Here is a 72,089-nt window from a genome sequence, read left to right as displayed (position 1 = left end):
TTATGTTGTATTTTATTGAATACAGATAGGCGACACAAAAATTAAATTTATTATTATTATTTATTATTATTATTAAATTAAACTGCAATGGGGCGAGTATGCAGGCTTGATTTACTCCTTTGGATGTTGAAACAGTACTGCATAAGAAAAGTCTGGATTTTACCTGATTTTTAAATTAGTATTTTCGTGTAGCTTGTTGGTTTCTAGGATTCTGACAGAGATCATAGTACAATGGGTTCCCAGCTATGTGAGTTGCCAGATTAATAATAAAAAAGACAAGTAGTGTAATAATCCTGAACTGTGACTATATCTCCTTTTGAAAATGAGGAACATCGAATTTTGCTTTGTCTTGCATAGATTTTTATGTTGAATGTACTCTGCTTCTCTGTCCTAGAAATCCCTGTCGTTGCCCAGCTCTAATTATTGCTCTGTCCTAGAAGTCCTTTGTTGTTGTTGTCCTGCTCTAATTATATTCTGGAACTTAAATGAATGATCATTTTGTATTTGTGTTGAGCCTGCATTTCAAAGATCATAAATTCACCTTATCTGTCAAGCAAACTTTCTTGCCTAATAGAACAATGGCAATAATAAAACAAGGTAATAGTTAATAACATCCTTTTTGAGTTTGGGATACATGGGGATAATAGTGTGTCTGACATTCTTTAGAGCCAATGTTTACCTTTATCGCTGCTTACAGCCTCCTGAGACCCATCCATTGTGTAATTCCCATTAAGAGTTGGTAGTAAAACAGCCTGTTGTCTTACTATTTTTGCCATTAAGAACACTAAGTTATAAAGAGGTTGCTGTCGGCGATGCAGAAGTATGACCAGAATCTCTTTTCCCTAGAGACTTCTCTTTTCTTGGTTTCTTTTTTTTAAATAATAATCCATTTCTAATTTGCATTTTCTCACTTTTCCACTACTTCATTTCTATTTTTTCAGTTTCATAATTGCCCTTCCCATACTGCATTTCCATAGACATCTTTCCTCCTTGGGGAAGGTGATTTTGAGTTGAAAAACTACTAGAGGGATAACGTTTCAGTAGCTCTCCTCAGTCTGCTATTTCTCTATCCTGACTTGCAGCCTGCCCAGACTGATGTTGACTAATAAACAAAATGGAGGAGATAAACATGGAATTTCATGTAGCATGACTGGAGCCCTCCTGTCAGTGAAGGACAGGGCAGAACAGTTGATGAACACACATGCAGTCACACAAACAATCTGGATGGTTTACCCATGTTCAGTCACTTGAGGAGAGTGAATCATCCCATTTTTCCCCTAGCCTTAAATCATACTGTCCTGGTGGTGGTGATGATGATAATGATCATCACCATCTTAATCTAAAGAAAGTTTCTTTCTTTCTTCTATCTTTTCTTTTATCCTGTTCTGTCCTGATGGCTATATAGCATAACATAGGTGTAGCCAACATGTAGCCAGATGTTGTTGGGCTACAGCTCCCAATATCCCTGACCATTGGCCATCCTGGCTGGGTCTGATGGGTCCAACAACATCTGGAGGGCACCACAATACCTACCCATGGCCTAACCTATATATTTAAATTTTGATATCTCTTATAAATAAAAGGGAGAACCTTAAAAGGGAGGGGCTTTCTTTTTTATTCCATCAACATGCCCCAAATAGCTACTGCCCTGTGATACTGTTTCAGGCAACAGTCAAGTAGTTGTAGAGAAGATGGCGTGATCAGCTTGTCAAACTGTCACTAAGCATGGGACAGAGACTTCCCGTTGTCTCTCTGCCCTCGACAGTAAAACAAAGTAAAGGCATTGGGCCAGTGCACTGAGCAGGAGCCATTCTAATCTACCTCATGAGGGGGAACGTTAAAGACAATTGTTCTTCACTTCTGGTTCTAATGCATTTTTAAAACAGGTTTCTTTTCATGATAAGTAACACACCAATCAAGGGAAGCAAATATCCAGTTAACATCAGTGAGCTCACTGACAGTTTACCAGGGTGGTGTAACGGTTAGGGTTTGACTAGGATGGGAGAGAACCAGGTTCAGAGCCCCATGAAGCTGACTGGTGACTTTCAGCCAGTCACTATCTCTCAGTCTCATAGGTTGCTCAGGTTGTTCCTGAACTGCTTGAGTCAATTCAAAAGGCAGGCATCGAACATGTCCTCTGCTTTTGGTGTCTTTCCTCCCTTTTCTCAAAATATGAATAGTTTTCACATCTGCCTTCTCAGATATTTCTGAACAAAAGAATATTAGACCAAGGATATGTCCACACAAAGCAGGGGTGGGTAGCCTCAGGCCAGGGGGCCAAATGTGAGCCTCCTGTTCTCTCTATCTGGCTCTTGGGACTCTCCCAGGTCACACACCCTCTCAAGCCACACCCTTCCCCACCACTGATTGGCAGTCTCCTTGTGTGTTTTTGGCTGGCTGGAATATGTCCTTGAAGAATGCTTCTTGCTTGCCTGGATGAGGGACAGAGCGGAACGTGTAAGTGTGATGTAAGTTGCCTACAGTACAAAGATAAAATTACATTAATTGCTCTGCCCAGTTTTTCATCTGGCTCCACTGACCACGGGCATGTGGCCCCCAACAGTTTTATTTATAATTAGTTTAAACTATTTATATACTGCTTAATTACCAAAGGTTCCAAGCAGTGTACATAAAATTTTTAAAGGAGACAATTGATAAGATCAATTAAAATTATTCATAACAGCAGGAAATGTTCCCTAAAATACCTGCTGGAATATAAAGGGCTTTGTCAAGCACCTGACATTCAACAGGGAAAAGGTCTGTCTAAACTTGTCAGGGAGGGAATTCCACAGAATCAGGCCTGAATACAGAATATTACTGAATATTACTGAATGCACGTCTTCTGTTTGATACCAGCTATGCATTTCAGCTATTAACAGAGACTCCCCCAGAGGTCTTAGTGATAAAGCAAGGATATAAGAGCCTTGTGAATTAATGCAAGAACTTTGAAGTTTGGGCAGCCAGTGCAAGCTTCTAAGCACTAGTACTATGTGCTGGTGGTAGTCTGTCCCCACCTACTGTCTGGAGTTTCCAAAACAGGCCCAAGGATAGCCTTACATGGAGCACATTGCAGTAATCAAGTTTTGAGGTTACCAATGTGGCCAGGAGGCTATCTGTGTTCAAGAACAGCAGGAGTTGGCATACCTGCTGTAGCTGATAAAAACCACTCCTAGCCACTGAGTCTACCTGAGCTTCAAGTGAGAGAGATGGATCCAGGAGCACCCCCAAATTATTAACCTATCTTTCAAAGGGAATGTGTCCCCCTGACATAAAGAATAATGTGTGGATAATTATGCTTTACTCTGCCAACATTTGGAAAGAGAAACATCTAAAAGAAGATAGAGCACATGCCTTGCATACACAAAGTCTTAGGTTCAGCCTCTAGCATATCCAGTGGGGGGGGGGGAATGAATAGGTAGCAGCTGATGATTTCTGCTTGGAGAGCTGCTGCCAGTCAGAGAAGATAACTCTGGGCTACATGGACTAAAGCACCTTCCTAAATTCTGAGATGCTCAGATGATACATTTGGAACAATTAATCATTTGGAAATTTGTTGTGTGTCACAGGCATTAGGCACTAGAGGACCATTAGTCAAAGCCATCAAACCACAGTTTTTCATATAAAGTCTTGGCACGCGGATTATACAGCCATGAGAGTGGCAGTATATTGTAGCCGGTGTGGATTTTTCACATTCCACAATGTTAAATTGAAAATACCCCCCATGCCATTCTGATGCTTCCCATAAGGTCATTCCAAAACAAAACCTTACGAAACTTATAGTCCTGAACTCAGAAACGCTTGCTTAACAAACCTATCAATTTTAATGGTGATACACAAAACAATCAGAGAGAATAGAGAGTTCAAAGTCTAAAAAGAGAGGGAAAAAACCCAAAGCCCTTTTGGGCTTTTTTCTGTCAGAGTTCTCATAATCTGTTGAAATTCATTAAAAATCAGCCATGTTCACAGAGTGTCTGTAATCCTGTTACTGACCTTGCCCCATACTCTGACCTTCATCTTCTGCAGTTTAAAAGTTTTTAAAAAAATCCCTGGCTGATTTTTAATTAATTTAAGAAATTTTGGCTTGAACCCAATGATAGTGTCGGTCATGCTCAGTAAGAACCAACTGTCAGTGGACTAAAGCAGACTCACAGCTGCTTGGCTTGGCTTGGCTAATCTGGGGGCCACACCCACATCAGTCTTTGATTTCGCTTGAGACAGTCATGGCTTCCCGCAAAGAATCCTGGGAAGTGTAGTTTGTGAAGGGTGCTGAGAGGAGACTTATGTTCCACTGAGAGAGCTCCAGTGGCCAGACTGGTTTAACAGCCAGCCACTCTGACTGAAGGTCTGTGAGGGGAACAGGGGGTGTCCTAGCAACTCTCAGCACCCTTCACTAACTACACTTCCCAGGATTCTTTCAGAGAATCCATGACTCTCCAAAGTGAAATAAAGGTCTGATGTGGATGTGGCCAGAGACAGGTTTGGTTTAAATTTGGGCAGGAGGCTACATGTGCCTGCTGTAGAATAAAAAGGTGGGGGAAATGCTAAAAAGCAATGATACTGTTCACAATGTTTTCCTTTTGGAAAGGTAAGAGGCTTCCCTCTGCCCAGTGCCCACCCACCTAATCTCCTCCCCTCCCCCTTCTCCTCCCCTCCCTGCCCCTCGCCCGGGTCAGTGTTGGACTACGACCCGGGAGACCAGGGTTCAAATCCCCACACAGCCAAAAAAACTCACTGAGTGACCTTGGGCCAGTCACTGCCTCTCAGCCTCAGAGGAAAGCAATGGTAAAACCACCTCTGAATATCATTTACCATGAAAACCCTATTCATAGAGTTGCCATAAGTTGGGATTGACTTGAAGGAAGTCTGTTTCCATTTTCAAACATGATTGCACAGAAATAAATTCCACTGAACTCAAAAAGTATGCAACTGATCAAACCCACCCTCACTTCTCCATCCTATCCCCTCCCTCTTGCCCCTTCTCTCTCCCTTCCTTGCCCCTCCCTACCCATCCCCTTCCAATCCCCTCCTTCCCCTTCCCCCTCCTCCCCCTCCTCTTCCTTGTCCCCATGGTCAGTTTTACCTATCTTAAGCATGATTGCACGGGAGTAAATACCATTGAACTCTATAAGCATGCAAGTGATCAAACCTGCCTACCCTCCCCCTTCCTTTGCCCCCTCCAACCCACTCCTTCCCCTTCCCTCTCCCCCTCCTCCTCCCCCATGGTCAGTTTTATCTATCCTAACCATGATTGCATAGGAGTAAATCCCATTGAACTCAGTAAGCATGAAAATGATCAGACCTGCCTTTCCCCTCCTTCCCCTCTCCTCTCCCTTCCTCCTCCCTTCCCCTCCCCTCTTCCTTCTTCCTCCTCCCCTGTCCACTCCAGCCCTCCCTCCCTCCCCCGGTCACTTTTACTTATCCTAATCATGACTGCACGGGAGTAAATCACACTGAACTCAATAAACATGCAAATATAAAAACCTGTCCTCCTCCCCTCCCCCTCCTGCCTGCTCCCATCCCAGTCCTCCCCTATGCATTTCCTCCCCTCCCTCCTCCTCCTCCTCCCCGGCTCCTGTGGTTAGTTTCACCTATCCTAAGCATGATTGCAGGGGAGTAAATCCCACTGAACTCAATAAGCATGCAAATGATCAATCAATTCTCTGCAAATTTGGACAGAATCCCATTTCTTACCTCCCAGATTAAAAAGCAGAGAAATTCACTGATAGGCAAAAAACCTTGCGGTTTAAGAATGTACCTATAGCGCACAGATATTTCTATTAAACTTTAAAAAGCAGGGAAATTGGGCAGCTATAGTGAATGCACCAAGGGAGCAGGAGATCTGACCTCCTCTCTGAGATATTGTACTGCCCTACAAATTTGTCAAAATGCAAACACCATTTGGGTTGGTCTTTCACAGTCCAATCCACTTCCTGTGTAGCTTGGAAGAATTTGGGAACATGTGCTGGCTGGGGCCAATGGGAGCTGTCCAACATCTGGAGGACCACAGGTTCCCTATGCCTGCAATAGAGGCTAAGGTATAGGGCCTGCCTCTCTCGACACGAACCCACCCGTACACTACACTCAGCATCAAAGGTCTTCCTCCACTTGCCTACTGTGAGGGAAGCTTGGAGGATGGCAAGAATGGAGAGGGTCTTCTCAGTGGTGGCCCCCAAATTATGGAATGATCTCCCTGACGAGGTGCGCCTGACACCAACACTTATCTTTTCGGTGCCAGATCAAGACTTTCCTCTTCTCCCAGGCATTTTTAACAGCGTTTGAATAGCATGTGTTTTAACTTTGTTAACTCGGTTTTTATGGGTTTTAATTTGGTGTGGTTTAAATTTGTATACTTGTTTTTAATGTTTTTAATTGTTGTAAACCGCCCAGACAGCTTCGGCTATGAGACGGTATATAAATGCAACCAACCAACAAACAATTAAATATGCAATTTCACACAAGATTAGGGCTCCTGTATCTCAGAGGGGATAATGTTGATGCTTTTATCTAATCACATATTGCTTTTTCTGTAAAATGAAATTGACAGAAATAAGTGAGATAGATTGGGCTCTTCATTCTACCAGAATCGATGGGACTCGATGGCAAACTCCCAGTCCATTGCTTTCAAATTGCACCCAACTTTTGCTGGATTGTGCTGCTAATATTCATTTTTTATCAGAGTAGTTGACTAATTTTTCATTGAAGCCAGGTTAATGGTTAAGCTTTAAAATGAAATTTTGTGCCAGGTACATATCAGCTAAAGCAGCCTCTGCTGTGCCGTTCTTGGTTCTTCTTGGCACATCCTTTTGACACTGGAACAGCAGGCAAAATAAACCATCAAACCCAGGGTTTTCTACCCTGTTTGCAGAGTGTAGATCAAAATCTCCCTGACCTCCAAAAGGCTGAGCTCAGAGCTTATCTTTTTGTTTTTATAGCACATTGAATAAGCAGTACCTATTTGCCTCTTACTGAAGACTTCATTAAGAAAAAAAAGAAAAGGGAAATTTAACTGTTTGTTGCAATGTATGAGTGCAGAGCCCCCTCGAAACAATTTCAAAACCCCTACAGCAGTTCAATCAGATGAGTTTATCAACATCAATGAAGTCACTCTGTCTACTTAGATGGGCCTGTAATGAGACAAAGAGGAAGGGGGTGAAAGACAGCAAAAGAACCCAAGCCTCTGGACTGTTGTCATTTGGAAGCTTTTAGCTCTCCCATTCTACCTGACATTATTTGTAATCAGATGCATTCTGACTGCAGAAGCTGGAGACAGGCTGGTAATACACCTCCGTAGATTCGTGGTATAACATCTGCTTTGCATGCAGAAGGTGTCAGGCTTAATCCCTGGCATCTCCAGGGAGAACTGGGAGAGACCCCTTGCTGAAACCCTGGAGAGCTGCTGCCGATCAGTACAGACTATCCTGAGCTAGGTGGATGAATGGTCTGACTCAGTATAAAGCAGCTTCCGATGTTCCCTTGTGGAGCTCCAGTGTGCCTACTTGGTTGATCACGCTGATTTACGCCTTGTCATGTTTAAGTACAACAGAGGGATTCAGAATACCTCCCACTGAAAATCTAAGGAAATCTTAAGCTATTCTCTTTTACTGCACTGGTATGAGATTTTCTAACGAGGACAGAAAAGTAACTTTCCCCAGTAGCACTCATACATACAGTAATTTTAATGCATGAGCCAAGCTGAAGTAAGGTCTAGTTCATTGGAACATCAGGCCCCTAAAGCAAATGAAGCCCCTTCTGTAGTTAGAGTGGGTATGCTGTAGCAGAACCTTTTCGATCAGGATATCTGTGGGAGTTAGTAGGAAGGACAAGAGTATGTCTGTGTGAAACTTATGTTAAGGCAGGGATGCGGAACCTCTGACCCTCCCAGTCTTTCTGGCCTCCAACTCTTGTGATTCCTGCCTGTGTGGCTGGAGGTGTGATGGGGGTCAGAATGTAACAACATCTAGAGAATCACAAGTTCCCCATCCCTGCAGACCCGGAAGTAAAGAAAGCACAGAAAGTCCCTTGAAGAAGAAGTATCTGTTATCATAAGACTTTGGGACTACTGGTGATTTTATTTTATTTTATTGCAGAAATGTCTTGCCAGCATCTTTCAAAATCTAATAGCAGAGGCTCCAAAGATGTGCTTCTGTGATGGACTTTGGAAGGACCACTTCCAAATAAACAGTGGTTTTTAAATGCAGAAGGAGAATATGTAATCTATTTTTTTAAGAAAAGACTGTGTCAATTTCCTTAGGTATTGACTTCATTCCCTTATTATGTTCTTCTATGCTATAGGCTGCAAAGGCCTTTAGCCTGTATATATTAAATATTCTATCTCCCCTTCATTCAGTCCCAAACTTTCAATCATGACCATCCTCTTGACTGAACAACAAAATAAACAGTAGCATTCTCAGTAGCTGTTCCACAACCATGAGCATCCCTGTTAGGTGGGGGTGAGTGGGGTTGCAACATTTCATAAACCTGAACCATGGCAAGAACTGCCATAATCTTTCCTCATTTGTTTGGCTTTTTATCTACATTTATTTTTTATTAGACCTTATGAGAATGTCATCCAATAACTAAACGCACAGCATGCACACACCAAGATGTATTGTCTTCTACAATGTATTGTCTTCTTCAGTATGTTTATTTCATGCTTTGTTATGGGATTGTCTTTGAATGGCTGGGATTAAACATTAATGGGGAAACTTCATGTAATACTTTGTTTTCTCTGGGGATTTTTATCTAGCTGGTTTTACTATGTAGTTAGTGGACCATCTCAAGCCACAAATAGGATAGTAAGGATTAGAAAAAGAGGAAATAAATAAAACAATAGCTAAATCCATGCAGCCACAACTATTTTTCACATCCCTTCTTTCCAAATATGCTATATTCTGCCACTCCTTCCAAATCACTCATTTTCTGTAACATGGCAAAAGAGATTTCGGTCTGCCTTGTCACTTTTCAAATAGGCCTTAAAATGAAGCCATGTTTTAAAATAAAATAAACCAAGTAAAAAACATTGTGTTATTCATCTTTTTTTAACTTTATTAGTATAATTAGAATTACAGTATGACATAAAATAACGAGCTTTTGCTAAACTCTGTAAAGCATTACATGCGTCTGCCATAAACAACCTCTATTATAGATTTAGGTTTTATTGCCACATCACTGCACTGAGGTGCAATAAACATTCAATGTCTTCTTTTTTAAAAATTATCCCAGGAGTAAACAGCAACTGTCCTCTATAAGAGTGTATCATTATTTTCAAGGAAGACTTACTATTATTACATGGTTTAGCAAAGCATTGTAAAAAAGCTACATAGAGAATACCTTGTCTTTGATAAACTGTGCAATCAAGTTTATACAGTATACTATTCATATAGACTAACAAACTAGGAGATGATATTATGCAGTCATTGCATAGCAAAAAAGCAGACTAGTTAAGTAATAGTCACGTCTAATGTGCAAAATGCGGACCAAAAGGTAGCAAAATGGATAATTAGAAAGTTAAAATGCCCTGAATGAACACATTAAGATTAAATGCCCAAAATAACAAGATAAACAAATACCGAAGTTAAAGAGTCGTATTTTATTTTATTTTATTTTATTTCTATACATATATCTACACATAATACCAGAAGATTACACATCCTCTTTTAGTAAGCTCCAATCAAATTAGCTCATCAAGTTTAGACAGGACTAAATGATAGACAATGAAGCATCCGTTTTTTTAAAAAAGTCTTCTTTTCTAAAGAAAAAGTTAACTATTTCATTTTGTAGATACTAAGTGAGCAGCAACCTCTTGATTTATTGAGAAAGAGTATATAAAACATTGCCTGTAACATGTATAGATATCAAACTGACTATTTTATTAGTTATTTCAATTGAAGGTCCATGTAGCATTGTTTTTAAAATGCATTCACTACCATGTGTTATGGATTCTGAACCACTGTGCTAATGCTTCCAAAAATCCATCAGTCTCAAACATTGTGAAAATATCCATCTCTGAAATTTGATTCCCCCCCTCTTAAAATAAGTTCTCAGCAGAAATGAAACTGGCCAAAATTATTCTTTGAAGGGAATACTAATAGCTTGCAAAATGGACATCTTTTATTTAAAGCCCTTACATATTATTCCTACAAATATATTGCTACAGTAAAAATGAAATGTAATAAGTTTACTCAATAAAATGTATTTTCCTGTACATTCTTTTGTGTATGTTTTTTTCTGTATTTAATGCTACATATATTACATCACTTATCATTAACAGTTATGTATCAGCAAATATAGCAATATACAGATGACTTTTGTCTTAAATATTTTACCATTTCCTACCAAATATAACTCCATATTTCAGTATTCATGCATTACCTGAGCATACCAGTCGTTAGCCTAATAATATACACTGGATGACAGTTTCAACCTGCAAGTACTGTACAGATAGCCACTTTACAAATGGAATTAATTCCAAGCTCTCTCCTTTGTCTTTTTTTCTTTTCATTTTCTTTCAAATGCCACTGACTTTTTTTTTAAATACTGCAGACTCTAAATATGTTTCTTTTTAAAATATAACATATTAAGAGCTTAGAGAGGTGAACCCTACACAATATATTAAGAACATAAAAAAGTTTTAAAAAATGTACAATCTCATGCTGTATATTTACAAACATTATCGAAATAATAGATTTTATCTTTCCGCTAGCCATATATTTCAATCTAAAGCTTTTAATGTATTGTTTTATAAAATAATACATTCAACATATCTAGAGCTTGCAAATTGGTGTTCTTGGGGTTTTTTTCTTCCTGTCATAAACAAAAACCTTACCAACCCCCCTCATGTAAATTATCCAAGTGTTTTAAGGAATTAAGAGCTCTGCACTTAATGTGCAAAAGATTCAATATTATCAAGTCAAGTGACAATCTGATGCTTAAAATAAGACTACAGCGAGAGAGCATATTAAAGCATTCATCATTGTTAATCAAATGTGCTATTCTGTGATAACCTGTACCATTAACAGGTAGGTTTTATTTTATGTAAATAAAAGTATATATTTTTAAAACTGGTGGTTGGGAGTTTAGGCAAATTTAGGAAAATATTGTATTTTCTGGAGTCCACCACTTTGGAAAGATGTACATCCTATAAAAGAACGTAAGTAGCACTCCAAAAATGGAAAATGCCAGATGTGCAACATAAACATATGCTTTACCTTCTATCATTTTGCATAAAAATATTTCTCTTCTGACCTGTACAGCATCTCTTATGGGGACATTCAGCAATAGGCTATCTACAAGTGGTTTGGATTTCTTACATTTCCCTCCCTCGTTCAGATTTATGGTTCAGAATTGGGTGTCTACATCACATGTTACAGCCCTAGAGTACAGAGTTAATATCTTTTCTATTATATATTTATATATTTATATATATATAATATACTTTTACTTTATAAAATAAGGAAATCTCAACTTCTTTAAGACAGAGGCAATGAAGCAAATGGGAATTGCTGTGTGTTTAAAACCAAAAATAATAATTAATAATCATAATACAATCCCCAGTGCAAAAGACACTGAACAAACTACATATGGTTAATGGGGTTAGTGAGGAGGAGAAGTTTGGTCTTTAAGCTGGGGCTCTCTATTTAAATAAGTAGCCCAATACACTAAATTAAAAATCCCAAAAAGCAATGGGAATGCTATTCTTGATAGTCGGTCAATTTTGCTGACACTGTTAAAGGTTTTCTTGGGTTCTGGAGGTTTTGCTTCAGCTTTCACTTCTTTTGGCTCTATCGTTGCACTTTTAGCAATGGTAGCTAGTCCAGGGTCCCTTGCAATATTAGGGGTGAAGCTGGTTGCTGTTGCTGGTGCTGTGAATGAGTTGTTTTTCATAATGAGAGGATCCTTTACTTTCTTTGGCTAGAAATAAAAAAAATAGACATTAATCCAAGACACCTTTTCAGTGGATCATTCAAAACCATTGACAGCTCTGAGACATTTGTGTTTTACTTATGGGCACAACTTTTGTTTTATTTTCCCATGTATTTTCACATTGTACAAAACAAAACAAAAAAGATAATTGCATTTCCTGGACATTTATGCACAAAAGCAGATGTGCACATATAAGAAGGGCGACATTTTCTGATGGGTTACTTTGAATTATGGAACAGCTTACCGGAGGAAATACGCCTGGCGCCTACGGTTCTTTCTTTTAGGCACCAGGTTAAGACCCGGCTATACTCCCAGGCATTTTAATGTTTAATGCTTTATGTTTAATGTTTTTAGTTTAATGTGTTCCTTTGTTACTGATTTTATTCTATATTGTATTTTAATCTCGTTTTGTACACCGCCCAGAGAGCTATTAGCTATGGGCGGTCTAGAAATGAAAATAAATAAATAAATAAAATAAATATATTTGTTTAAAGGTCACAATGAACGATAAATACCTATGTGTTGATATAGATGTAGATTGTTTTACATAGATTTTTTTTTAAATCAGAAGGGCATATTGTAGGCATGTGTGCATCCTTCTATTTGAAAAAAATAATAAAAGGCTGTTCTTGATGGAATAGGATGTGAAGAAGGGACTTACAGTGCTGTCATAAATACACTTCCCTGGGAATAAATCCACTGAATGTAGTGGGGGGAGGTTGTTTTGGGTAGTCATTCCTATGTTTGTATATTGTTCACATTTCCCCATTTAAAATTCTAAATCACTTATACATAGGTAGATACTTTACAGGAAAGTGCCCTGGATACAGCAACAGATGTGTTAGTTTGGCAAAGCTGTCGTGGTGGTATAGAGTGGAAATCAGTGTTAGCATGGCAGAGGGTTGGAAAATGTTAAAGGCAAAAGTACTTTATTGAGCTGTTGCCTGCTTCAGCTCTTTGGGATAGAGTGGACTGTAAATCTAGATTAGATAAACAAACAGATCCAGCAAAGAAGGACCTTGTCTATGCTGCTTGATCTGGCTGTGGGCCTGATAGGTCTTGCCATTCTTCTCAAGCATGTTTAGATTTGGATACTGTATAAAATGCACAAGGTTTTCCCTGAAGTGAACAGAAGAAGACTTTAGTTTTCAGAAGGGTTGTGGCAGATAGAAAAAAAAAGGTGTGAAAATAAAGGCATCTGCACTGTATACGACTTGGCCAGGGACATCAAAGATCATGATATATATTAACATTTATTAAAATAAAAATTATTCATGTTTTATTTTCAGTATTGTATAATGAAGCAAGTTTTCAACAGGATAGTTGAACAACCAAACAACAGTTTGTAAGCAGGCTTACAGAGGGACTGACGGATCAATGTCAATAAAGTGGCACCAGTGCACACTCTGTCTAGCCCTCTGCCTGAAAAAACCCTCATCCTGTTGGAATAGGCAAACTTTCATGTTTCCTTGTAAAAAGGGAGATATTCCCTTTAAGGGATATTTGGGGAAATATCCCATGTACCTGTTTACCATGATGTAACTTCCTAATGGGTGGGATCAGTTACCTGGCTTCCTCCTCCTTTCTCCTGGGGATTCCTGCATAATCTCCATTACTGATCTTTTTACCTCTGGGAGAGACCGCATGGCAGATGCTCTCCTGAGAGCATCACTACCAAAGACTAAAATGGACTATTTTTTCTTTCATCTAATCTAGAGCCTATGTTTCCTGAACATATGAAAGGTCGTGAGTAAATATTCTTTATCCTTTTACCTAAGAAGATTGTGTCTGCTGTTATTTGTGCCTAGGGAAAGATGGGCTGGTTTATATTCTCACTCTGCTGCTTGCATTTATATCTCTGCTAAGAAATAGGACCACGAAACTTAGCTCCTATTTCATTTTATATTTTTAAAATACCAAACACATCCTAATACCAAAAAGCTTATGCAGATTCAATGGAGGCTGGTGGCTCTGATGTCAGTGGCACAATGAATCCACTCCAGGTTTTAGTCTGAACTTCCAAGGAGCTGTCACCAACCTCCACTTTGCTGATGGTTTGGGGAGACATTTTACTATCCCAAGCAAACTTCCAATGTTTCTCTCAGATTAGTAAAATATCCCAAAAGAAATCTGTTTGTGTGATATAAGAAGATGGGCACTTAAGTCAGTTTTTGTTTGAAAAACCTCATGTTACCCTAACATGTTAGCACCCCAACACTTCACATTGCCTGGACCAAAACGGCACCCTAATGACAAAAAACAACATACTGGAATTTTTTATTGTGCTGGATGCTTTTTGGTTTACAGAAAGTAACCTGTAAATTGTAAGTGGCTGAAATTTGTGGACATTGCTTACTACTCTGAAGGTGACCAACATCTAGAATAGCCTTTCCTACCTTGGTGCCCTCTAGTTGTTTGGGGCTACAGCTTCCATCAGCCCCAGCCAACATAACCAATGGTTAGATATAATGGGAGTTGTAGTCCAAAGCATCTAGAAAACACCAGGCTGGGGGAGGCCGTCCATAAAATAAAATACATTGTCCATAAAATATATTGTAAGTCTGCTTTGTGTAAATTCTGCAACAAAAAGTGCACTGGGGAGGGATTTTTGCCATGCCTGATTGCACAGCAAAGTACACCCAGCCACTGCATGGAGTTCATGAAGAAGAAACTCATCAGAGGTATGCAATGTAACAGCGACCGACAGCTTATTTGCTTATTTATTTTTTGTTGTGCACAGATGCCTCTGAACTGGAGCAGAAGTTGGTGTAGTGAAAATGTTGAATTTCACCATTTATGCTTGTAAAATGCTGAATTTTAGACTGCTGTAACCTGCCCTGGGACCTGCTGGTGAAAGGCAGGCAATAATAATTATAACAATAACAACAATAATAGTTCATAATAATTCTTAGCTTGCCCAGTGCTATGCTGCAACAATGTGTATGTTCACCAAGTCTGCCTGGGTGCAGATAGAGACATGGAGTATAGCCATGTCCATTCACTTTAGAAGTGGAGATTTAAATGACAGAGCTCCTTTTGTTTCATTCATTTCAACTAAATGAATGGAAATCCAAATGAATGAGTTCCAAATGAAAAATCCATTAGTTTCTCATTTCATTCATTTCATTGAATTGAAATCCTGGATGGATTTCATCATTCATTCAATTTCCATTGAATGGAAATCCAGCATGGTTAACGAGCAAAGTCAAGGAAGCTCTTAGAGGCAAAAAGTCTTCCTTCAGAAAATGGAAGTCTTGTCCGAATGAAGAAAATAAAAAAGAACACAAACTCTGGCAAAAGAAATGCAAGAAGACAATAAGGGATGCTAAAAAAGAATTTGAGGAGCACATTGCTAAGAACATAAAAACCAACAACAAAAAATTCTATAAATACATTCAAAGCAGGAGACCATCTAGGGAGACAATTGGACCCTTGGATGATAAGGGAGTCAAAGGTGTACTAAAGAACGATAAGGAGATTGCAGAGAAGCTAAATGAATTCTTTGCATTTGTCTTCACAGTGGAAGATATAGGGCAGATCCCTGAACCTGAACTAACATTTGCAGGAAGGGATTCTGAGGAACTGAGACAAATAGTGGTAACGAGAGAGGAAGTTCTAAGCTTAATGGACAATATAAAAACTGACAAATCACCGGGCCCGGATGGCATCCACCCGAGAGTTCTCAAAGAACTCAAAGGTGAAATTGCTGATCTGCTAACTAAAATATGTAACTTGTCCCTTGGGTCCTCCTCCGTGCCTGAGGACTGGAAAGTGGCAAATGTAACGCCAATCTTCAAAAAGGGATCCAGAGGGGATCCCGGAAATTACAGGCCAGTTAGCTTAACTTCTGTCCCTGGAAAACTGGTAGAAAGTATGATTAAAGCTAGATTAACTAAGCACATAGAAGAACAAGCCTTGCTGAAGCAGAGCCAGCATGGCTTCTGCAAGGGAAAGTCCTGTCTCAGTAACCTATTAGAATTCTTTGAGAGTGTCAACAAGCATATAGATAGAGGTGATCCAGTGGACATAGTGTACTTAGACTTTCAAAAAGCATTTGACAAGGTACCTCACCAAAGGCTTCTGAGGAAGCTTAGCAGTCATGGAATAAGAGGAGAGGTCCTCTTGTGGATAAGGAATTGGTTAAGAAGCAGAAAGCAGAGAGTAGGAATCAATGGAGAGTTCTCCCAATGGAGGGCTGTAGAAAGTGGAGTCCCTCAAGGATCGGTATTGGGACCTGTACTTTTCAACTTGTTCATGAATGACCTAGAATTAGGAGTGAGCAGTGAAGTGGCCAAGTTTGCTGACGACACTAAATTGTTCAGGGTTGTTAAAACAAAAAGGGATTGCGAAGAGCTCCAAAAAGACCTCTCCAAACTGAGTGAATGGGCGGAAAAATGGCAAATGCAATTCAATATAAACAAGTGTAAAATTATGCATATTGGAGCAAAAAATCTTAATTTCACATATACGCTCATGGGGTCTGAACTGGCGGTGACCGACCAGGAGAGAGACCTCGGGGTTGTAGTGGACAGCACGATGAAAATGTCGACCCAGTGTGCGGCAGCTGTGAAAAAGGCAAATTCCATGCTAGCGATAATTAGGAAAGGTATTGAAAATAAAACAGCTGATATCATAATGCCATTGTATAAATCTATGGTGCGGCCGCATTTGGAATACTGTGTACAGTTCTGGTCGCCTCATCTCAAAAAGGATATTATAGAGTTGGAAAAGGTTCAGAAGAGGGCAACCAGAATGATCAAGGGGATGGAGCGACTCCCTTACGAGGAAAGGTTGCAGCTTTTGGGGCTTTTTAGTTTAGAGAAAAGGCGGGTCAGAGGAGACATGATAGAAGTGTATAAAATTATGCATGGCATTGAGAAAGTGGATAGAGAAAAGTTCTTCTCCCTCTCTCATAATACTAGAACTCGTGGACATTCAAAGAAGCTGAATGTTGGAAGATTCAGGACAGACAGAAGGAAGTACTTCTTTCCTCAGCGCATAGTTAAACTATGGAATTTGCTCCCACAAGATGCAGTAATGGCCACCAGCTTGGATGGCTTTAAAAGAAGATTAGACAAATTCATGGAGGACAGGGCTATCAATGGCTACTAGCCATGATGGCTGTGCTCTGCCACCCTAGTCAGAGGCAGCATGCTTCTGAAAACCAGTTGCCGGAAGCCTCAGGAGGGGAGAGTGTTCTTGCACTCGGGTCCTGCTTGCGGGCTTCCCCCAGGCACCTGGTTGGCCACTGTGAGAACAGGATGCTGGACTAGATGGGCCACTGGCCTGATCCAGCAGGCTCTTCTTATGTTCTTATGTTCTTGTGGAACGGCCTGTACAGACCATAGAAACATTACATGGGGGGAGGAGAGCAGTGAAATTGACAGAGTGGAGAGCTGACCAGTTTGTGTCCACCCCCCCCAAAAAAAACATTTTTGCAACGTCTCCAAGAAGTCTTCAACAATTTGAAAAGTCTTGTTCTGTTCACATCACTCTTTTTAGACTCAGGGGTCTGAATCACACATGCATATGCATCACTTGATGTCTTATGATTTGGTGACTCATCCCTTGATGGCTTACTACTGAATGTCCAAGTCCTCTCAATTGAAAAGTCTTATTTTGCCATGATAACAGAGATGATATAAAAGCTGTATTTGAGGTGTCTAATTGATGGTTGCTGTTTCACATATGCAAGTAATTACTCAGCAGTCACTGAAGGATTAACATGCATGTTTGAATTCACCCTTAGCTGCAATCTGAAAAGGAGCTGCAATAAATTCTATATTTCATCATAGGTAATATTTTTGGGGACAGAGAGGATTAAAGATATTGCAGTCCTTCAAATTGTCCTAATACAGGGGCTTGAGCATGTTTGGTCTTATCCATGTCCAAAAGCACTTCAATATAAGCAAATGCAAGTACAGTAGGGCCCCGCTTATATGGTGGGTTAGGGACCAGGCCCCCACCGTAAAGCAGAAATCACCGTAAAGTGGAACCCATTGACTTTAATGGGTTGCGTTGTGCGAAAATGCCGCAAAATGGCAAAATTGGCTTTAAAACGGGGAATTTCCCCTGATTGAAAGCCGCCGCATCAGAGGAACGCTGGAAAGCGGGGCCCTACTGTATGGAGACAAGCAAGTTGAACTCAGATGGACTTCGTTTTTAATAAGAATGTTAAGGATCAGTTTTCCAATTCAAGCAATCTAGTTTAGTAGGATCACATTGTCCATGCTATATATAATGTCTCATGTCCATTTATGTTATTACCTTTTCAGGAACAACACTCTTGCCATCCCATGCATAACCTCTCTTTGTAAAGTAGTTCACTGTTGCAAATTCAATCAGTGCTGAGAAAACAAATGCATAACACACAGCTATGAACCAATCCATAGCAGTGGCATAGGCCACCTTTGGGAGGGAATTCCGTGCACTGATGCTCAAGGTGGTCATTGTTAGCACAGTTGTCACTCCTGTAAAGCAAAACAAGAACATTTCAGAATTCATTCTATCATCATCCCATTGCTACCTCCCTTTCTGTGCACAAATACAATATTGTTTTTACTCTATGCCACTGTAATTAGTTGCAGACATCTCCAGGTTCATTCTACAATAATGTAGGCATTGTATCCACTAACAGAATTCCCTGAGCAGAGTTCCACTCAGGGAATACTCTGGAAAATCAGAGTTCTACATCATGTGGGGAGCCTCCACAAGGAGAAGTGTACTTGTTCCTTCTCTGTCTGCTCCATGTTCTGATTCTGGATGATTTTAATGCCTGAATGCTCTTGCTGTACCATTAAATTGGTAAAATATCAATAATTTGGTTTGTTTGTTGTTATCCACTAGGGGTTGCCATTTTGATTTTCTGCCTCAGGCACCAAAATATCTTAGGACCACTATGACTGGAAATCCAGCCCTCTCGACCTTTGAGGTGAATTGCAGTTACAGCTATGCCGTAACTGAATGAGCCAGCTTGACAGTCTTAAAATGAAATGGAGGGTTCTTTCTATACATCTTCTGGTTTATGAGCTCCATCTCATATTCTGCACCAGCATTTTCAAGCTGTTCCCCACAAGCCTAAAGACTATTGTTGACTGAAGAAGAAAAATATTACTGATGTTGATTAAACAAGAAAAAGAAAATGCTGCTGTGGGGTCATATACTTTGCATTTCAACTAGCAGCGTTGCTCACCTGCCACTTAACAATTGTCTTTTAACTAACCACTGAGCTTTTACTGAAAGTGAGAGGTCTGCAACTCTGTTGCATTGCTTACCATTGCGATAAATCACATATTCACCAGTTGCCTTGACAACTGCAGACATTTCATGTATTAAATCTCTGCTGCAGTATATTTCCACTGTGTCAGGTGTTAGCCAAAACACACAGCAATCAGAAATATCTTGCCCTATCCATATTCAGATGCATTATTTAGTGTCCAGGAGGGAAAATAATATGACCTTTCAATTATCAGTCATCTCTATTCTGAAATGTCTCCAAATGCATAACAATTTGTGTAGAAAAACTGGTTAAGGCTGCAGTCCTATCCTGCACATATCCAGGACAATTCTATGCACGTTTACTCAGAATGAAGTCCCACTGAGTTCAAATGGACTTACTCCCAGGTACACATACAGATGTTTGGAACCTAAATCACACTGCAGTTAATGGATTTTAAGCATCTTAACTATCTATAGGAGAACTGATCAGACTCTGCTATCTACTCTTGTGCATTTACATTCATATGAAATATTTGGAGGTTGCCTTTTTCATGATAGATAAACCTAACATTTTAAAAAAACAGAATGAAAAACATGAATCAATTAATCAAATACCAAGGGGGGGGTGTAGACACACACATACACAAAGAGAGCAAGAGACAGAGACAGGGAGACAGAATGTGTACGAAACACACACACACACACACACACGACATACACAGAGCAAGAGACAGAGTGACAGAGACCGAAAGGGGAGACATAGAGAGAGACCAGCCCAGAAATAAGTTGAATTGTTTTGTGCTGGCAGGGGCTGACAGAAGTTGAAGGCCAAACCTTCTGGAGGCTGGCTTTTGTGTCTGAACCTACCCAGCAGCTGTGGGTAGAATCCTGTGTAAAAGCTCTATTTCACAAGTCATGGATCAAACCCTATGGAGAATCTGTGGCCCTTCAGATGATGGGAGTTGGATTATAACTCCCATCATTCCTCATCGTTGGCCATGCTGGCTGGGGCCGATGGGAGTTGAATCCAACAAATTGGAAGGCCACAGGTCCCCCACCTTACCTCCGGCACTTTCTCTTTTATCTAGCTTGGTGTAATAGAGCTATCCTTTGCAAGGGGCACTGCACAGTTCGACCCAAAGCAGATCTAGAGTAGGGAGGAGAGAGAGGGTCCCTTTGCTTGTTACCTCATGGACCCATGAAAAGATGCTTAACCTGTATGAATGAGAGAAATAGGCTTTCCAGGTTCAGAACCATAAGCCTGTACTTTGGTTGCATTCCTGAAAGCAGATACTTGTACTGCTGTGTCTTATGCCAATCCATAGCAGCTGAGTGACAGCTCACTGAAGTCAGCTGCATGAGAGAAACAAACAGTGTGACAAATCATTAGCACCAGTGGGATTTATGTACCCCTAGAAATATGCACTGCAGACTTAATTTTTAGTACTTCAGCATCACTAGGTTGTGGGATCATACTATGCAGTAATATACAACCAGTAATGGCAGTTCTATCATACGTGCAGGTCTACTTGTTCTTTGCTTTCATTTTCACATTTTAATAGTTGGGTAAAGCTCCAGGGCCTGAAAACATTCTCCCAGAAGCAATCAAATTTAACCAAGAGTGGTGGGCACCGGTCCTGACAGCTTTATTTACGAGTATTGATCGAACTGTCTGCATCCCTGAGGACTGGGGCCTTGCCACTATTATTCCAATCTTCAAAAAGGGTAGTTGTGCGGACCCAGCCAATTATAGACCAATTAGCCTGCTAAATCTTCTCAGCAAGCTTTACGCAAGTCACCTACTTACAAAACTGCAAATTTGGATGGAGCGGGAAAATAATTTGGAGGAGGAGCAAGCTGGTTTCAGGGCGAGTCACTCCCCCTTGGACCTCGCCTTTGTCCTACAACATCTTGTTGAAAAATATACCTCCAAGCCAGGGGGCGCTCTTTATGCTGCCTTTATTGATTTTAAGTTAGCATTTGATCTTATTCCAAGAGATAAGCTTTGGTCAAAACTTGAATCTACCAACACTGACAGACACTTATTAGCTTCGATTCGTGGCCTATACCAGAACACTCAGGTTCATATACGATGTAATAGCGCTGGCAACTTGTCTAGACCCATTTCCACCTTCAAAGGAGTTAAGCAGGGCTGTATTTTAGCCCCCACATTGTTGAATCTATATATTAACTCCCTAATCAAAACCCTGACGCAATGCCCCATGCACCATCCTACTTTGTCGAATAGGCCTCTTTCTATTCTTCTATATGCAGATGATGCAGTACTTTTGTCTCTCACAAGTACTGGCCTTCGTCGCCTGCTCAGAGCCCTCGCCAGTTATTGTAACAACGAACTGCTGGTCATTAATCACAGTAAATCTAAGGTTGTAGTTTTTACAAGGAAGAGGGTGAAACATAGGTGGTGAGTAAACGGTATCCCCATAGAACAAGTACTATCATACAGATACCTGGGAATAACCCTTCACTCCTCCGGATTATGTCACCTGCAGGCAAAAAATGCTAGGGCAAATGCAACGAGGAGCACTAAGGCACTCCTCTCCTTCTTCTACACGAAGGGCAGGCAATTCGTTCCATCCATGCTGCAGGTATTCTCTGCTAAAGTCATCTCCCAATTACTATATGGCGCCCAGATAAGTGTCTATGGTGGCTATACTTCCTTTGAAACTATTCAAACTAAGTTTCTAAGGAACATATTGGGCACTCCACCATGTGTCCCGAATGCCAACCTACACCTTGAAGCTGGGCTTCCTACCATTGAGGTTCGTATATGGGTGCTTAAATTCAGGTATTGGCTAAAACTGATCTTTGCACCAGTCAGTTTGGCCCCTCTCGTGTTATCTGATATGTACCAGTCAAAATGGAAAAAATCTCTAGTTACTAATCTTTCCGTTCTGGGTTTCTCTTCCTCTACTATTCTAGCGCTAGGCTTCTCCCAAGCGAAGTCAGCTATTATGCAGAGAATATTCGATATGGAATTCCAAAACCACCTGTCCCGTGCTGGTCTTAACTCTGACCCTAGCCTTTATTCAAAAGCTTTTACCTTGGCACACTATCTGTCCCTCCTCCATATACCTTGACTCAGGAAAGCATTCACACTGGCCAAACATAACGTCCTACCCTCTGCACTCCTAGAGGGTAGGTACCAGAAAATCCCACTCGCTGAACGTCACTGTCCATGTGATATTGGTGCTGTAGACACTGTGAGTCATGTTTTACTAGAATGTTCCCTTTATCATGCCCTCCACATCCAGCTTATTACTCCTTTCCTTCAGAAATTTCCAGGTAGGGACCCTGCTTTTTATGTACATTATCTTTTAGCTGATAAAAAACCCCTAGTAACATCCATGGTCGCGAGTTTTTGTGATGCAGCGATTAAATACCGAAAAGCGCTGCCAAAGCAATGACCATTGGAGTTTGAAGAACGTTTTTTAGACTGAGTTTATAGTCTTATCAGTATACAGTTATTGTACTGTTAACTTTTATGATGCTTTTTATAGTTTGTACTGTGATTTCTGCTGGTCACTGACCGTAATGAATACTCATTCATTCATTCATTCATTTTGATAGAAATGTACAAGGGGATCCTGTCTGGGGCCCTCCCATATAGTTTTTGGTTTTTGCAAAATAACAAGGAAACAGCAGGAGGCCAAGAGTGAATGTAAGGAACATTCATTTGATATTCTTTAGTTTTGTGAAAAATGGTGAGTACTATTCACAGTAATGTGTCTTGAAATCTTATCACCAGTTTCAGTTAGATTATGGATCATGAGACTATAGTTTTTCAAAGAGCCTGCTGCTAATGAGGATAACTTGTTGGCTGGCTGTCTTTATTGTTGTTACAGTGTCTGCCTTTTTGTAGCTATATCCAGTGCTTCTTTTGTGATGATACTCACTGGTACAGAGTACCAGGACCTCTTTCTTGGCTGCCCATGGCAACTATTTTGTGCTGGGTCCCTCAACACTTTTATCAAGGTATGAGTAACAGTACCTCATTTTTTACCAAAAAAAGCTGTGGCTATATCCTATTTCTGAACTCAACATTTCTGTGTAGTCACTGTTTCAAGCACGGATGGCACCTTTTTCAGCCCAAGGGCTATGTTCCCTTCTGGACATCCTTTTGAGGGCCTCATACCAGTATGGGCAAAGCCAGAGACAAAAGTGAACAGAGTAACAAACATACATTTAACCTTTGTACAGTAGGTTAGTTTCTACACACACACATTTCTTGCTATTTTCCAACCATGCATGTGACAGACATTATTAGAATTCAAGGACACATTTCAGCCAGGAAAAATATTTGGGGTACGAAGCAGTGTGGTCTGAGGAGAGGGAGTTGGCCTGCAGAGAGTTCTAAGGGTTAGATAGAAAGGCCTGGAAGACCATATTTGACCTTCTCCCAGACTTCCTAAGGTTACCCACCCCTTGTTTAGAGGTTGTTACAGAGATATGAATGTGGTGTGAAAACATGGAAAATATACATTTGACAAAATATAGATTTGATACGTTTTGCAGTTTGTCAAATTAAGGTTTGAAGGACTCCAAAAAACTGGGATAATATCTGAAGTAAACAGATTTATTTTGGCATTATTATCTCCATGTGATTAAGACTGCAGATAGAGAGAAAGAAAAAGTGGGGCTGAGCTTGCTGGTACTGCTCCTACTATTGCATCCCTTGTTCGACCTTCTCTCTGTCCATGTGAAGGGGGCTTACCCAAAGAAAGGAAGCCTGCTGAACATACATTTTCCCAGTGATTAGGATCTTGATCACTCAGGGTTGGGGGAAGCCTACAGACATTCAGCAGATATCCTCTTTGTAGGCAAGCTGCCAACATGTGGATAGCACGGGGTTAGGATGAAGACATGAAGCAAGGTGGAACCAGTGCACATGGCCCCACTCTTTTTCCATGCGGTACGTTGTGTGGAGAGAATAATGCCCAAATACCACCACAAGCTGCATTTTCTGTGAACCCTGCCTTGGTACTGGCTGACCTATGGTGTTGTCACAGAAGCCTGGATGTAAAAGTTGCCAAAGCACTGGTTGGGGAATTTATTCTGTTAATACAAGTCCCCATTTGCTTTTTTACAACTAACTGGGGGTTAAGGAAGGGGAATAAATTCAATTCAGTTCGCATTTCCAGTCAAATCTGTCAAATTTGCATTGTCCAAAACAATATGAGAACCACAACACAGCCATCCTTTGAAATTTGCACTTATTCAAATTTTGCAGTGCAGTTTGCTAACCAAACAATGTTTACAAAAATGCATATGTTAGGGTAAAGTGTGCATAAAATGAATATATGAGTGAAAATAACATACAAAAAATGCATTATAGGATGAGAAATTGCTTGCAAAAATGTGTACATTAGTCAAAACTGCCTACAAAAATTATTAGGAGAAATTCACTAAACTGCTGAAGAATTTTCAGCGGGATTTTTTTTAAAAAAGATTGCAGATTGCTGCAGAAATGTGGAGAACTGAATTTAAGACTGGAATGAGAAACTGAGAGAACTGAAAGTGGCAGATCCTTCCATCCCTATTCTAGCTGTCATTGGCTCAGCGCCATCTACTGTTGGTCTCCCTGCCTTCTGTCGTACCAGTCCAAATGGGCACGAGCCACTACTGTACAAGACACTTACCAAACACAGTTCTCGCTGGAACAGATTCTCTGTTGAGCCAAAAAGAGACCTGGGATAGAATCACTGTCATAATGCACGGCAGGTATGTTTGAATAACAAAGTAACCAATTTTTCTTTTCAAATGGAAGTGGGTAGTCATCACAACATATTCTCCTGAATGTGAGAAAAGAACCAACAATGAAATTCATTTGCAAATACATGGGATAACATGATTTAAAGCCATCCATCAGAAATCATTCAGAAACTAGTATACACTGCTTCCCACAAAATATTTTTTTGCAACAACTAGTCAAGAAAATGAGGAAAGGTTAAGAATTATACACTCAGAGTTTGAGAAGTAAGAAGCTCAATGACCAATGACCCAGATTTCTTGTTCTTCTCTTTCCCCTACAGTATGTGCGTTGTTTAAATCAGCAAGAGCATCCTGCTATCCAGGCGTCATCTGCAGAGCATTTGCTCTCTGCTTATGGCATACTATGTCTTGGATTGCATAAATTACGTTTCTACCATGTATCAATCACCAAGCTGAATACAGTGATGACCCACCAGGAACACAAAAGAAGCCTCCTGATTTTGCTATCTCCCTAGGACTGCAAAAATGAGGGTCTTAATCATGCATCTGGCACAGTCACTATTCATAGCTGGTAGATTGGACTTAGCTTAGTGGTGCCAATTTAAGCAGGCCTGGCATAGATTTTTGAAGGGAGTGACTGGGCTGACTTCATTTTAGGAGAGGTGATTTACCCAAATGTTCTTTGGACCCTTCCTACCTCTATGTTTTATACATTAGTTCTGCAGACTACAGCTTAGCATTTATCTGAAAAAAGGGCAAGTTGTTCAATTTGATGGCCTTCGTGAAATAGTGTTTTCCAGAAATTAAGCAAGCCTCTCCTTTTTGGTCTCATCATTTATGACAATTAGTTGAAAATGTAATATCTTGAAAAGATCAAATTCCTTGGAGGGGGGATCTAATAATGTAGCATTATATTCACACTGAAGGAGTTGAAACAAAACAAATGTCAGCCGACAAAAGAAATGAGTAAGTCTGAAATCCAATCAAACCCTTTCCCCAAAATAAGAGATTATGTATAAAACAATTTTAGGCCTTGGAGGGAGGTGGGGTAGAAGTCTCAAGCCATGCCCTTATGAGGACTGAAAGGCAGTATGTAAGTAAAAACAAATAAATGCCAAGGGCCACAACTAGTGGTCCTGGTGAAACATCAAAAGACACATCCATCCAGTTCAATGGAGGCCCGGATGAACAGTGCAGGGTGGGTAGGAATGTTCATGCAGATGTGTCATATTTTATTTTTATTTATTTATTATTTAATTTGTATCCCGCCCTTCCTCCCAGCAGGAGCCCAGGGCAGCAAACAAAGCACTAAAAATACTTTAAAACATCATAAAAACAGATCTTAAAATACATTAAAACAAAACAGCGTTAAAAACATTTTTAAAAAACTTTTTAAAAAGGGTTAAAAACATTATTAAAAAACATATTAAACATAATAGATGTGCAAAAGCTGTTTTCCAGGAAATTTTCACACAGCATACCCTTAAATTTATGCCTAAAGCAAAAAATGTTAAAGTGCTTTGTATTATCATGTTCTGAAGTTGCATGGCAGAACTAAGCTCGTGACTGCTCTGTAAATAACAAAGGTGACTTGCAAGACCTTTTTGGTGATGGCCTATCTAGCCCAGATTTAGCAATGCATACCAAAATTAATTTGCAAGGATGGGGAGTGAATGTATATTTAAAAAGAACCTAACTTTGGCTGCAATCCTATGCCTACTTAATGGAAAGTTAACCTCATTAAACTCAGTGGGGTTTATGTCTCAAGCAGATATGCATAGGATTGCACTGTAATTGCACAATACTATACTGTCAACTCAGAAGTAAGTCCTATTGAATTCAATGGTAAGTGAATATAGAATTTCAATCTAAGTTTTTTTCTTTCTCATTGTAATGGCTTTTGTATTCTGGACATTTTTATATATAATCAATTACATTCTATTCACATATATGCCAAGCTGCATGGGATGTCATGTGGGCCTTATCAATCAAGTGTTGATAGGATAGAAAATACCATCTCTTCTTTTCCTTTATGCCACATTTCTTGAGCACTGAAGGCTTTGTCCTTATTGAAATACATAATAGATCTGACCAGCCACCCTTAAGTTACTGGCTATTGAAAAGAAAGAGCAGCTGTAAGAACCCAAAAGCTCATATAGCTCACAACTCATCCTTGACCATCTTATGATCTATTGGGCTGGTTCAATTGAGCCTGTAGTTCTTGCAGCTAGTTGGATTGTAAATAAAAAAGGATCCTTTCAAATACGGAGGCTATGATCAAAATCTTCATGCGGCTCCAGTGCATACACCATGCCGTGCCATGGCAAGCACGAGATTCCTCCTGTTCCTTTGAGTGTTGAGGAACACAACTCACACGTAGAGTGACAGCTTAGTAATACAGCACGTTCACTGCCTGAGCATGCTTCCTAGTTCATTCCGAAACATCTCAAGTTAAATGGATCTCAGGAAGGCTCTTGGACAGTGCTGCCAGATGGAAGTTGACAAGAGTGACTTAGCTGGACATTTGGCCTGATTCAGTGTATAGTCAGATTCTTCTGTATCTTCACAATAAAGACAAAGTTGCAGATAGTCGCCTTTTGTGACAGCCTCCTTAGTTATGGTTTGTAGAAGGCTACAAAGGAAGGGGGAAATGTAGGGGGATTCAGGGGGCAATTGTGCATTTCACGAAGGGCCCTCTACCTTTCCCCCATAATCTGAGCACTGTTTTAATGGCTGTAAACCACAATAATCAAAGTGAAATCTCCACGTTCAAAGATAGCACCCCAGTGATTATCATCTGCTGAGAACACACACAGAGAGGGTATCAGCTTCATCCCCCCATTTGTGTGGTTCCCAGGAGCATTCTAGCTAGCCACTATTACAGGTACAGTGCTAGATTACATGGCCAAACAATTTGTACATAATCTTTTCCTCAGAATAATAGAATCTTAGAGTTGGAGGAAGCTTTGTAGCAGTAGCATCCAGTGAGGTGGCAATGGTGGGGCTGTGGGGCTTTCCCAGCACCCCAACACCATGGGGTACTGCCACAGACCAAGAGGGTGAGAGGCAAGGTGCAGGGAGCTTGGCAAGATGGAGCAGAGGGCAGAGCCAACCCAACATCCCTGCAGCAATGTGCTGCACCACACAGAAGTACCTATGCATCTCCCCGCCTTTTTGTCAGTGGCAGCAATCTGCAGTGTTGGGAAGCCAGGAGCACCACTTGCCACTATTGCTGTGTAGGCCACCTAGTCTAGGAAATCCAGAGCTAGAGCATCTCCAGCAGGTGGCTGTCCAGCCTCTGCTTGAAAATCTCCAATGAGTGAATATGGCAATCTCTGTTCACATAGAATTCCATGATGTGTATGTGCCAAAGCTGCTGGAACAGACTGAAAAGGTGATAGCTGTTTTTAGATTCCCCAAACAGATTGGATTTTTTTAATGCACAGATACAGAGACAAGGTGAAGCTTGAGGTTCATGCACAGCCCTAATAAACATACTCTTGTTCAGTCTTCATTCATGTCAATGAGGTTGGTTTGGTGGCACTTAGAGCCACTTCCACTGACATACGTATTTGGAGGATTCCCTTTCTTTTCCCTCCCCTTTGGATCCTTCCCAGTACACTACCTTCAAGATATTAAAGTGCTTAATATAGCATTTTTCTATCACTTTCGTATCTTATTTGTAAAATACAGTAACAGGGCTTCCTTTTCTATGTGTACAATTCACAAACCTATTAAATTAGGACTAAGTGGGCTTAAGTTCAAGTGCTCTCTTTTATGCAGTCTGAATATTTAAGGAAGTGGATCCAAATGCTTATTCATATGGGGACTAGATAATGGTTTATTTATATGGGAATTCCCTGGGTGGAAAACTGGCATACTACTCTATGCTATTCACACAAGTAGCAAGAAGATGAAAAAGCCCTTTGTGGATGTTCTTTTCTATAGCTGGAGAAATAGTGATCATGCTGGTCAGCCAAGGTGCAACAAACTTCACCTTCTTTGGGCAACTCTTCCTTCCTCCTGCCCCAAATGGAACTTCCTTTGCTTGCAATTTATATGGGGGACCTATTTTTTTACTGTCATACAGTTATAGATAGATAGATAGATAGATAGATAGATAGATAGATAGATAGATAGATAGATAGATAGATAGATAGATAGATAGATAGATAGATAGATAGATAGATAGATAGATAGATAGATAGATAGATGCTTGTACTCTCAAGCTCACTATTTTCCAACACAGACTCGGGGATATAAAGCAGAAGTCTCTCATATCCTATTACTTCATATCTCCAATTCAAAAGTATCAATGACTGAACCTGAGATCTTATATTTCCAAATATGCCCTCTTTCACTACATGACTTTCCCCCAGGATTTCCCTCCAGGATTATGTATATATGTGTGTGTATACAGAGATATCACAGAGCAAGCAGTTTGTATTATGGTTCACTATCTGCAAGCGTAGTTTTATCTCATTCTTCCATTGTCTGTATCTGCTTAACATGCAGGCTTTTGGGGCGGGTTAGGTTTTAGTGTTATTGTTGGAATTTTAAGGTTTTAATGTGAATTATATGTTTTTATGTTGTACGCCACCCAGAGTGGCTGGTAAACCAGCCAGATGGGCGACTAATAAATTTAATAAATAAAATAAATAATAATTAACAGCGATTTAGAAACATTTCAGATGAGGGCCTCTCCAACCCTTCAAAAGGGTCCAATCTCCATTTTGAATTGTTGTAGATTTAGTATTTTTTACCTGATAATTTCATTTGACATTGTTTATTCCTTAATGTGAGTGCCTTTCCTACTTTGTTTTGTTTTTACTTGCCTGTACAAACATCTTGTGCAGAACTTGGCACTAATAATAAATAACAGTGATTAATGTCTTTTAAGCCATTATGTTAATTTTGTTTTGATATCTTTGCAAATTGGAATCCCTTATTTTTTCTGCCTGAATTGCCTCATTCCTGACAACTTTGACAAGATGCTGTGAATAGCGACTCAAAAGTTAAGTATGTTCTTTCCATTAAGACTACATTTCTGTGTGGAAAGTAAATAGCAGGACCGGTAAATGATCTTTATTATATTCTGGCTTTTTTGGAAATAAAGGCTTGTTGGCAAATCCTGGAAGATGCAACCAGCTAGATAGACTGTATTTCTTATACAGTTCAGCACTCTCTTAAATACTGATTTAGTTCATGAATCACATGGAAAAAGTGTATATGTGTGTGTGGGTGGAATATATTACTATGGTTGGAACCACAGACCCAAATCCATAATACAGAAATAGCTGCTTTCTGTAATGGGGTGATTTGGTATGGTTCATTGGTCATTCAATCCAAGAGCGGTGGGAGCTTTTTTTGAAGCCATTGGGTTTTGCTTTAAAGGCTTATCTTCACAGTGGTGGTGGTGGTTTTAGATACAGGTAAAATAACCAAATTTGGTCCCTTTGATAAGCTAGTGTTGGAACAGTTGTATGCAAGCCTGGCAGCTTACAAAATGCCATGCAATGATGTATTGAACTCTTTTTGTTTATATACTTGAGCATTTCAAGAAAATTGTGGTGTTCAAGTATATAAACAAATGGTGCTCAGTGCAATGTGGACCATTTTTAGGATGCAAGGGCATCAAAGAGCTTACTTCTTCTTCTTCTTTTAAAAAAGTGAACTGGAGGGGGGAAAGCCCAAAATCTCAGTAAGTACTTTTGCAAGACACAGCTGTGTGATGGCAAAAGCAAAACACAATAGTACTAATAGTGGGACTAGGGCAGATTCCAGTGACAAAGCGAGTGTGGAAGCTACATGCTTGCATAAATGCTGTTAAAGCCACTATTATGAACTGCAGTAATTCACAGGATTAGACAGGAGTATAAAAAAAAATCACTTTACATAATAGATTTATATCCCCTCCATCCCTTTGCACCTGAACCAGTTATTGTTAGTGCAGAGGTAGAGAAACCTTTGGAAACTTAGGCTGGGGCGGGGGGAAGTGTCTCTAGATGTGCAAATTGTTAGATGGCTCAACCCCCTAGTTCAAGGAATACTGGCATAAAGGATTATTATCATTATCATTATCATTATTAATTCCAGTTTATAGACCACTTACTAAAAGATCTTAAAGCAGTTTACAATAGAATACAAAAGGTACATAAAAACATATCAAATTAATTTACAAAGCAAAATACATAAACAATATCCATATACATAAACACAGTATAAAAGTCAGAATTCACCAAATAGCATCTGGCCACCAAGTATGAATATCCTGGACATCTGAACCATTCTCAGGGGCAGCATAAAGCTTCTGGGCTATGGAATTTTCTGCTCTTCAAAGTCCAATTGTGTCTGACCAAATTCCAGAACCAATTTATCCCTGATTTCATTTTGTTTAGTTTATATCTTGCCTTTTTTTTTTAGAAATGAGCCCCAAAGCAGCTTAAGTGCCCCCTACTTTGAGCAATTTTTGAGGGGGACTTGAACAGGCTCAAAAATGTTTGTATATTCAGACGAGCAAGATGATGCAGGAACCATTGCCCTCTCTCTATATGGGTGTGTCCTCAGCAATGCCATCACAAAGCCAAATCTGATGGATTATGTGATGCCATTATTCCCTGGAGAAAGAAAACTAAAGGCCAAGCTACATGTGACCAAGAACTGCCTCAAACATATCTAAGGAGGTAATAGATTCCAATTTTAACAGCAAAAGGAGTATGTGGGTGACAGGAATAGGTGACAGGAATTGAATCCTCATCCGCCTGTAATTTACTTTCCCACAGCCCATCTCCCAAGTACTTTTGCACAGATGTAGCATCTAAGGGAGCTACTAACAAAAATTAAAAATCATTATCATTATCATTACAATTTACATTAGTCCCTTACTACATAAAATGTCCCAAAGTGACTTACAATTGTAAAATTAAAAGCATACACATACAAGAATTTAAAACAAACATCAAAAGAAAGAAAACAGCATTATTTACTAAAAGTGCTCATTCTGGAATATTATAAAAATGACAAATCCTACTCCACCCCCAGGAAGAGTCATAATACCGTATGATCCCAATTAAGAACTGACATTTTGATGGAATTTGGCAGTTAGAATACTGCTGCTTGCTGGTTTTGTAAAATCTTTTCTTTTTTACAGAATTTCAGTTTCATGGGTTTTATTCTTTTGTGGCCTGACCTGAGTGCTTTTAAGAGCATGTGGTAAGAAACCATTTTTAAAAATAAAATAAATGCATCTCATGGAATATTCTATTATTTTATGTAGGATACCTAACTCTATTGCTCACACAGATCTGGCTTGGTAGAGGCCATATTCATCACTCACCTGTACTAGATTGCACAATTCCAGAAGCTACAGTTTGTCCCATGAGATCGTATTGATTCAACCGAGATCCATCTTCAGCTACTACAACAGACCGTGCTGGTTCCCGTGTCCATTCATACATCACCTCTGATTTTGTATAAGCATCTAATTAGGAAAAAAGTCATTTCCAAAGATGGCTTTTAAAAAATATTAATTGGCCACTTTAATTCTCATCATGTCTCTCTTTTCAACAAGAGTCATTTCTCCCAACAGTTTTCTTTTCTTCTGTAGCAACAACAAGGCAATGAATGCAGTGATGGAACTGGGTATGCCAAAAGGAATATTTTTTCAGTGGTTCAGGTGTACCCCATGAAATGGTAGTAATACTGACAGATATATTTAAAGAATCTTTGAAATGTAGGAACACACTGCATTTCTGAAAGTCTTACCAAGATTAAGACTGTTGGTACCAAGGGTAAAGGCTGGGTTTTTTTCTTTTATTTGTTTGACTGTTAATGTAAAAGCACCCAACACTTTATCTTGATGTAACACTTGGGACTATTGTCCAAATGTCTGACTCCATAACTCTTGAACCCATGTACACTTTGCCTTCTGCCTATCATGTATGTCCACTAAGATGGTTTGTACCATATTAAGATCCAAATCCGTCTGCTTCCAGCCAGATTTTAGATTCAAATTCCTGTAACTGCCTGAGTGGAAGGATTATTTCAGTTCACACCTTTTGATATGCATCCCAACTCCTTTCTTTTTTCCTTATCAGATTTCTGTTGTAGTTTAACCTTAAACAATTAACTTTATTTAATTTCCAAGGAAGGTTTCTTAATGAGCCTCTGTTATAAACTGGAGCAACAGGAACACAAAGCTCAGGAAACATTCATTACTCCTTTCTGCCCACTTGGCAAATGCAAGACATTTAAGTCCATGATATGCCATCCCATTTTAGTATCCCATAGGATGAAATTATGGAGTTAGTATGCAGATCAAAGCATGAAATATCAGGAAAATACCTCATTTTTAATGGAAAAAGACATTCTCATCAACAGAGCAACTTGTGTTTTCTTGAATAATCATTTTGGCATCCCAGTATACTAATATTGTTGACACAGGGAGAGGGTGCACAAGCACTGCAGAAGGTCAGTTTTGTAAACAGATCTCCTTCCTAGATGCTAATATCTACTAAAGGCAGAAGGAAATCAGAGCTATAATCACTCTCAAAAGTCTTTTGGTTGAGAAATTGATATTCGGTATGAACTCTACTACAAATTATGGCTTTTTCCCAAGTGCACAGCTGGAGGAATGGCTACCGTAGCTCAGATCTGTGGTAGCCACCAACCATTCCCAAGATGAGAATTCAGTATGTTGGGAGGTAATTTGATGGCCTCTCTTATTCCATTGGAACCTGCACAAATATTTCAAAATAGTCTGAGCAGACAGACATGAGAGATTGATACTAGGAATTATTGTTTAGCAGGTATTGGCAATGGCTTGTTTGATTATTAGATTTGTATGTCATGCAAAGTCAACATGAGAATCTCAGATGGAACAAATACTGACACTTGGTCATCACAACATTGGACTGAGCAGGCTCTTTGCTCTTTATATGTAGCCAGACCCTTTTTGATATTTTCGGGTTCCAAACACTCATTCACAATTCCCATTACCTTTCTGGAACTATTATTATCTGGGAAGTCTTTCAGTTAAAATCCAGCTGAAATGAATAGGAAGTCTAAAAGAACTTCCTGTTGTTTCAATGGAACTTATATACTTATCTCCAGGTTTTTGTAATTAAAAAAAACCTGTCCCATTTTGAAAACCCACACATTCTCTGTATGAATGACTGAAGTTACGTTTTTCCTGGTAAAATGTAGCTACAGTCAAGCAGAAATGGGAAGTCTCTATCTGCTGTGCTATCACAGACTTATAGTCTGGAGTGAAGCCTTCTTAAACTAAGGCCTGTGCCAGACAGAATTATATGTCATGTAGAAAATATTCATTTAAAAAAAAAATGCAGTGATTGGAAAATGTGGGTACACACATACAATTCCAGGCTTTTAGATATCCTGTTCTGACTGTTAAGTGGCCTGTGGAAAGGAATGGAGGGGGATGGTTGTTAAAGTCAACTTACAGCTGCCGAACTTCAAAGGGCAAGCGTGTGCATCCATGGGAAAGTCTTCTAAATGCATTGGACATTCTGCTCTCACTGTGAGTCTGCAAGGGGGAGTCACAGGCAATAGAACAGATTAAGGAGCAAAAAGTGGCTTTAACACAAATTATAATAAAAGGTATGTATTCCATTGCAGTTTGGTTAATGTAGTGTATCATATAATCATTTGCATGAGAAACACGTTTGCTTGCTTGGCTTAAAAGAACATTTTTCACTTTTGCTCACCCATTTTCTGTTTTATCCCCATAACAACTCCACAAGATTAGGTTAGACTGAGAAATAGTGACTGGCCTGAGGTTTGTGAATGAGTGGGGATTTGAACCCAGGTCTTCCCCATACTAGTCTGACAAACTAACCACTACACTATGCTGATTTTCAGGAAAGCTCTCAGTCATTTTGTAAAAGAGGTCCTCAAACTTATATCTGGGCCCTGTAGAAACAGAGACAAGTACACTTTGATTCCAGTTCCAGAAAACGGGCTTTTGCTGGGGTCAGCTAAGCAAACAATAAAGGCCCAACTATCTATGCCCCCTCTTATGTGCAAAGTCAGCACTGGATCTTGTGACAGGAGCAAAAGAGGATCCCATTCTTCCCCTCTCATTACTGTGCTGGGCATACCAAGTGAGACAAAGCCATATTTGTCATATACACGACACCTCTTTAGTGCCACGGAACAAACTACTGTTTTTACTGCAGCAGCTACAGCTCATCCATAAGACTAGGCTGCCTGGGGGAGCCTAATCTCCAAGCCCATTGAAAGTGGAATGTGAAGACTTTTCCGTATCCCAAAGAATTCAACAGAACTAAGTAAGCTTAAAGGTCACAAAGTGAAAAACTAAACTCAAAAGAGAAAGAAGACTGATACTGACAACAGCTACATTCCACCTATCCTTTCAGGATGTACACGTCATTTTAATATCTAGCATTCTAATATAAGTGTTTTTCTTAAAAAGAGTGGAATATTGAAATAACTTGTTCATTTAAAAACTATCATGTATACAGTACTTTTTCATAAAGTAGAAGGTGCCATGTTGTGATTCTCACCTCATTGTATAGAGCAGTGTCCCATCTTCTGTAATCCGTAAGAGTTTGTTAGGCATAGTCATGTTGTGAGCTACTGATTTCTTTCCATTGTGGAAAAAAGTATCAGGTGTCCATATTTTGCTGGCCATTAAATTATTCAGTCGGAGGACTTGCATGGGTCCTTTGAACTTCAGTCTTTCATCCCTCCAACTTTGCCGGAAAAATACATCTATTGTGTATTCCTAAAATTAGACAATAGGGAGCTTTGAAAATAGTTCAGTTTGGCAATGGGAGTACTGAAGAGGAAGAGGCTTCAAGAACGATGCTGAGCTTAAAATAATGAACATGGATTGATTTTGCTTGCTTTATAGGTAATCAAGGGCAGTGAGTAGACTGAGTAGGGTGAACCCCATTGCATAGAAAATGACAACTTATGAAACCACAGACGAGTGGCAGTGGGGATTTGCACAGATCAAGAAATTTGTTGTGGAACCAAGGGAACACCTCAGTGGAAAACTGGGAAAGAGCTGGAGCAAGGAGACTTTTTATTTTATTTTATATTTATATCATGCTCTCTGCCACACAGGCTCTCAAAGGAGTCTCTGAGACCCAAAATTTGACTTTGGAAAGATTTTACTCATACAGTCTTCTGTACGCAGGCCTTAAAATAAACAATATGCATAGACCATACAGAGTATCACAAAACAGTGAGCTTATTTCCTTACAAAAGTCCAACAGTGCACATGTCTACTCAGAAGTAAGCCTTACTGAGGTTAATGGGACTGACTCCCAGATAAGTATTATAGCAGGGGTGTGGCAACTCTGACTCTCCAGATACTGTAGGACCCCAGCTCCCATTTGCCCCTGCCAGACTAACCAATAGCATGGGATGATGGGAGTGGTAGTCCAGTACCCCTGTTCCACGTTCCCGCTATATAGGATTGCAGCTTAATTCACTCTGCAGTACACATTCTGTTTCCACAAACTACTATTCACTCACACCCACAACCAAATATAATGACAATGCTGCAGCCTTGACGCCAATACAAATCTCACATTCATTGTGACTCTTCATGTAAAGTTAGTATTCTTTCTCTCCCAAGTGGACAAGGAAAGAAATATCCAAAGGTTAGACCCCATATATAATATGGGCAGATGTTCTTAATTCCCCTCATATACCCCACTATTCCTCCAAGTTGGTCAGAGCATGTTGTATATAGTTGCTAAGTGGCTTCTCACCCAGACACCTTATAGGGTCAGGCCTGTTCTGCTTCTGCTATAAAAGGATAAATGTGTCTGCATACCTTTATTTCAGTGCCTTTCTTTGGTTCAAAAGATCTCTACAGGTACATGGAGGTACATGAAACTAGCAGTTTGGGCAGCACACATCAGGGAGCCTTTTTTTTTTTTTTTACCGTCCACTCAGCTTTCGGTTTCACTTAGTACACCAAAAGTTGTAAGCTGCCTACCAACAATTGAAATGCTTCAGAGATTTCGAACACCTTAAGGTGCTGTCGGTGAGGTTTCAGTTCTGCAGACAGAAATTCAGCTGTTTTTCCTAACTTGTTTTAAAGGGATGACATCCTAGGCCAAAAAAAGGGGGGATCTGGGCTCATCTTCCCATCCTTAAATAGGCTTATAATGATTTAATTCTAAAGAGGGATAGTCATTGAATCAGCATTAACAATGATGTATGGTATGTGAGACAACCTCAACTACTACAGAAGACCATTAAAGAGAGTAAAAAATATTTATAGAGAAGCTATTATCCACACGTAAGCCCTATTCCCACATTCACATACCTTCATGGCCCTGCCGTTGACGTCTGAAAGAAACCCCTACGTGTGAGATACCATACTCAATGTGGAGTCATCAGGGACAGGGCTAGCCCAAGGATGCAATGGCTCTAAGAATGCAGCCCTGTTCCTGATTTAAATCATGGGTGCCATGCGAGCAATGCATGGATGGGGCTATACTCATAACCATGCCTGCTGGCCTCCGGCACGCCTCAGTACATCCAAAATCAATGCACTAGACATCACATATGCATGGGGGCTTATATGCATTGATCCAAATGTGCATGGGCTAGAACTGTATAAGTCACACAGCTCAAACTAGGGTTGGAAAGATCTGTCAATTTCGGTTCTCTCAGTTTCTCATCCAATCTTAAATTCAAAATCAATAAATTCAGTTCTCTACATTTCTGTAGTAATTTACATTTTTAAAAAATCCTTAGTGAGGGTTTCTCCTACTAAACATTTTTGTATGCAGTTCTGATGAATGTTCACATGTTTGCAAGCAATTTCTCCTAACAGAATGTACTTTTGTATGTTATTTTCCCTATGTAAATTAAACATGAACCAAATCAACTTTCTCTCCCATCTCTAGTTCCAGGCTGTGTGAAATGAACTCTATGCACCCAGGCCCTGCCATGATGTCAGATGTGTGCACTGGATGTACATGGCTTGAAGGAAAGTTCATGCAAAACCAAAAAATCATAAGCAGAGCATGGCTTCAGTCCACAAAGCATTTTCCAACAGTATTTATGCCCCATACATTTCAAGATTCCTGAAGGAGCATTCAGGAATAAGTTCTGCAAGAGTATTTGCAGCTCCCGAAAGAAAATGGCTTTGCAACTGGTACATCTTATTCAGAACATATGCTTTATATTATTTACAGATAAGAAACTGCATCTACCTGAGAAATTGGTAGACCTCTAAAATCAAGAGAATGAAAAAATAGTCTTACGAGCGTTCTCCTCTTAAATCCTTAATTGATTATTCATGTTGACTAATGTATGTTTACTAATCAATACTCAGCATTCAGGAATGGGCTGAAAAGGCTACAGTGCTTCTATGTGGCTTACCACAAGTCGCTACAATACAAAATGCATAATGAAATCCTTCAGATGCATTCACAGATGCATTATAGGTTTTTATGTTGCCTTTGAGCCTTTATGTAGCAAAGTGCATGGTCAAACATTTGAAGACTCAAGTAGTCATGCTTGACATTGTCCTTACAAAAAAACCTAAAATGCCTTATCAGTCCTCCAAATGATGTATGTGTGATGAAATAATATAGCATGTATTCCATGTCTCAATAACTGTTCTGAGCATGACTTGACCCATCAGACGAGTTATAATGTCCTATCATGCGTATTCCTCTAAGTGGCTTTAGTGTATGTCTCTTCTCCACCTCATCCTTCAATTCATGCAGTGACACTCTTCATCCTAGGCAAAGCTTCTCTCCCAGTTGCTGTTGCTTCCCCATATGGGAAAAGCTGGTACAGACTAGTGAGCAAAATTTTAACAAACTTTTCAGATGAATCGAATTATCTCATTGGGGATGGCATTCAAAGAGAATTTGTTTAAGTACGCCTAAATACAGTCAATGTGAAAGACTCAGAAGAACTGGTATAGAAGGAGGTTGGACGAAAGTAGCGATAGGTTACTGCAGACATCCACACTTTTCCTGAAGGCTAAACGATTTAAAAACCTGAAAGGAGATGGGATGGCACTTACCATATCATGATCTGAAACAGGCCCAAAGCTGGTGACAAAGATGTCAGTCTTCACTGCAGTTACACGCTCTGATGAAACAGAAAATTAGGAAAGTGAGTGCTTATCAACAGCTTTCATTAGATCCAACACTGGAAGCTCTTACCCAAATAAAGCATTGCCTTTTAGATGCAATAAAATTAGAGAAGGGGCTTAGCTCGACGGTAGAGCACATACTTTGTGTACAGAAGGTTTCAATCCTTGGCATCTCCTGGTAGGCCTGGGAAACTCTGTTGTTTGAAACCCTAGTGCTAGTTAGTATGGACAATACTGAGCTAAATGAACCAAAGATTTGACTCATTATAAGGCAGCTTGTTGTGTTCAAAATTGGTTCACAATATGATCTTGACCATTTTGGTCCAGATCCACAAAACCATCTGCAAAATATCTGTGTGCTCATGCATACAAATTATTCTCAGCCCTAGCAGATTGCACAGGGACCTAATTGGCCTTGCCCACTATGGTGAGATATGTTATATTTCTATGGTGCAATATGCCTGCACCTAGGCTGCCTATAAATACTAAGCAAGGACAATCAGTATGTTGTTTTGAATGCCTGCTTAAGACCCTTCTGTTTACACGAGCCTTTTCTTGTGTACTGTATACAGTTCTGTTATTGTGTATCACTGCCCAGATAAGTACTTTTATCCTGTTTTATGGATGTATTCTGTTCACCACCTGGATACTTTGTTTATTGTACAGTATATAAGCATATAAACTAAATTACAGTAATTATTTTGAAATGTGCATCTAGTCAAATAAATTATCATATGCAAATTTTATTCAGATCAGTGCTCTTTTTTGGTGATATCTGAGTGGTCACCATACATACATTCCTTTTTTAAAAAAACCATGAGTAAACATGTATGCAATGTTCCACGTTGGTGTAGGCCGGTGTGGCACTCCACCTTGAGTCAGTCAATGTCCCATTCAGGGCATAGACAGTCAATGATTCAAGATCCTATGGTTCAAAGTGAAAAATAAAGAGAGCAATGAACACAATATTAACTTTTGCTTTTTTATTAGTAAAGAATGATATGGTAGCATTTCAGCTGTGATTGTGTTGTTGCACAGTGACTTTTGAGAGCTATTTTTTCACTGCTCTTAGGACTGACAACCATATGAATGATATTGAAAAGGCAGACAGTGAAATTTTCTAATTAGCCATCCAACAAAATGGAAGTGATATCTAATTGGGTTGTAGCTTAATCCTAAAGAGGGTCACAGGGAGAATTAATCTCAAGGCACTGAAAGTGTACAGTTACTCTTATTGTCCAAAGCAGCCTTTCCCAACCAGTGTACCTCCAGATGTTGTTGGACCACAACTCCCATCAGCCTCAGCCGTTGGCAATGCTGGCTGAGGCTGATGGGAGTTGTGGTCCAACAACATCTGGAGGTACACTGGTTGGGAAAGGCTGGTCCAAAGAAATATCCATCTTGAAAAATGAATTTTCATGTCTTGGCTGAACAACATGCTTGGAAACTGAAGTCTGTGATCTCATCTTAAAGAGCAGATTAGATTTAACTTTTTTTTCTGGCTAGACTATGGGCCTAGCTATATGTTACAGGCAAACAGAATCAACCAAACCAATCCTGGAAAATCTCTGTTGGGTTGGGATAAACTGAAATAGAAAAACAGAAGCAAGGGACAGGATTATTCTTGATGGTTTACCTAGCTGCCATTGTCCCTTCTGGAAGGCTGTAGCCTTATACACCTTTACCTGGCAGCTCAATGGGACTTACTTCTGAGTAGACATGCCTAGGAATGCAATGAAAGTGGCTTCTCCTGAAAAACAGGTTGTCTGGGTTTATTTTATTCATTTGTTTATTTTGTAATTTTTTTATACTTAATAAAAAATGATCTAAGTGTTTTACATAAAATGGGATAAAATATTCATTAAAATAGCAATAAAATAATAATGAATTTATCAAAATATAGATAAAATCAAACAATTTAAAAAACAAATTACATGTCTAGGTAGGCTTGCCTAAGCAAAACAATTTTTATTGTTATTGTTATAGACTAAACCGTTTATAACCATAGCAGTACAGTTGGTCTCAAACCAGGCCTGGAAAAGATTCTTATTACTGTGTGTATCATGTGTGTTTTAAAGGTATGTTAACAAAAGGAAGTGTTTCCTTGGGTCCAGTGTACTGACACTAGGGGAAAACAAAGATTTCATAATCTGCTTGACCATTTTGAAGACTTTTACCATTGTTTTTGAAAATAGAGCTGGATTTGGTCCCAAATCAAGAGAGGTGGGAGTTTAATGAGAAAACAATAGGCAAGAATATTTGAAGAAGAAAATTCAGGCCTATAAGTTTGCAGGGATACAGTTTAGGATTGCCAGGTTCAGGGCCTAAGACTGATCCTGTATCTTTAGGAGAAGAGAAAGTCAGCCAAGTGCAGGTGTTCTTGCAACTTTGTAATGGGAAAAACCACAAGGTGGAATTCTCCCTTCCCTCTGCTGAACTTTTAAAGATACCGAAGACCTCTTGGTTGCCAGGCTCCAAGAGGTCTTCTGTATCTTTAAAAGTTGTGCAAGGGGAAGGGAGAATTCCACCTTGTGGTTTTTCCCATTAGAGTGTTGCAAGTACACCTGCACTTGGCTGACTTTCTCTTCTCCTAAAGATAAAGGATCAGTCTTAGGCCCTGAGCCTGGCAACCCTAATACAGCTAAGTAGGGCTAGAAAAGCATGCTACATAAGTCAGTTGACCCTAGTTTCTTCTCATCCACATGCTCCAATATGACTAAAACTGTAAGCCTGAATTTCAGCTATACCACTTCAGATTGCTTAAATAGGGGCTGAAATAGAGGCATTCACACACACACCCCACACATCCTTCTGAAGAAAAACATAAATGTTACATATACAGGTTTTAGCCCAGCCTTCCCCTAGGCTGATGTATTTTAATAGTCCTGGCCAGAATATCTAACTTCTCCCAGGGATTTTGAATGATAGTCTATGGCAAGGTAGTCAATGTAGTGCCCGCCAGATGTTGTGCGTAGAGATGACCCTACAGCACTTTTCCAGAACTTTTTACCAACAGTTCTGTTGACACAAATCATTACTCATGCTACGTGTCATTCTTATTTTAACTCTGCATGAATAATTAAATTTCTCTGGGTGGTGTCAGTTTTAAAAAAATCATCCGTGCACACTGAGAAGAGAAGCGCCCTTTCATAGATTTGGATTTTTAAAAGCACGTGCACATGCTGGTTTATCACTTTTGTGATTAGATGATTCAGCTGTGCTTTGTTAGATGCTCCCAAAATAATGACTCATTCTTACATAGGACACAGTTTTAAAGCAAGTGACTCACAGAGTTGGGGTATTAATTCACAATGAATGATAACCATCTTTTATTTTACCATTATTAAACTGAAGATTTGCACCCACCATTTAAATAAAATCGTGTTTCTTTGGACTACAAAACCTGATGTGAACCTGGAACCAGATCGGCCTCAGTCACACAGTGGATGACCTTTATCAACCTGTTGCTTATTTTTGTGGTCTTTGATACCATCAACCATGGTATCTTACTGGATCAGCTTTGTGGATTGGGGGTAGGAGGCACTGTGTTACAATGTTTCCACTCCTTCAGGGCCAGTTCCAGAAGAAAGCATTGGGAGACCACACCTTGGTCTCCTGGCAGTTATTCTGTGGGGGTGTTGCAGGGTTCCATCTTGTCCTGAATGCTGCTTAACATCTACATGAAGCCATTGGAAATGGTCGTTAGGAGATTTGGAATGAGATGTCACGAATATGCAGATGACACCCAGCTCTATTTCTCTGTGACATCTGAACCAAGTGTGACTGTGCAGGACTTGGATCAGTACTTGGGCACACTGGTAGGCTGGATGAGGGCAAATAAGCTGAAGCTGAAACCTGTGAAGATAGAGGCCTTCTGGATGGGTGGTTCCTGAGTCCAAGAATTAGGCAGGTTGCCTGTTCTGCATAGGGTTGCTCTCCCTCTGAAGGAACAGGTACATAGTCTGGAAGTGCTCCTGGATCTGTCATTGTTGCTGAAGGCACAGATGACCTCTGCAGTGCGGGGTGTCTTTTACCAGCTTCAGCTGGTGTACCAGCAAGGGCTGCTCCTGGATAGAGGTAGCCTAGTCACAATGACTCATGCATTGGTAACCTCTGTAACAGAAGGGGAGGTAAAGAACCTTTTTACTCCCTCCCATGACTACCTCTCGAAGTAGGCCAGCTGTGTCAAAGGCTCCAAAGACTGCCACCACACCCCTATTGCAAAGCCTCTAGCCCAGACAGGAGTGCTTTCTGGGATCCAAGGAAGGTACTGAGGAGGGCAGATGAAGACAGCACCTAGCCTACCCACCCCTTTCGGGGGACCAAAGTAGCTTGCTGCTCTCTGACCAATCCCACTCAGCTTACAAGGGGAAATAGAGCACCCAACTTCTCCGGAGACCAGCATGGCCTGCTTTTCTCTGTCAACTCCCAACTTATACTCCGAGGGACTATGCATGTGAGGGGATTGAAGTTCCCTGAGAGTTTGAAGCAAACACACCCCAGCCCCCAACAGCCAAATGTTAAAGTTTATGAAGAATAAAAAATAAAGGAAAAAGACAAAGGAAAAGGTAGAATGTTACTTCCAGAAAATAACAACAGAACTATCTAATTCAAGTCTACCCTATTATTAGCTACTTACAGACAGGCTTCTGGTCTCCTCACATGTAAAGTGGCAGCATCGATAGTCAGGTGAGATGAGGGATTTTTGAGGGATGATGAGGGACAAAGACTGTATGGCCACAGTCTACTTTTAAGAGTTTGGGACTCAGATGAGTCTTGATTGATAGCTGGCTGTGTCCAACCAATCACAAGTCACATCATGTTAATCAGGTACTCTGACAACTTTTGGAATTTGGGAAGGTGACTGTTGTGGTGTAAATTGCCAGACAATTTCTCCATCTGCCTGCTAGACAAACCTGTTATTTGCTTTTTGGATTCAGAGAAAGAGATAAGTTCTCGTTAAGACAGAATGGAGAGCAAGGTATCAGGGCCCTTGGTTGCATCCAGAAGGCTGGATTACTGTAATGTGCTCTGTGTGGGGCTGCCTTGGAGATGGTTTGGAAGTGGCAGCTAATGCAGCTGAGTGGGCAGCCTACCGTGATCATATTACACCATTCCTGAAGGGGCTACACTGGCTGCCAATTTGCTACCAAGCTAAATTTAAGGTGCTTTTGTTGACATTCAAAACACTATAAAACTCAGTATGTGAAGGAATATCTCCTCCCATTTAGACCTGCCTGCTCTCCTGGTTGTACCACTGCCTGCTGAGGCACATTATGTGGCAACCCAAAAGAGGCCTTTCCCATGGTGGCACATAACCTGTAGAATTCCATCCCCTTTAAATAAGGCAGGTATTGCTTCTGATAAGTTTTTGACACCTGTTCAAAACTCAGCTGTTCACCCAGGTGCTTGCTGGCTAGTAATTCCTAATTGGATTGTAATATATTATAGGCTACAGTGGTCAAACTTTATTGTGTTTTGTTACAGAAATAATGCTTTAATGAATGGGTGTAAATAATGTTTACCCTCTCATTGAAGCTGAATGCCAATGTGAATATAAACTTTGCAGACGTCCATATTTCTCATTCTCCTAATGACAGAGCCAGTGAATATGCCATGCTAAAAACCCTGATTGTTCAAGCACCTGGGAATAAAATGAGCACACTGCACATTTGCACATTTTTATGGCTCAATGCCTGTAATGTCGAATGATGACTTGCATGCGTGAAACAACCATCATAGCTCAAAGGCTGCAGAGCTTTTATGTCACCTGGCATTACCTCAAACTCAATACTTCCCGGTGAAGGCAGTTCACCCATTCAAGCAGTGTTTTATATATCATTCAGTGATATAGCAATAGCCCTTTCACACATGTGCAAAGAGGCAGCAGGGCTGCAGTGGTGGCCTTGCTCTGCAGTCATATGGCTCTCTGGCCCCGCCCCGGCCAGATGTCCACATAGACTGGGGATGTCTGAAAAGGGGAGGCCTATGCATGTAGAAGTCTATGTATGCAGGTTTCCCCTTCTCGGATGTCCATGCCTAATGCACAGACATCATGGGTAGGGTTAGGGAAGTGCACTGCCTCAGGCTGGCACCAATGGCACAGCTCTGTTGTTCCTCTTTTCTGTGCATTCATCTCCTTCAGACAACACATGGCCACTTGTGAGCATTAAACATAAATAAGCCTTCACACTTGTCATGGGGAACGCTTAGGAATTCTTGACCAAAGTACAATTAAATAACATGATCCGTACTAAAGATATATTAGAAACCAGATAGTTGGAGCTAATTGTACATTTATATATAATCAACATACAGGAAGTCACCATTCTGCAATTATTCTTTAGTCTTATTCAACAATTATTAAATTTGTGGGGGATGGGGTTAGACTGACCATGTTTGTACTACCATATGATGTTTAAGTGTGGTAGTGTTTAATTCGGTGTTAGAATGTGAATCAAATGTTTTCTTGGTGATTAAGACTGACTTGCTTGGATTAGAATGTACTGACATTCTCCTGTGCTGCGGCATGAAAAAAATATGATGCTTTACTCATTGCAAAAATACTGTAACACCATAGTTGAAAGTTACATGCATTCAAATATATAATTTCAGGGAATCTTGAGGGGAGGTTAGAAATGATGGTTTTGCACTTTACTTGTAGCCTTGCCTTTTTAGCATTTGCTACCATCACATTTCCAAAACTTATTTCCCTACTGTATGAAAATTATGACTTACAGACTGGATCCTGCATATATCAAAGGCCAACAATACCCTGCAATTCTGTATGTGACTATTGGTTTTAATTATGTTATATTTGAAAATGTTAATAAATAACACACACACAAAAAAAGGTGACTCAGGAGACAACCTTCTCTATGGTAGCCCTGACCCTATGGAATCATTCGACTAAAATATGGAATTAAGAGTGGCTTCTTATCAAACTGACAGCATAGAAATATCATTTGGATTTTCTTATTACTCATTATCCTGCCTTCCTTTTTTCATAAATTGCTATTACATCTTTTAAATAACATTAGTATTTTAGACTACCCATAAATACCAAAGAGATCCTTATTACTGATTCCATTTAGCCTATATTTTTAAGAATCAGCTTATGGGAATATATGGATATGATTCATGGGAAAATGCATCTCACCTCACAGGTAGCTGGGGGAAATTTCCAATTGTTGCAAACTTTGGGTTCACTCTTTGTTTACTCTCTGAAGCTAATTTACCTGAGATCACATTCTAAGAGTGATTTCATACCAGCTCAAAGCAGTCATGAAACTTCTTCAGAACTAAATGCCTTGACTATTGTCATTCCAAAGGCTACCTGACTGGAGACAGGTAGCAAATGGCCAACTCTAGCCAGATGCTTCTTGGGAAGGAATTTTATCAGCAGATTGGAAGTGGAATCAACAGCAAGATATATAGGAGGAGGTGATCTTTTGTGATTTCATTTCATCTTCTGAAAACAGATTGGAGGCAATGGAGCCAAGAAGGTAGAGCTTGCAGGCTAACATCTTCAGCAACCAAGATATGCCTTAAAGAAAGAAAATAACTGAAATTCTAACATAAAAACCTTTGAAGCATATATGTTTCAGCAAAGGTACAACTGGAGCATTCACCCTAGTTTTTCCATTTTTTGGATCACAAGCTTGTGAATATAATAGGAGTGTGCATCAGTTCTGTGTGTGCCCTGAATAATGAGGCAAATCAAGGTGATTTAAGATAGGCTTTCAGGTTACTGAGGTGAAACACACCATTAACAAGGACATGTCAAGGCAGATCAGGAAGTGCCCAACCTTCTAAGTAGCTCTGTTGCATTACTTTATCCATAAAGTTAAATGCATGGCCATTTGCCTCCCCCTTTCTTTTCTGAGAAACAAAATCAAGCTGACTGCAAAAATGCCCAAAACTTAAGAGGAGAGAGGTGTAAAAGAGAGAAGAGAGGTGTAGAGGTGGGGGGAGCATATTTTGTTTTGATAGGCAGATCTAGATTTTAATCACAGTAAATTATGTTCCCCGTGCACTCCAATCACAGTGATTTGGGCAAGAGATGTTGAAGTAAACACATGGGTCATCATTCTCTTCCACGATTTGGCTGTGAGAGCAGAGCACAAGCAGCAGCGTTAGGCTTTTGGGATGGCTTGCTCCTTTCCCAATAATTATTTTCTGTTACAATTAAAAATCATAGCTCTGTCTTTTTTTCTTTTTTTGTCAAAAAGAATACTTCCAGAAAAGGGGGGTGAAGGAGAAAAAACTGTGGCCTTTCCAGTTTTTCATAATGAAGTTAAAATCATCTAGCACAATAGCACCTGGTCCTATTTGTCTGAACTTTGGCAAGTTCTTACCCAGGGGCACTCCCTCATGTCCCCAAATGGATTTTCATATGGATTTCCTAAAAAAAAAAAAAAAAAACTGGGGGAGGCAACATGATTTCTATTTTCCCACCTGAGAATGGTAAAGTCTATGGGTGAATGAGAGCCAGTGTGGTGTAGTGGTTAGAGTGTTGGACTATGACCTGGGATACCAGGGTTCGAATCCCCACACAGCCATGAAGCTCACTGGGTGACCTTGGACCAGTCACTGCCTCTCAGCCTCAGAGGAAGGCAATGGTAAACCCCCTCTGGATACCACTTATCATGAAAACCCTATTCATAGGGTCGCCATAAGTCAGGATTGACTTGAAGGCAATCCATTTCCATTTCATGGGTGAACAGCTGCATCTATCTATTAGAAATTTGGCAAGCTTCATCCCCTCGGAAGGAGTAACTATGCATCCAATATTGGCTGAAAATTAAGAAATGGGGATTTTTTCTTTTTAACTTCAAAGGTTCCCTGTCCCCAAACCCTGGATGAATGTGGCTGAAATTTGGTAGGCTTAATCCACTCTGGGGATCTCTTTTGCATGCAAATGTCATTCATTTATGTGAAAAGGAACAAAGTTATAGTCATTTTTAGATTCCCCATCATAATCATAGAGGGCAAAAGGGAGCTTTAGATTTAACTGATCAGATTCAGACTTGAATAATGAATCTCACCAGAATGACATCGGGTAGCAAGCAAAAGACAAAACATCTTAAAAGCAAAACATCTTAAAAACAACTTAAATTCCCCCCCCCAAAAAAATCTTAAAAAGCAGTTCCAAAATAGATGCAGACTGGGATAAGAAATGTACTTAAAAGGCTTGTTGAAAGCAGAAGTTCTTCAGTAGATGGTGAAAGATAACAGATGGCATCCATCTAATATTTAAGTGGAGGAGAATTCCAAAGGGTAGGTGCCACAACACTAAAGGTCCACTTCCTATGTTGTATGGAACAGACCTCCTGATAACATGGTATCTTCAGGAGGCCCTCACCTGCAGAATGCAGTGACTGACTGGCTATATAAGGAGCAGGTTTATTTATTTATTTATTTATAATTTATTTATTAGATTTATATCCCGCCTTTTCTCACAGTAGGAGCCCAGGGCAGCAAAGCTGATCTTTCAGGTATTCTAGTCCCAAGCTGTTTGTACACCAAAACCAGCACCTTGAACTTGGCCCAACAGCTAATGGGAAGGCAGTGCAATTCTTTCAGCAGTGGGTAACATACTGGCAATATGTTGCCCACCAGTGAGCAGTCACACTGCCATATTTTGTACCAACTGCAGCTTCCAGACCAATCTCAAGAGCAGCCCCACACAGAGCACATTACAGTGAGATGGCCTTGAACAATCTCTATCTGAGAACTCAAGGTGACCAAAATTTATAGGTGGCCCATAACAACAGTAATCCAGCCTGAAGGTTACCAGTGCATGGACAACAGTGGTCAGGCTATCCCAATCCAGAAAAGGCTGCAGCTGTCTTACCAGCTGAAGCTGGTAAAACAGCCAATTAATGCAAGTGCAATAATGTTACTTATGCTACTAATAGAAATGTCAGTAAGTGCCACTACTTTTGTTTAAAAATGAAACTGTTGGTTTTGCCAAATAATCTAATCTTAATTCTCTCCTCCTCAATCTTTACATAAACTCTTTACGTTTTCTACTTTGGAGCACTTATTTAAGGAGAAATAATAATTTGGAGATGGGTGGAGTTCATTTTAATCTACAAATATATTCTGTATACTTAAAAGGGAGAAAAACCCACCTACAATCATTTCAAAATGGTTGCCTAATAGATCATTCTTGGACCTAACTACCAGAGAGTGACATCAACTGCTGCATTCTACTTGAGCAAGAACTTACAGCTTAGAACTAGTTCAATATGAAAATAGAAAAGAGAATTTTAATTTGATCAAGGGTCGGAACTCCATGGAGTGTACTTTCCACATGCAATAAGGATAGTCTCCAAAACTCCACACTTATACAGAACTGCATGTTCAACATTCTACGGAGCCTTGTCCTGGCTGCTTATACATGCACACACACACACACCAGCAGACAATTCCACAAACTAATCCATCTCCATCTCATGCTGGTGAGGAAAAACAGGGAGAGTATATATTTATACTGCAATCTTGAGAAGCTATATTGACAAGAGACCGAACAAAATTTTTATTCATCTTATGTGTCCTCCTGCAACAGGTTGTAGCACACTGTCTGATTTGTGACTGAAGTGCCAGGGAACTCTGCAAATGTCAGATTTGGGGATTCAGCTTCCCTTCTCCCTCACCCACACAATCACATAAATTTTGGGCCAGACCACAAACTGTCTTAGGTCCTGTCTAAAATGAGCCCTGGGCTCCTGCTGGAAGGAAGGGAGGGATACAAATTGAATGAATGAATGAATGAATGAATGAATAAACAGACAGACAGACAGACAGACAGACAGAGAGAGAGAGAGAGAGAGAGATTGGGTCTTAGAAGTCTCCAGGCTCTATCTCAGGGATAGCCAATGAGGTGCCCTTCAGAGGTTGTTGGACTATATCTCTCATCAGCTGCAGCTTGATTTAATGGTCAAGGACGATGGGAGTTGCAGTCCAACACCATCTGGTGTTGAAGGCAAGGATCATGGGCAATAGCAACAGTTGTTTACCACCCCTAGACTACAGTACTGTGTATGTTTTCTCAAAAATAAGCCCCATTGAAGGTAGACCGAGATAAGTATGCATAGGATTGCAGACTTAAAGTTTTGTAGAATGCAGGGGTCTTCTCAGAAATCTCCATTTCATTTTCTGAAATCCTGACAGCAATTAATGTTTGCAGTGCCCATCCCAGGTTGAAAATATGGTTAAAGGGATCTTTTTCTACCTAAATAATACTGTTTTTAAGATTAGATCCTACAGTGCACACTTGACACTCACCAATGGCACTGCAACAATTTTCAGCTCTTAATGGCCATCCACCCTTATGCACTATAGGTACTAGCTCTAATGCAACCAGTGATGTGGTCACAACCTACACACAGGCACTGAAAATGTCTTCTAAAAAGTAGTGAGTTCCTCCTTTTTAGAGATATAGTTTTTTGTAGTTACACTTTAAATTGGTGGCAATAGTTTATTAAATAGCTATCAGTATAATATGCCCTGATGGTTTGATTCAAATGTTTTATTATCACATTAAGATCTTTTTATATCGGAAAAATGTGTTTGCCATGGGAACATATTTAATTGCCATTTTAGCATATTACTGCAAACTACCACTGTTGTTGGCCATGCCAATCCAAAATGATGAAATGGAACAGATGATCTGTGTTATGACTTGTCATGACTATACTAATTATAAATGAAATCTCCCCCCCCCCGATTAGCCATTTTCTTCTGGTTTCTTGGCTATATGCAGGAGGTAACCCTTATGATCAGGGGGTCAGAAGAAAAGGGGCACCTTAATGTAGAGAGTGTTTCAGCACTAAGAGGATAATCATCACTAAATTTTAAATCACAAAACATTTTAAAGATGATAATCACTAAATTCAATATCATTACACCAAACACTTTATTTGGCATCTATTAGGGAGTCTGATAAAATTAACAGATGAAAGGGTGCTGAATAGTTGGTTAGATTATAGACAGCACATGTTTGTGTTTTGTGGTAAATGAACGCTTCTTTGAGAATTGTTAAAATTAAATGTGCCAAGTGGCAAACTCTTCCATTTTCTATTAAGCATACATATCTGATAACTGACCATTCTTTCATCACTTTATGCTTAGTAGATGGTTTGGGAGCAAAAGAAAGGATATGCGCACAGATTAGAAAATTGTATACACAGCTGGAGTGTTTTACTTTCTGTTTTTGCTGCAGCAACTCCAGCTGCCCAAGAGCTGGTTTGGTTCAGAAAAGCATATTGGGTTAAATCCAGAGTGTCCCTACCAAGAATACAAGGCTCCTTCTATTTCCAGGAGGGACTGAGATTCACCAGCTTCTACTGGATGAAACCGGGTGAGGCTATTTTTGTTCATTGTCTCTGCCCCTGCTGTCCCTTCCCTGCACACACACTACCTCCCACACTGTTATGGAGGATCTAATTCTCCAGAGCAACTTCTCAGGTAGCATGGGGGGGACTCTGCAGGGAAAAGGTGGAATCAGCAAAAACTGCCTCCCACCCTGCCTCCAGAGGGAGGGTCCTATGAGCTCAGGAGATGTATGGATCCAAGCTGTTGTCTCTACAGAAGTGAGAACTAATGAAGCAGAAATAGAAATCAAAGCTCTGGCTGCACGCTCAGTTTTCTGACCATTGACACACACTTGTTCTTTGGATCCCAGTAATGAGGTTAATGGTCTTATGTCTGTGAAAGGTCATACCATTTTGAAACTTAATTGGCAAATATTATATCTTGGGTGCCTCTGGCATGCCACCAGCACAGCTTATGCCGCCCTTTCCCATTGAAGCCCCTTATGCACGCACACACACACACAAAAGGTGCTCATGGATGTTGGGAGACCCTCAGGAGCAGTCTTTGCTGCAATGTGAGGAACTACAATCAGAAGTAGAAATCGGGACAAATCCTAACATAAATTACAGTAGACTTGAGTTCTCTGCCACATTGGAGAACTCCGAGAAAATATTTTGGATCAAATGCTAATAAATCCTAGTGCAGCTTTAGATAGTCATAATACAGGAACTACAATTGACTCACACTTCCTCTATTTACACAGATCAGTATATTTGAAGTTGCTCTTATTTTGCCGATATGTTTTAAATGGTATTGTGATTCCACCATTATCTTTATTATTTCACATTTTCGGGACTGTAAAAAGGTGATTTTGGCTCTCAAGTCTTCAACAGTTAAACTGGTCACATAGTCTTTAAACTAATTTGGCCTACTTCTGCCAGCCAGCATTTGCGTCCCAGCCACAAAACACATTTATGTGAAAGTATGCCCTATTGTTATCAGTGGGATTGCTTCCAAACAAATATAATCACCACCGTGAGCTCCAGTGTACCTGAGTTTAATCTGGGAGGAAGGTATACATATGATTTAATGGAAATGATCTGGTCTTTAAAGTTTTAGTGCCGCATCAGTCGTGGAAGATCAGACTTTTCATTGACTTTGATTCAGACACTTATTGCTCAGACCAATACATGTTTACCCAGAAGTAAAATCCCATTATGTTTTATGGGACTTGCTCTCAAGTTAATGTGCACAGATTTGTGACCTTAAACAAAGTTATGAGGGGATCAAGGGGAAAAAAGTCTTTGCTCATCTTTTCGAGTATAAAATTTGGCCATATATTAAGAAATATTTATATGACAAGATGAGAGGATTTGGCAGAGGTATGCTGCTCAGTGGATCAGTTATTTATTTGTTATCTATTCATGTTACTGGTTATAAACTTATAAAAGAATATGAAGGAAATCTCAAAGAGCAAAAGAATAATAATTTTAGGCAATTTTGTTCTTCAGGCCAATTCAGAAATTACAATAACACACACCTCCTAATCCTGGTCTCAGGCGGTTATCATAACCATCAAGTAAGCGGTCCAGAATTCGGGTGAATATTGTTGTGTTGTCCTTAATTTCATCTTGTAAGGAAGTTTGTCCATAGCTAGAAAAAAAGTGGTGCTGTTAACATTATAAACCATTAATCCACACCAGCAAACCTACAAAATCATAATTCTGAAATCTGCATAATCTTGTTTATACTGATTATAGATGCAAAATTCTTCCATCATGCCAGATTGTTGTAGAATTATAAGATCTTTTCTCCTGCATATTTTATTTTTAAAGTATGCATAGTCATTGAACAGTTTAAGGAAAGCCACATGGACGCCTAGAAATGGATAATAAATTAGACAGAAGAGGCCCTGCAAAACAAATGTTGCAGTGACCTCTCCCTGCCTCAGTTTTCCTTCCCCGCCCCTAACACTGAGCCAGTCAGCGATCCATGTCTTCTCAGCATGCCTTTTTGGACTATGTGAGGGGGGGCAATTTTGTCCCATCCCCCCTCCATTTCGGGATTTCTGTTCTTTTTTGTAGGGGTGGACACAATCCCTGCTACATTAAATTATTTAATTTCTCTTTAATGTCTATGAGCAGCTCTCTCTTCCACCCCTGGAAAAACAACTTCTCAGGGTGAACCTGGAAGTAATACATACAGTGCTCTTTTTGGGAGTGGTTTTTTTTTTTAAAGTATGAGGTGCCGGCACTCATACCTTGATAAAAGTGCCATGGGTGCCAGCACAAAATGGTTGGCATGGGCAGCCAAAAAGAAGAAGGTTCAAGTATTCCTCACTGGTAAGTACCATCACAAAGAAAGCACTGGGTATCCCCTTCCACTCATTCCATATTCTATTTCCCTCTTTCATGTAACTCTCCTCTCAGTCTCTGATCCTTTAGTGCTATTGAGATATTACAGGGTAGTTAGGAGGGACCCTGAACTCCTAGGGGTTTTCTCCCCCCTGCAGGTTCCTTTTGTACTAGCGGGAACCTCAGGGTTACCCAAAGGTCTTTCTCTTTTGTGCACTAGTGGTACAGTTTGGACTCCTGAAGCATAAGTAAAAGCACAGGAAGACTCAAATTGGCATTAGTATATAGATTTGAAACAGCTGGTATAGCACAGTGGGGAGGAGAGCCTGGCTGGGAGTCCAGAGTCTGTGAGTTCAAATCCCCGCTCATGTCTGCTGGGTGTAAAGGGCCAGCTAAAGATCACCCCCACAGTGAGTGGCTCAGGGGTTACCTGCCCTGCCACCTGTGCAGCCGTGGGCAAGCTGCATAGTCCCAAGTAGCCCAGTTGCCCCCCAGCTGGCAGTTGCAGACAGGAAGGGGCTGGCTTGTACAGCTGTGGCAAGCTGAGCAGTTCCTAGCCAGCTGGGGAGGACTAGCCTCAGAGGGAGGCAATGGTAAACCCCCTCTGAATACCGCTTACCATGAAAACCCTATTCATAGGGTAGTCATAAGTCGGGATCGACTTGAAGGCAGTCCATTTCCATTTTCCATATAGATTTGAATCCTCTATTGTTTATGTCATCTTTCACATTTGTGATATTTCTGCTTTCTAATCCAGAGATTCGTAAGTTCAGGATAGCATGTTTTCCTTAAATCCCCATTCCAAGACCGTTTACTGTACACGGAATTGTATCATAAAAGAAGTGCATAAGGCATCTCAATATGCTAACAGAAATAAGTTACAATCCTTACCCCACTTACCTGGGAGTAAGCTCTATTGAATTCAATAGCCTTACTTCTGAGTAGACATGGTTAGGATCGCACTGATAGCTAGTATCTGATAACCCATTTCCCTTAGAAATAAGTGCCACTGATCTCAAAAAAAGTATGTTTAGGATTACAACCAGTGATATCTCCACATAATGCAGTCTTGCCAGTCCCTGCAAGTTTGTTGGAACTATAGAAAAGGGGGTAATCATTTTAAATTTTTTGCTAAATTCAAACCCATTTACACCTCTTAAATGTTATTGGCTTCTTTGCCTTTGTTTTAGGAAAATAAAACTGAAGGCATGTCTAAATCATTTCTCAGTGAACAGAAAATTACATTTTGAGATAGCAATGGACATTTCCCCATCTTTCTCTTGTATTTCATACCTACTGCCCAAATGATTAAAAAAACATCTGCACTCAATACACCTGACCGCAGTGCTGCTGTGCCAGCCTGGCAATTGCATTGATATGGTTTTATGGCTCACATAGAAAGTCTTTGGATCAGGCTGTTGAAATTAGTTATGAATATTAACAAAGCCAAAATTTCAACCAGGAAGCCATTATATTATACCAGAATACAGTTCTGGTATATAAATGCTTGTAGCAGTTGGCTTCCGTGGATTTACCATGACCACGAGCTAAGTTCTATCCTCTTCTTCAAACACTTGAAGTTCTTGTCATTAACCAAGTGTTTCCCTTTCTGTGCTTTCACATACAAGTCACACTGCTTTCTCCTCCTCATCTATTATGGTTGTCTTAAAGCCAAATCTTGGAGTCCTTCTTCTGCCCTTTAACGAGGAAATATCCTGTTTGCAAAGTGGGACATTTGCCAGTGTAAACTCAGCAGGACTTAGCCCTTGAACCCCAAGCTACTTTCCTCTTGATCACTTTGTCACAAACAATATTATTGAATCAGTCTTCTTTAGGTATCTGATGTGATGTGATGTGATTAACAAAAACAGTTGTTCCAGAAATTTGTCTGAACTGTATTCATGAATGTTAACAAAGGGAATAAATGTGTTATATGGTACACTTATGCTGACCATTTCCCCCCATAAACAGCCATGTTTAAGGTGTGTGTGTGGGGAATATGTAATATTAAGCTAACCTAAGTGTATAGGTAAGGTGTGTGTTTCGCCAATATCAAAAACGCAGAGAACTATTTTGTAGTACCTGTTTTACAGGTGAGAAAAATTCAGCTACAGCATCTTCAAATGCATGTTTTGAAATAAAAGGTGATCTCACATTGAAATAGCATTCCTTCAAAATGAGTGTGTTTATATATGTGTGTATAATTACAATTAATTTGATTCTTTATGAGAAATGTTCAGTTCACTAGAGGTGTAATATAATTCCTATCATGTGTACACATTTGCAAATGGATGGATATTTATTAAATTCTTTATATTTTTAAACATCAGAAGTAAACCCTCCCCCCCTTTTTTTTGCTACTCATAAGGAACAAGAGTGCCCTGTCTTATTTAATTTTAACTAACATTTAAGGGCCACTTGCTACATGCAAGAAAAGATGGGTCTCTGTATTGCCTTCAAATGTCAACTGCACCTTTTCTGTAGCATTTGAAGGTCATTTGCACTTCAGAAAACACAATATAAACAGGCTCCCAAGAGCCAGACATGTGTTTACCATGTGTTTTCAGACATGCCCAAGCTTTTCAAATGTTTCAGATAAAATGTGGTCAAACTCTTATAGAAATCCAATGGCCCAGTTTTTCTTGACTGTGTGAAGTGTGACCAAGCACAATACAATACCTAGTTCTTGTTTATTATTACATGTATTGCTTTAGTACAAGTCTGCATTATCTATAATCAGCATGATCTTCAATGTGTTTCTCTTGGGCATGTGCCATTAATTTAAATGCCAACACAATTGTCTGAAAGACCAGACTGATTCTTAGGAAGCAAATCGTTGTTGAATCTCTATATCAGGATTAAGGTGGGTTATAGCAGTGGACAAAATCTGAAAGCCTACACCCTTTGGTATGTCCCATTGAAACCAATGGAGTTTAAGTGAACAGTGAAGGATTTAAGAAACACTGATTTCAATGAGCAATCCAGTTAACGTGCTTTACTGCGCAATCCTATACATGTTTATTCAGAATTAAGTCCTATTGAGTTCAACAGATCTCACTCCCAGGAAATTTGGTCTAGGATTGCATTAACTATCTGCTAGCCATTGCCCATCTCTGTAAACGCCCTGATAAATGCATGTTTTTTGAAGAGAGATAAAGATCAAAGTGAAATACTAATACCAAAGTAACAAAGAAGATATAATTAATTATACATATTTCCTGAATGTAATGTTTTTAAAACATCAACTTATAATTCTTCCTAATTTTCCAGATAAATCCTCTGCTGAGTAGCTGTCTTCTCCTGTATGAATAGGCCTACATATAATGCTACCATGAGCACCATGCTTCACTATCATAAAATAAAACATTAGAATATTTCCTCATTGTCATTAATCTTTGACACAATCAACCAGCCTTAAACCACCTCTCACCAGCATTGGTAGTACCATTTATGAACAGAACTGTCTGATTTCAAATTTGTGACCCTGCCTTTCATGTGACTGTTCCTCGATGCATTATTAGCATGCGTTAGCAGACATATGACAAACTTGAACAAGGATGGGCAGGCATTTTATCTATGAACTGATTGTTTTTCAATGTGTAGTTTGAACATCTTGAAGGGAAGTGTCAGTTACTGTGTTTGTGGTTTCACACTAAACAACTGTATAATAAAACACTGTGCGCTAACTCCATCTACAGGTCATTATAATAGTGACACCTCATATAATTTTTCAAAAGCAGGCAAATGCTTCTTGATTCTCACTTCCAAACCCACAATTCCAGTGAAATATACATGCCAGCATATGACAAAGAGAAAATGACAAATCAGAAGAAGATATCCAAGGGTCAATGTTGTCTCTCTTTCATTTATTTCCTTTCTTTTAGGAAACCACCTTTTTGTTCCTTCATCACTCATCAGCAATGCAAGACAGAGCTGTACACATCTTCTGTTTCTATGTCTATCTTATTATTGACCTGTAGTTTTATAAGAAATGCTGAAGCTATATTAGATTATCCTCTGCCATAAACCCTTACACAAATGCATATCTCCATTGATCCATAAGGATGATTTAAATATTGTTACTGAATAAAGGAAAGGAAACCAGAGAGTTATAGGTACAGACATTCCCATAATTTGTAATCCAGAGTGAAAGAATATTCCAATGATATATTCTTTTCATGAATTATTGATAGAGATGTGATCATTAATGCTTCTCGCAGTTTAAGAATTTTCCCCATCCCCCATTCAGTACATTTGAAGAGTATTTTCCATTCTGCTAATGTCAGTGGCAAATTTACCATTTCATTAATGGAATCTCATGCATGCCATCACACCTTACTCAAAATGTCCAGTTCACAGATGCAATATTTAGACACAATTGTTCACATTTTCAAACCCAATATGTTTTAGCAATTCAAACCACAGCACAATCCTATACATATCTACTCAGAAGTAAATCCTGTTGAGTTGAATGGGGCTTACTCCTAAATAAGTGGAGATAGGATTGCAGCTCTAGTCTTATGAGTAAGCTCAGTTTTAATGAGCAAGTACTTAACAAGTAAAGCCCAGCCCTATAGCTTGCAGACTAGTCCCACTAATTTCAGTAAAAACAGACAATGACAAAGAAGTCACTGTATAAATTGCTAAAATGAAGTTGAGGTTTTCCCTCTATGCAAAGTAAGTGGTTACAAACTTTATCTGTGTAAAGGACCATCTAACTTTAGCTACATTTAAATCATTAATCTAACCTTAGTGTGGGTAAAGTAGCCTTTACTGAACTCTTTTTTGAATAGCAATTCCACTAAAAGATGTTATGCAAACAAACTGTTGTTTTCTCTCAATCTTCTTGTGTTTTGACTTAGTTGGGATTTGAGCAGGATTAAATTCCCACACACGCAAGAAGTAGCGGCCCAGTACATGTGCTGCGTCTTGCTTATTCTCTTGATGTAACCAATAGCAAAAGAGTTCAGAACTGATATTTGTGATTATTATTTTTTAGAAAAAGCAAAATCTCTTTTCCCACCTTTGTCCAGTTAGCGTGCTCATAAGAAGAACCCAGGCCCAAAGGCGGTCATAAAGAAGATGTGTCCTCTTCATGGTAGGTTATAGAAGTTTAACTGAAAACAAAATAAAAACACAAGTAAGCATTTATTACTTTGAAAGGCTGCTCAAAAACACAACAGGTCGAAAAGAACTTTGGATTGTTTCCACTGAAGTCAAAATGAGCTCACAATGGTGTACCATACAGAGAGAAAAAGAAAATGGCCCCATCCCTATCACATGTTATAATTTCCCATGTCTGGACTTCTAGAGATTGGATTCTTCATTAAGTTCCATGGAGAAATTTTCATCTAATCTATATGGTGCTTAAAGTGCTCTGGTACTAAAAAAAGTGTTCTCATTAAGGTCTATAGTTCCTCTGTCTAAACTGTTACTTTCAAGTGTTATGAACTGTGATTCCTTTTTATAACAACATAACAGAACCGGAGAGAATTTAAATATTCTTTTCATCTTCATGAGTGAGAAACTGCCCCTTGACGGTCTCAGCCAATGCAGAGAGAAAGGGTGTTCCCTGAGGTCATGGATATCCATAGGAGATCCTATGGTGTGAACTTTCTTCTGGAGGGATCTCCATGCCTATCATCTTGGTTACTAGGCTCTTTTAGCAGCAGTGTAACATTTTAAGAATCTTACCCAGGATTGGATTGCATTGCTGGCTATGCACAGTGATGTTTCCAACAATTTAAAGGGCATACATTATAATCAAATTGTGTGCTGATGATTGCATGCATATTGTCTTCTCCAAAATCTCCAAGTCTCCCTTTTCCATTCTTAGGACACCTCTGTTACAACCCCCCCCTTCATTTCCCTTCACTTTATGACTGAGCCGAATCCAATTTCAGCTGAGGTGAAAAGAGAAAATCTGCCCCACTTCTTCTCCCTACTATTTCCCACTCCAGTCTCAAACTAGAGGTGATATTTCTAGAACCAGTCTTTACCATTCAGTAGGTCTGTTTAGTGCAATGCTGTTGCTGCCTTCCCCTTACTGTGTCTAGTGCTGGCATCCACTTCAGTTGCATTGCTCTACCTAAGATTTCGTTCTCTTTCCTGGCACCGAGACTGACTAGATTATTTGAAAGCAACTGAACAGAGAAGCCGAATTTCAGACAACACAACACCATTACAAAAAATGCAAGGAGAGGAGACAGCGTAACAGCATAAATGTGTTTTTGGAGTGCAAGGAGCTTAAAACAAAAGAGTGATGATGGATAAAATGATAGAGGGCTATTCATATGGACAGTAATGGGAAGGCAGTGGTAGAGTGACCCTCATTGAAGCAGGCTGCACAGAGAGTTTCACTGCTTTCCCTGTAAAAATGAGTGTTGCATCTCTAGTCTAACACACCACCGCCTCCAACAGTCCAGAGCACAGTCTCCTTTCCGTATTAACTTTTGCACTGTTTCTCAGCCAATCTTGAAATGTCAATCAAGTACCTACCCTACCATTCTCCCACCCCACCCTTCAAATAAAGAAAGTCACCAAATCATTATAAATCATTGCTTGTGGATGCAGCCTGTGGAGGAGACACACACACACACACACACACACACACACACACACACACCAAGTGCAAAAATGCCTTCTCTTCCAATCCACTCCCCGTTTCTCTCCTCTCCTCACCCCCCCCCCGCTTTCCACCACCATTATATTGAATAGTTCCGAACGAAGAGCAAAACGAGGGGCATACCCCCACACGTCTTCCATGTTCAGCACCTCCATGAAAACCCACATCCAACCCCAAGATGCCTTTTCTGGAGGTTCAGGGCTTTTGCCTGCTTCTCTTAAGCCTGAGATGGAGACTTGTGGGCTTTTGGGGGTGGGGGATTGCAGCCCCTATGGCAACTTTAGATTCTCCCTTTCTACCTGAGAAAGTCATCCTCACCCTCACCACCCCCCTCTTCACCTTCCACCGGAATGTATGCGACTCTTCTTGCTGTTTAACGAACATATCATTTCGTTTTCCAATCCCCCCCGCGCTCCCCCCTTTACCAATTGCCCATCGATCGCTGCGGATTTTCATCCTGGGTTAGGAAGGGGGGTGAGCGAGGGGATACGTTTTAGTAAATCATTCCGATTGAGGTACCTGCTGTGGGAGAAGAAAGCGAAATGAGTCCCTTCCATTCCATCCAGAAACGCTCTTCCCATGAAAAAGGGGAGGGGAGAGCGAGCGAGAGCGAGCGGGCGCGCGACGAGCTACCCGGCAGATGCTATAGCAGGGAAGAAAGCTACTGTTACCTAGAGACCCTCTGGGCACCCCGTCGCCGATGCCCTAGGAAAGCCTGCCCGAGAGAATCGCCCAAGAAGCCGGGGCTGCTGGAAGGTACCGGGCGCCTTGGAGCGGCTGAGATGCTGCTGCTCTCCTCACTCATTTAGTCGCTCTCAGCCATCATGGACTCTGCCGCCGCCGCCGCCGCCGCCGCCGCCGCCGCTGTTGCTGCCGCCGCCGCCGCTTTGCTCTTCGATTTTTAACACCCAATGTCTCTTTCCCTGGGATTCAGATCGCAGCTCTACAACAAAAAGCTTTGCTCTTTACCAAGACAGTAGTAGTACGTCCCGGTGTAAACCGGATGTGAAATAGGCTGTGACTTCATGCCAGAGAGATTTTATTTTAGAAAGGAAGGTGGTACCAAGCTCTCATCTAGAGACCAATCCGCCCATTTTTTTTTAATATGCAGCACAATTTAACTTCCAGAGCTCTCACCCTAATCCCTTTCTCTCTGGCTGCACACTCAAATCCTTTCTACAATCTGCAGCACGCTTATTATTATTATTTGGGATGGGAGAGGAAGGAGGGAGGGGGGATATTTTTAGGACCGGAGGGAGGGGGTGGGAAAGCGACTGTTACACGCTTCGGACAGATGCAGTGGACCAAGCAGACTATTCTGAAAAGCTGATGCGGTTAAAAAAAAAAGTTTCCAAAAAAAATCACCCACGCTCTCCAGTCTGCCTCCCATGTTATTCAATCGTTTGAGCCAACATTCATTAATATGAATGAAGGGAAGCCAGCAAACGTGAAAAGATACCTCGCTCTTTCTCTCTCACACACACACACGTTTGAGTGCAGGCACACAGTCTGTGTATTGTCAGGGCAGGAGTGAACGATCTTATCTACATAGGGAGAGATGGAATGTGTTGCAAAGTGCAAACTGAAAGGAGGAACCACCTACAACAGAAGCCATCCAAGCCGGATTTTTCCGTGCACCTGGAGGCGCTGATAATGGGGAGGCGACATATTTGTCTAAAGTAATCTTTATGGTGCTGATGACAAGGCGAAGCTGTGTTTTGGAGGAGATGTGTTATTATTATGCCACCTTTGGACAGTTCAGTGGGTGCGCGCGCTCGGGCACGCCTGTGTGTGCGTGCATGCCTGTCCTATTTCTGAATGAACAATTTACTTGCCTTTGCCAAATGGTGCAGGAAAGCGATCCTTTAATACCACTCTGAATAAAAGCCCCTTTCCTGCCAAGCAGGTTTTCAATGTCATCCGCTGTTCAAGGATGCATCTGTCACCGCCCAGCAGAATAGTAACATCAGGTGGCCAATAAGACACGATATCCTATTAAATACCGGCCTTTTTTCTGGGTGCACACACGCTTTCCCATAGATATATTGCCCCTGTCCTCCTCCTCCCCCCCTTTCCCCTGCTGCCCAGCTGTGGTATTCAGCTTCAGAGTTTATGAATGGGTGTGTTTCTCGAAGCAAGGTACAACAGACGTAATGCAGTCGAAGGATATTACTCAACAGCCATCACTTCAAGACCGATGTGAGCTCTCCATGGTGCTGGAAGTCCTAAATGAAAAGGAGCGCCGTTTTCAAGCAACGATAGAAGTCCTAACGTTTGAGAACATTGTCCACAATAGTAGAGTTTTTGTATACTATACTGCAAGAGTGGCAAATGGCAAAATGGCCTTGCTGGGCTTTGCTCTTCTTCTGATGGTCTATCATGGGTGTTGTTGTTGTTATGTGCCTTCAAGTCGATTACAACTTATGACAACCCTATGAATCAGCGACCTCCAACAGCACCTGTCATGAACCACCCTGTTCAGATCTTGTAAGTTCAGGTCTGTGGCTTCCTTGATGGAATCAATCCATCTCTTGTTTGGCTTTCCTCTTTTTCTACTTCCTTCTGTTTTTCCCAGCATTATTGTCTTTTCTAGTGAATCATGTCTCCTCATGATGTGTCCAAAGTATGATAACCTCAGTTTCATCATGTTAGCTTCTAGTGATAGTTCTGGTTTAATTTGTTCTAACACCCAATTATTTGTCTTTTTTGCAGTCCATGGTATGCACAAAGCTCTCCTCCAACACCACATTTCAAATGAGTTGATTTTTCTCTTATCCGCTTTTTTCACTGTCCAACTTTCACATCCATATGTAGAGATTGGGAATACCATGGTCTGAATGATCCTGACTAGTGTTCAGTGATACATGGGTATCATTATCATGGGTAGGGATGAGAAAATCTGTCAATTTCTGTTCTCTCTGTTTCTCATTTTTCCAATACCTAAATTCAGTTCTCCACATTTCGGTAGCAATTTGCAAATTTTTAATACAGAAATCCTCATGAAAATTCTCCAGCATGTTAGTGCAACTTTCTCCTAATAAACACATTTTACAGGCAATTTTGACTGATGTACACATTTTTGCAAGCAATTTCTCATCATATAATGCATTATTTTCACTTGTATATTCATGTTTATGCATACTTTCCCCTAACATATGCATTTTTGTAAACATTGGTTGGTTGGCAAACTGCATTGTAAAATCTGAATAAGTGCAAATTTCAAAGGATGGCTGTGTTTCAGTTCTCCTGTTGTTTCAGAAAGTGCAAATGTAATAGATTCTGCTTGAAATGGGAACTGAATTGAATTTCTCACCCATCCCTAATCATAGGGGCAGGATATTATGAGCAGAGGTTGCAGGATGCTCCTGAAATGAAGGTAATAGTGATGTATGGCAACACTGAAATTCATCTGTGTGAGAGAACAAGAAAATAATATAAATTACCCTTAGGAAAGTTTGTGTGTCATTTGACAGAGACGATAATGCAGGAATCAGATTCATCTGGTACGTCATCTAAAGCTATGAGTTTTGGACCGAGTTGCTCCTCACAGGATATTTTGTACTTGGGTACAGACAGCCAAGAAGAACAAGCGTGAGTACCTCATAAATTATGAACGATTTGCAAATATGGCATTTCTTTATTAAGAGGCAATGAAGTAGGGCCCAAAGCTTTCTCATTTACTTCTTCCATAGTCTCAGTCCAGCAAGTTAGTCACTGGCAACCTCCCAATGGATTTAAATTGAATTTAAGGATGGTATGCAGCCCTTACTCAAAAGTCCATACTACTAAGTTCAGTGGGACTTACATCTAAGTATGCATCATAGGCATATGAATTGGTTCTCAAATATTTTTACAAGAAAAACTCTTGTATGCCTTTGGCAATTGACTTAGTATGTGTGGTTTTTCTATCCATATTCCTGTTCAAGTTATCTCATAAGAAGAAGTCCACAGATTTACCTTAGTTATGAAGCAGAGAAATACAATGAATACATTCTTAAGTTTAACCCATGTTTATGTAAATGGACCCACAGCCTGGAAGCATAAGGAATGCTTTAGATGAAAACATATATTGCCATATTGTGAAGAAAATATAATCATTTTTAAAAAATCTGTCTGTGAAAGGTCCACATGTGGTTTCCCATAGTTAGCTGTCAAACAGAAAAATCAGCAATCATGTGGGCTCCCCCCCTTTTTCTGTCTTTAATCTGTCAAGCCTGTGGTCAAAACATACATTTTCTGCATGCACACCCATTTTTTTCTGTGTTGCCTTTTCATCAGCTACTTGCCACATGCCTTGTATACCATTAAGATCACTGTTGAACTTCCCCAATTTATTTCCCATCCTGTGACGACCCACATCAAATTTCCAAACTTTTTTTGAATATGAGAGGTTGAGTGATTCTAGGGGAACAGCTACTGGAAAAATAATTCTGAAAAACAGTTCAGGAACGCATGCATCACCCATGGGCTCTACATATATAAAAAGTTACTCCTCTGTTCCAAATATCTTCCCACTCCCTCAATGATCTCCCGAAGACGGTCTCTTGGCGATGACCTTTTCAAAATACCAGACAAAATACCAGTGTAAGTACACAAAGTAGATTTTCCATTAACTGCTTCCCCTATCTGGAGATCTCTTGCCACAGAGATCTAAGATTTAGTTCTCTGTTTGGGGTCTTTTGTGACAATGAATAAGGGCAAAATTCTTGTAGCCCTATCTTCTGGCTTCTATAGTCTTCATATTTTAAATTTTAGTTTGATATTTCATATCACCTGATCCTGTTAGAGTAGGTTTACAGTGTACTCTGTTTGCATCATATTTTTATGACTAGTATGGGCTTTAGTTGTGTAGCCTTTATTATTTCTTGGTTTATTTATGTAAAAACAAAACATACAAGTTGCGATCCTATGTACAGTTAATTAATCCTACTGAATTCAGTGAATGTAATGTGAGGAAACAAGCATATGATTGTCCAACAGCCCTAAATAAACCTTCTCTTTACTAGTAGTCACTGGTTCATTCTTAGGAATCATAACCTAGAATATCCTTTCCTGCTCTGTTTATTTTGATCTTAGGGCAGGGGCACACCACAGCAAATCATTTCAAAAGATGTCAATAAAGTTTCCAGTTATCTTCTTTTTTTTCAAAAAAAATCCATTTTGGGTCAGAAATGATCATGGTGAGTAAAGTTTCAGAAAATAAAAAATGTCACTGCACCTCTGATTGAAATGTTTAGGATGGAATCCTGATATATTAAAAACACTTATAATTGTACCATAGACAAATAACACATGGCTAGTACTCACAGTGAGTGGCAAATATTAAGTAGTCTATGTGTAGTCAGCACGTAACCCCATATAACCTTATTCCAACATGAATGAGATTTTCTGGAAAGCATTGTAACTCAGATTTAAGCACACACAGAGAGAGTAGAAACAGAAGCTTTACAACCTTGTTTGAGAGCCACATTCTATCACAGTCAACCTTCTGGGGACTGCACATCGTTGGTGGGTGGGCCCAGAGGCAAAAGTGAATTGTGCAATAGATGTGAATCTTTCCTTTGAACAGTAGGCTACATTCCACTCACACAGACATCAGAGGCTTCATCTCACCATCACATTTCTTCATCCAGGCAAAGAAGAGGTGTGATCGCACTTCAAATGTACACTCCACACTGGCACAGAGCAGGGCTGGAGAGGGATGGGGGAAGGGGCATGTCCCAGGGACAGTCTCAAGGTCAAGGCAGAGAGAGGCCTATTCCAGTCACCACTTCCTTCTTCATTCAGCTGGGCATGTGCATGGAGGAAAAAGCATGAATTACCTAATCAAGGGGAAGGTTTTCAGATAAGTATCACAATACCACACCCACCTTTGTAGAAGGCAGTATTTAGAATCGATCTAGATTGAAAGCAGCATGTTGAGGACAAGCATGAACAATTCCAAACTGAGAAAAAAAAGACATATTTGTGCTACACAGAGGTGAGTGTTTATGCAGCCATAATCTGTTGTGCTGGCCCTGCTGACAGAGCTTTGTCATATGCTTTACCTGCAAAAAGTCCCAGGTTCAGTCCCTGACATCTCGAGGTAGGGCTCAGAAAGGCTTCTTCTGTCTGAAACCCTGGAGATCCTCAGACAATCAGTGCACAGACAATACTAAGTTAGATGGACCAATAGTATAAAGCAGCTCCCAATTGACTTGAAGGCACATAAAAACAACAAAGTACATTAACGAACATATTTTTTCCTTCAGGTTTAACAATGAAATATGCGAGCAAATAAATGAATAAGATATTTTATTACTTTATTCTTTCTCTCAGTCAAATAATCATCTACTAAATTTAAATCAAATGGAGCACACATGATATTAAAATATTTTAAATGTGAAAGTGCAATTGCCAGAAATGACAAGCAAGTGAATAGGTGAGATGTATGCTGCAAACAGAGCCTGGATGGCCCATATGGATGGATGGCATTAGGAACATTTCTTATAGCCAGCATGAATCTGTTCAGAACAGGTAATGCCAAGTAATCTTTCTTAGCTTCTTTTTCATTTTTGTTGTGTTAACATGGCTGAAATAGTTGATAGGTGGAATTTAGTCAACATTATGGCAAACTATTTCTAAAATGAAAGGGGATTTCAAAGCAATGTTTTGTGATATGGCATGGGCATTTGTTGGTCAAAGGGGAAAAAGTAAAAAAACTCATTTGGGCATGTACAAGCCTTGGAGTGGTCCTAAAGTAGCTCTTTGGATCTTGGGCAATACCTACACTTCAACACAACTTTGATATATGCATTGTATCCTTTCAAAACCATCTGAGAAACTGTAATCACAATATTCTAGGATATGAAAATGAACTTGGTTTACATATGAGCCTCAAAATACGAGCACAGTGAATGGAAGAAGAACAGACTGGGAAAGTTCAGTAGTGGCACATGTAGTGGGGTGAAGCCACAGAGCTGCCCTTCCAACACTGATGTCACTGCTGCTTCCCTAGATGGGACTGAAGTGGCGTGGCAGTGAGGTCAGGGCCATGCAGGTGCACCATCAGGAATGCTGCCACCAATCTGGCATTCCTGCCAGTGCACTTACCTGATAGCTATAACTGATGAGGAATTACATGCAGTTGAATGCATGGAATTCCATACAGGTTAGTGAGTGGGCTGAGGAGGAGGGATGAAGCACTACATTCCCCTGCACCCAGCATAGAAACCAAGAGGGCTGACAGAGGAGGGAAACTCCCTCTTCCATGCCTAGTAGATGCAGTATTATTAAAATTGTCAGTGGCACACTAAATGTGTGTTGATTGATCTGAGATCTGATTATGTGATAAAGCAATAAAAAGAGAGAGAGAATTCACCACACAATAAGGGCGAAATCCAAACTGAGTCAACCACATTTCCCCATGGGGGGACTGTGGGACTGCTAGTTCACAGTCACACACAAACTCCTGCACATCACTTAGCTGTGAAAGGAGGGGTGAGCCTGGCATCGACATTGTATTCCTTCTGGCACCAAGTTGTTTTTATTTGTCTAGACTTCAAATTTTAGTATATTGCTGAAGCTGGTTAAACAGTTTTAGTTAATTATCCCTCAGATTATATAGTTTATCTAAAGGAGCGCCTTCAACGCCACCAATTATGCCGCTCGACACGATCAGCCACACAGGGCCTTCTCTCAATCCCGCCGACAAAAACAGCTAGATTGGCGGGAACTAGAGAGAGGGCTTTCTCAGTGGCGGCCCCCACCCTTTGGAACTCCCTCCCACAAGATCTACGGCACACCTCTTCCCTAAATGTATTCCGTAAAGCCTTAAAGACCTGGCTCTTTCAACAGGCCTTCGGGATTTCCGGGGAGGGTTAACTGCTATGATTGCAGTGCCTCGTCCCTGGTATTATTATTGTTCTCGCTGCTGTATTGTTGTATATCATATTATTGTATTTTTGTATTGTGTTTTAATTGCCTACGTGTACGTCGCCTAGAGTGGCCATTGGCCAGATAGGCGACACATAAATTAAATATTATTATTATTATTTGTATTCCAAAATCCACCATTGGGATCAACCAAAATGCCATAAAAGTGAGACAAACGGTTGAATTCCCTGTAACCCTTTATCAGGCAAGATGTTAGACAAAGCAGGTGGTGAGGGAGGAGGGAGGGAAAACAAAACAAAACAGCACAAAAATTAGGCGGATGTTTTATCCATGAGGTCAGCATATGGATTCCGTTCCAAGAGAAAGTTAGTAATCGGAGTAAGTCCCTCCCAGGAGCTACAGACATCTTCTAACACACTTAGGACTGTGGGAGGGCTGCTCCCCATCTTTGATAATTTAATAGTGCACTGATATTTGGAATTTTTATGACAGTGCCCTTGGACCATCACTTGATGATTTGCAGCGGAATGTATGAATTGCACTGACTGAAAAATATTGGATTGTATCCAGTGCTGCACATCCTCAAAATCTACATCTGAGGGTCCACATCTATCTGGAGTAGATTGTGTGGGTGCACCTGGGGGGACTGCAGGGGAGAGAAGGGGGATATTCTGTTGCACAAGCAGAAGTCTGCTGCACTACTGGGGTAGCAGCACTGGATATGACCCATTGTCCTGGAAGTGATATGAAGTCTCTCCCTGCAGTGTAGGTGTGGGGAACCTTTGGCCCTCCAGTTGCTGCTGAGACACAGTGAACCCATGAGTCCTTGGGCAATGGCCATCTTTGCTGGGGCTGATGAGAGTTGTAGTTCAGCAACATCTGGAGGGTCAAAGGATCCCCACGCCTACTGTAGTGTTTGTAATGGGCTTCCCACTTATGCACAACACCACTTGATTTTCCAATCTTCAAGTGTGGAGAGGGACCAAAATTAGCTAGACTCCAAGTTCCTCAGGTGATATGGGTTACAGATTTGGTTGGTTAGTAACAGACATACCTATTCATGGTTTGGGCTGCAGAACTATACAACTGGAGAGCTGCAAATGCAACCTGTTGCATCAATAGAACGCTCAGTATTTAATGCTCTCCTTGAGTGTCATGCAAAGAGCACGGTGTTCCATCATCTGCACCAGCACTGGGGCTTTGAATGCTGGTGTAGAGGAGGATTCAGGCAAAAGAAACAGCCATGCATCATACAATACATTATTATGGTACAATGGGTCTATCAGAAAGGCACGGACCTCCATTTAGTAGTGTTCCTTGCCTCCTCTTTCTCCAGGGATTTGCTGTTTTAATCTTTCTCCCTCTCCCCTACACAATGCATAAGTATGAAGAGGAGTGTGAACACAGCTGTTATCAAGGGTCTTATTTACACATTTGTCAAATAAGCACAATAACTATTTCAAGCACAAACCGATTCAGCATCAAGGAAAATCAGATGTGACCAAGATTTTCATGGCTGCTTTATTTAGTCATTATGTAAACGTATCAAAAAAAGATTCTGCAGTCCTTTGTTAAAATATTACCCCTGTTCCATTTTAATGTGAGGTATATGTTCTTTCTATTTGGATAGATATGTCCACCAATCTAATACAATGTGTGTTTTATGAATGCTGAAGCAGCTAGTTGTAGATCAAATGCCCAAATGATGATATAAATCCCAGAGCAATTCTGCACACTCTGTACATGGTTGTCATAGTTGTTGATGTGACTGGAGTTTTAACCACTCCTAATCATGACAAAGAGACAATGTTTACATTATCTCATGAGAATCTTCATATTCTATCTTTCTTTTCAAAGTCACCTTTCTCATGAAACAATCCCTGTGGAATTCAGTGGGGCAAATGCAAAACTGCTTACATAATTGCCTAGTTTTTATTTTATTTTTTAATTTTAATTTAAATGCATAAATAAAAGAGCTCAGGAAATTCAACAATTCATTGGCATTTGCAGGATGATGATGATACTTTGCATTTATGTGTGCTTTAGAATGTTCAAAGTGTTCACATAGATCATTTCAGAAATCCTTACCACAACAATAGTTTGGTATTATTTTTCTCCTACTGCAGATATGGGGGCAAATGCTGAGAAATGCTGGCCCCACTGTGCATTCATGGTAGATACAAGATCAGAACTAGCAACACTCCAAATTGCCACTCAGTTTCTTCGCCTCTACACTACGTGAGCTCCTAGCTCTCAGCTCCCAGATAGTGACAGCCTCAAATGCTCTATGTGTAACCAATCATCAAGAATGATGGGAGCTGCTGGACTACATCTGGAGGGTCACAGCCTCCCCAATCTCTGCTTTACATTTTATAAAACACCACAGGTACAGTCTTGTTGGAATTCCTCATGCATGAGCCCTAGTAAAAGGAATGGGCTCCTTTTACATTGCTTCACAACTTTTCCATCTTCCTTCATGTTTCTGATGGGTTTTTCACATTTCTTCTCATTTATATTGGAACACTTGTGAATGAACGTTGGTAATGTACTACAGCCTGCACATGGTATGCATTATAAATCCAGTGTATGTTCTGACCACTCTGGTTCTTTGATTGATATGCAGACAGAAAAGCATCAAATACTATTCTGTGGTAGCCAATATATGAGCAAACCTTGATCTGCACAGTCATTGGACAGACTCCCTGCTCACTGCTCCATCAACCAGCAGGCCCTAGAACTCCAAACCTTCAATATACCCAAGCCCTGGTTCATAGTCATGATCATAGTTCACAGCAAGCTGATGATAAGTCTCTTCCTCCGTAAACCAGTAGGTCTTGCCCACCTCCTTTGACTGAACAACTAATCAGAACTAATTGTAGAAATTTCTAGATTGTCTATCCAAATCAGTGCTTGCTGTAGGGTCTGGGTAAGCCTTGGGCAGGATGCTATCAGTGAGGTCCTCTCTTTGAGTGGGCCCACCTCTGCCTCAACATTGTCATTGCTGCCCATTTGCTTGCACTCTCACTCTGGGTGAATATGGGTCCAAACATAGGTGGTGCCACCCCAATTTCAGTGATCAAGGGTAGAGGGAAATATAGGCATGGGGAGGTGGTGAATTAGCATAGAAGACAAGTTCAAGCCTATCTGTACCTTGTTCCTTGATGCCACTCCTCTCATGGATGGGTTCCTCGTTGCTCATCTGCTGTGCCCACTGGCCTGTGTGTGTTGCTGTTTAATGCCAGATCGGTACACAATAAGACCACATTCATCCATGATTTGAACATGGATGAAGGTGTCAATTTGGTGTGCATTACTGAGACCTGGGTGGGTGAGCTGGGAGGAGTTGATCTGACCCAGCTTTGCCCACCTGGAAACTCGGTGCAACACCAGCACAGGCTGAAGGGACAGAGGGGAGTGGTTGCTGTGGTCTACAGAATTTCCATCTCTGTCACCAGAAAGGCACTCTGTCTTGGAGCTGGCTGTGAGGGCCTGCACCTGGTGTCAGGCCGAGGAGACAGTAAACTAGGGTTGCTGCTGGTGTACCATCCACCCTGCTGCCCAGCAGCTTCTCTGACTGAGCTGGCGGAGGCCGTCTCGGCTGTGGTGTTGGAGGAGCCCAGAACAATAGTGCTGGGTGATTTCAATGTCCATGCTGAGGCTGCCTCTAGCATTCCAGCTCTGGACTTCATGGCCTCCATGTCGACCATGGGGCTGTCTCAAGTTATCACTGGCCTGACACATAGGGCAGGGCAAACCCTCGACTTGGTTTTTGCACCAGATGGAGGAAGGGGTGGTCTGGAGATAGGGGAGTCATTGTCAGACCACTTTGTGGTGAAGTTTACTTGTGGCTCCGATCCTTCCCTGCAGGGGTGGTGGACAGAATAAGATGGTCCGCCCCGGAGAGTAATGGAATCCACTGGATTCCGGA

The 72,089-nt window shown here is 40.3% G+C and overlaps 1 protein-coding gene across 1 annotated transcript; it reads right to left on the bottom strand.

Annotated features, from left to right (window-relative positions):
* Positions 1-11,592: 11,592 nt before the first annotated feature.
* On the bottom strand, positions 11,593-58,758 carry GABRA1 (gamma-aminobutyric acid type A receptor subunit alpha1). Its single transcript, XM_061621874.1, has 9 exons — positions 58,685-58,758; positions 52,848-52,960; positions 38,915-38,982; positions 35,415-35,635; positions 34,332-34,414; positions 32,207-32,350; positions 24,798-24,950; positions 18,190-18,392; positions 11,593-11,910 (listed from the first exon to the last, which is right to left on the bottom strand). The coding sequence occupies exons 1-9, from the start codon at positions 58,756-58,758 to the stop codon at positions 11,593-11,595; spliced, it is 1,377 nt and encodes a 458-aa protein (XP_061477858.1).
* Between the last annotated feature and the right edge of the window lie 13,331 nt (positions 58,759-72,089).

This window comes from Rhineura floridana, chromosome 3, assembly GCF_030035675.1.
Source record: "Rhineura floridana isolate rRhiFlo1 chromosome 3, rRhiFlo1.hap2, whole genome shotgun sequence".
Taxonomy (NCBI): Eukaryota; Metazoa; Chordata; class Lepidosauria; order Squamata; family Rhineuridae; genus Rhineura; species Rhineura floridana.
The sequence above is the reverse complement of the archived record's forward strand: the minus strand, read 5'-3'. Positions and strand labels throughout refer to the sequence as shown.

Excerpts from the sequence above, each read along its gene's own strand:
- GABRA1 (XM_061621874.1), bottom strand. The coding sequence starts at position 58,758 with ATGAAGAGGACACATCTTCTTTATGACCGCCTTTGGGCCTGGGTTCTT. Across the intron at positions 24,951-32,206 it reads AATTGTGCAATCTAGTACAG|GAGAATATGTTGTGATGACT; the intron begins GTGAGTGATGAA and ends TCTCACATTCAG. Across the intron at positions 11,911-18,189 it reads AGAGTGTTGTTCCTGAAAAG|CCAAAGAAAGTAAAGGATCC; the intron begins GTAATAACATAA and ends TTTTATTTCTAG.